The 61,147-nt window shown below is 34.9% G+C and overlaps 2 protein-coding genes across 3 annotated transcripts; both read right to left on the bottom strand.

Annotated features, from left to right (window-relative positions):
• Positions 1-23,016: 23,016 nt before the first annotated feature.
• Positions 23,017-36,673, bottom strand: Rab35 (RAS oncogene family member Rab35). 2 transcript variants are annotated; one of them, XR_015071145.1, is made up of 5 exons: positions 36,446-36,673; positions 36,039-36,338; positions 27,163-27,311; positions 25,209-25,871; positions 23,031-25,139 (listed from the first exon to the last, which is right to left on the bottom strand). XR_015071145.1 is itself a non-coding variant. In XM_085950200.1 (4 exons), the coding sequence occupies exons 1-4, from the start codon at positions 36,495-36,497 to the stop codon at positions 25,767-25,769; spliced, it is 606 nt and encodes a 201-aa protein (XP_085806326.1). In that variant the 5' UTR covers positions 36,498-36,667; the 3' UTR covers positions 23,017-25,766. The 2 variants fall into 2 exon arrangements, 1 of the variants encoding a protein (XP_085806326.1); XM_085950200.1 differs by having other exon boundaries at positions 23,017-25,871; positions 36,446-36,667.
• Positions 36,674-40,722: 4,049 nt separating this feature from the next.
• On the bottom strand, positions 40,723-60,015 carry LOC147069695 (armadillo repeat-containing protein 2). Its single transcript, XM_085950727.1, has 15 exons — positions 59,900-60,015; positions 58,747-58,890; positions 57,251-57,603; positions 55,449-55,817; positions 53,746-54,113; positions 52,704-52,806; positions 51,095-51,267; positions 48,963-49,231; positions 48,699-48,867; positions 47,818-47,926; positions 45,953-46,002; positions 44,074-44,311; positions 43,207-43,353; positions 42,043-42,282; positions 40,723-41,522 (listed from the first exon to the last, which is right to left on the bottom strand). Exons 1-15 carry the CDS (start codon positions 60,013-60,015, stop codon positions 41,287-41,289), a joined length of 3,084 nt encoding a protein of 1,027 aa, XP_085806853.1. The 3' UTR covers positions 40,723-41,286.
• Between the last annotated feature and the right edge of the window lie 1,132 nt (positions 60,016-61,147).

Here is a 61,147-nt window from a genome sequence, read left to right as displayed (position 1 = left end):
GAACGTCGCATATGAAAGCACATAGGCGCCTAGGAACTTCTCGAAATCTGAATATGTATGGGATGCGGCGAGCTTCGACGCGTACGATTTGTTATTAGCAGCACTAGATGTTTTTTTTCAAACTAAAAACTCGCATTCCACCAATATGCGGAGCTCCATTTGGCAATGTGTGTTGTGAACGATGACGTGACATCGACGTATTCGACATGTTGCAGACGAGACAAGTTTAGATTCATTTTTCTCTTAACATAATGTTTTTTTATTTTGGATTGAGAATTATTATGACTGAGGCATTATATAAAAATGAAAGAACTCTCTTCTTGTTGGAACTTAAACATATGCACAATTAAATCATTATTTTCGTGTGCATATTTAAATTCTAAAGTATTAAATAATAATATAATTTAAATGTAAATAATAGGTACCTATAATTAACGAACGTCTATTTATTTTCGAATTTCGAATTTGATTGCATGGCGCCCAGTTGTCTCGGCGCCGAATCGTCCTAGACTCGTCGCATTGATTGACTGTCATGATGTAGTATTTACTTATTTTGATTTATTGAATATTTTAGTACATACATCAGGACAAATTTCGAGTTGAACATACTGTTTTGTATGAAAATGATGTACTATTTTATCGTAAATATTTTGATTTACAATGAATTAACAATAGAAGCCTCGTATGTATGCAATTGGCACAATATTGATTAGTTCTTAAGATTTTTATTATTTAATTCAATGATTTCAAAGGCCGTTTTTAATGATGACTAATAATTCTTTTTGTATAAGTCATTGATCTGTAAACGCATAATGCTGTCCATTTTTTAATAGAGATCTGTCGGCCATTTGCTCAACCCTTTTCCTCAGTGGTGTGAAAAGGGCCAAAGGTCCAGTGTCCATTTGTCGCATGTCGTTCAGTTATATTATGATACATTGAGATCTGTTTCCGGTACAACAGCCCACGATGAACTGTGATACGACGAACTGCATACATATAATTTTCACAATATTATCACTGTTCCATCTTGTAAATGTTATAAATCTTTTTTTTGTCAGCTCGTAGTCCAGTGCGTAAGACACTGGGCTTTGACGTAGGGGGCTCCGGGTTCAATTCAATGTGATGTCACAATATATTTATGTGATTTTGAATTACTGTTTCACTACACTACTGTCATTGAGCCTCATGGCGTGTTGTGGTGCTAAAAAAATATAGTTTCATTTACTTAAAATATAATTTTGAATATTTTAAAATAAATAAAAACAATCAGCAAAATGGGTCCTGGTATTTACGAGGCTAGCTAATTTGATTTTTGTTGATTGATTTTTGAAATACAATCCAACTTGGTTATTACGAGGAAGATGGGACCGACTGAATTTGCTCTGAAAGCTTTTATTGCTTAGGGTCAAAACAATTTTAAAAGTCGTTTTTAAACGATCGCACATTAACAGTTTTGCTCGGTATACCTGAGAAGTAGCTCATTATAAAAGTGAATAAATATATGGAGAAAATCATAAATTAAAATGTCAACGAATGTTTCCTCATTACATCCTAGATCTCGCTATTTCCGTGATCGTAATAACCAAGTTCGACTGTAATTACATTTGTCATGTATAGAATCTTACTCAGAGTTATATAATCAATCGCACGAGCGTGTTCAAAAGTATTTTCAAAAATCAATTTAATTACAATCGGATTTACAAGTTTTACAAGATGGACCGAGGATAATATGTAGATGCGCAACAGATGGATTCTGGCCTTTGCATTATGATACCAATGCCATATCACTGCTTCGATATTACAAGGTTCTATATGACGAAAATGAACATTATCTTAAGACTTGGGGCTTTTGTTATTCACATAGTGTTGTTGCCTCATTCAGTCCAGTTGTCCCCGGACACCAATGCTGCCAGTCATGATTCACTTCACCAACAGTTCTGACATTGAAGTTAATCCCTCCAAACCAAACCCGCCCCGCACCACACTCGGTCTTAATCGAGCGTATCACGGGACCCTACAGTGGCGATGTGAAGTATCTATTTAATGTATAACTGGAAATGTCCTGGAAGCAGATACCCAAGATTAAGGTTGCTACGCTCTAAGAGAGCTCTTATTGAGTTTAAAGAATTTACTTTAATGCAAAGTGCCGAGGAGAGAAGAGCACATGGAAATTACAAAAATAAAAAGAATTTAGGTATATGTAACAAACGAAGCTAATCATACGGACAGCAACAGTTCTGACAGTTTGTCTTTTATCCCTGGCTCTTCAATGTTGAAACTTCTCCTCGGTTTTTCTTAAATTCTCTCCAGTTGCCGATATCCGGCGTTGCCAACTAGTTTTGCTCGCCAGATCTAACGTTTTTGAATAGGCATGTAGCTTGCTAAATACGCATCAGAAAACTCATAAAATAAGGTGGAATTTCACACCATAGCTGACTTATCTTAGCAAAAAATAAATGTAACATAAAATATTTTAAGTTTTGTCCAAATGGTTTTTAAAATTCGATTAAACCCTGATTTACCCGAACCATAATAGATAAAAAATAATCTTCTATCTAATAACTATTATCGTTTGGTTTAGGGAGGGTTTGATTGAATTTTAAAAACTAAACAATACCATCTGCAATTTGTATTCTTAGTTCAATGAAAACAAATAAGTATGACTGACAAAGTTTAGTTGTACACTATGTCAGATCTCCTGGAGCCTATCTCAACCTTTTACCACTGCTGTATTGATGGAAAAGAACTTTCAGAAACGAAATCGAGAAAAATATGAAACAAATTAGAAATTGAGTAACGGATTTTGAAACTGACAAGTTTCATATGCAACCTTGTAACATTGAAGCTGTGATGTATTGTAATGAATAGAATATCACTTTAATATTATTGATATTAAATAAGATCTATGTGTAACGGTTTTGAAAGGTATGTACTATGTAAATATATACTAGGAAGTATTTATTGGAGAGTTGCTTCACCGATAACAGTATTTTTTTCTGTACCTTCAAATTGCGGCTGTCAAAATTCAAAACGCAGTAAGGGACTTCAGGAAAGGCAAACAACATTGAATCCCATTTGCTATAATTATCGTTAAATATTATAATTAATATGTGTTATATAGAATTTTAAATTTCCTATCGATATTGCTTACTAATTTTATCAATACGGAATTAATGGATTCTCAAATTGAAAACTGAGTATGTACACAGATTTGATTCAAAACCTTGGTGTTATTAAAATTTTAGTGATTTCAAATCAATAATACATTTATTGCGTAGATGTCATTAGTAATATTATTTAATGCGAGAAGAAGTTTTCTAAAAACTGTATAATTAGGGTGGCGAAATAAAAAAAAACCCCAAGAAATATGCCAACAGTTAGGTTAACTCAATATAAATCAAGTCTACTTCAAATTACAGTGTTGCTGTAATCTAACAAGAATAACATAATCTAATATAAAAGAATACCTTGGATACTGTGTAATGAATTTGTAAACAGCGGCAAGGCATAGTTGTTAGGTTTATTTAATGTTAAATATCTCAAAAATTAAGCAGTTTTAAAATATTTTAAAGAATACAAGCATTTTTGAAAAAATGTCCCTTGCTATGTTTTAAATTTTGGCAGCCGATTGTGTCTACGTGTATAAGTGTGCCTTGGCATTGTAAACAAAATAAAATAATCGGTACTGTATCTGTGGGTTAAGTTTACCTTAACGTAACTGATTCTCCCTGTAATATTTGCTCATCGTGTTCTCTAAATATATACATGCAGTGAAACCGCATTAATTTCCGAAACTTCTAATTCGTAATTCGAATTTTTCGGAACACATTCAATTTCGAATTAATGAGGTTTTACTGTAAGTGAATTAAATATATATATATATAATAAAAAGATTGTATTTTTATTAACATGTATTCATTTTGAATAAATTCCTGCAAACAATGCTGTCTTATACTTTACGTGTTCGCATTTTAACCCTACAATCGTTACTCGTTGATTATAACATTTTAGGTTTCTTCCGCATCTAAGAAACATCTCTACTTCCCTTCATTGCCTGTGCCTGAACGACAGGCTCATTTTAAGACTTTCATAGTCCTACTACTGTAAGTGGACCTCATGGCCTTTAAGAGAGTTAAAAAGAAAAAAATAATGTGACGTCTATTTCCAAATATCGATATGCCCATCTTTTTCGTCAACATTTTTACACCAAAATAATGAATATTGTTTTGAAAATACACATGAACAGGAGGGTTATCACAACTTCACATCATCTTTTCGTCACTTTACCAAATTAACCGACAATCACTATTTATGCACTGTAGTTTTTTCTAAGGAATGTTAGGTACATTGTATACCTCGATTGTCCACATACTTCATCAATTGTTTTTGCACTAGAGGAAGAGGAATCAAAGTTATTGCTCTTCGGAGGAACAGTCCACTATCCCAATGAAATACTGGCCTATTATATATGTAGTTGATGTAGTGCAGTCTACAGTATTGTTTTCAAAGGATATCGTCATCATACTCTAAAAACTTAAGTGATTCAAATCTCAATCACCATCATCAGATATGGCAGTTTGGCCAATATATTCCTCTTCGCGATTAAAATCTTTCATTGTAAACTGTTGCACTCAGATGGAATAACAACACTGCTTCTAATGGTAATATGAACACAGTGTAATGTTTTATAATACTAACATCTAGAGCAGTGCTCCGCAACCTTTTCTCACCCATGGCACACCAAAAGTATTCCCAGAATTCCGCGGCACACCACAGGTAAAACAATTTATACATCAAAATATGGACCCCACATGCTGAAGCGGGCCCCCTACCTATCACCAAGGTTAAAGACAGTGTGATACTCTAAAGTAGGTAGTGTTTTTCAAATGGTGTTTGAGGTAAAAATAATGGTATTCATTGTATGTTTAGCTATTTTTTGTATTTCAAACACTCAATCGCATATTTAAAAATATTAGTATCAGCGTAGTAATATAGCGCCGCAGGCGACTTTTTTTTTAACCATTAGAGAAAAATTGTAATTTGTATTTATCTCACTTATCTGGTTGATCGTATGACTGCTTAAAATTTTTAATTATAGCTTGAGTTGAAAAAAGTTGCTCACATAGGTATATGTCGTATAAAATGGGAGCTGAACTGCGATAGCCTTGTCGGAAATCCGAGGATATTCTTTATGAACCGAAATCCAGAAAATAGCCAATGGAACATCGGCGAAATTCATTTTTAGCGTCACGTCGTTCCTCAATTCAACAAAATTCCTCACGAATATAATTATAGTGCTTCTACAGAATTTCCGGTATTGGTTGCAAAAGGGTTTCGAATCCAGTCGTATTGATTGTATGAAAGTAATGATGAAATTTCTTTTGCAGCAAAGTTATAAGTTTTGGGCCGGACCCAAAATTCATTGCTTGTTTTCAATGGTAGTGAATTTATTTAATATCCCTATGGTAGTGAAGCATATCAATATATTTTCATTCTGACCTTGCGTTTTTTTTATTAATTTTATTCAGGTGCTCAAATATATTACCAGCCATGCACGCAAATTTGGCCATTAGGTAAGTATTGTATAATATACAAAATTATTTGCATTTTTTTACACAATGTGCCGCGGCACACCTAGCATCGTCTCGTGGCACACCGGTTGCGGAGCACTGATCCAGAGCAGCGATTTCCAAACTGGGAGGCGTGAAAAGTTTAACACAAATGTAGCCACAGGTTTGCAGTTATATAAGATATAGATAGATATATATCTATATATATAAAACAAAGTCGGGTTAGTTACACCATTTATAACTCAAGAACGGCTGGACCGATTTTTATAATCTTTGATTTGTTGGATTTGTCTTCGCTCCGAATAGCAGAATAACTATTAAAACATTGGATAAATCACGGAAAAAATAAATTATGAAGAAAATTAATTTTCTCATACATTTTGTATGGAAAGGCTTTTGACTGACATCGATGAATTTGAACGATGAAAACCTCGCACATTCGAAAATAAAAGAAAATCGCAAAAAAATTAAATCCGTATACAACGCCATCTCTGATACATGACAGAAACAATAAAGAAGAAACAAACAAACAATAGTCGAAATGTCTTAACTGTCAATGGTGTAGTGTGCCCAACATTTCGTGCTTCATGTCAACAGCTCAATTTGCTTGAAACGATACTCATTGGGATATGATAATCGCTGAAGCAATTGTTTCTGCATCTCCAAGTCAGATACGCACATTATTTGATATCATTATTTCGACATGCTTCCCATCGAATCCACCTGAACTGTGGAACAAGTGAAAGGATGACATGTCAGAAGACATTTTACATCGAATTTGTGTCAGTTCAGGGAATCCCGATCTCGAGGTGAATGAGGAGATACATAACCAGGCTTTGCTTTTGATCGAATACATGTGTTACCTCATGTGCGGCAGTTTTTTAGTCAAGTTAGGAATGCCAACGCCACATCGTGGAATGAACGACGCTTTCAATCGAGAATTGGAACGTGATCGTGAATATGATCGAGATGCATTGAACCAATCAGTTCGAACGAATGTACCACTGTTGAACCATCAACAGAAGGAAGTGTACGATACGTTAATGAAGGCAATTGATGATGGAAATGGTGGCTTATTTTTCCTCGACGCGCCCGATGGAACTGGGAAGACATTCCTCATGTCATTGATTTTGGCTACTGTTCGTGCGAGATCCGAAAATGCTGTAGCAGTTGTTTCTTCTGGGATAGCGGCCACGTTGTTAGAAGGATGCCGAACGCCTCATTCAACATTGAAATTGCCGACTGAAAAACCGACATGCAACAATGGCCAAAGTTTTGTTAGCAAGTAAAATCATCACCTGGGATGGATGCACAATGGCGCACAAACGCGCATTGAAAGCACTCAATCGAACTATAAAAGATCTGCGCTCAAAGAAGTTTTGGAGGCGCAATGATTCTACTATCTGGCGATTTTCGCCAAACACTCCACTTCCAAGATCGACCGCTGCTGGTGAAATAAATGCTTGCCTCAAATCATCGACTCTGTGGTACTATGTGAAGACACTTCAGCTGACGACAAACATGCGAGTTGCATTGCTAAACGATCCATCTGCCGAAGATTTCTCCAAGCAATTGCTGACTATCGGTAACGGCCGTGTTCCTGTCGATGAATCGAGCGGATTGATTTCGTTTCCGCTGAATTTTTCCAATTTCTTCTCAACTAAGGACGAACTCATCAACAAAGTGTTACCGAACATCATTGCTAATCACAAACATGACAATTGGTTGAGTGAACGAGCATTAAGGCGGTAAAGAACAAAGATGTGGATCACTTAAACTTCACAATTCAAAATCAAATCGTTGGTCCACTGCATTCCTTCAAATCTATCGACTGTGCAACAAACGAAGACGAAGCAACCAACTATCCAACTGAATTTTTAAACTCATTGGATCTGCTTGGCTTGCCACCGCACAATTTACGACTGAAGGTTGGCTCGGTAGTCATCATTGAATTGAAATTGAATCACAATATGTGAACTTACCAGACCCAGGATTCGAACATGGGACCCTCGACACTATAGACCGGCGCTTAATCCACGCGGTCATCGTGTATGTACGGTGTGTACAGTTCAATATAATTAAAATACTTTTCATTTTGATTTGATTTTTGCACATTTATTGAACTTATTCATTTTGAGTATTCATTTTAACTTAATAAAAAACTGAATTTAATTCAGCTAATAAGTTAACACAAGATTATTGATTCTGAGGCGGTACGAAGTTTGCCGGGTCAGCTAGTAGTTTATAAAAAGCTTGGGGGCCCGGGCATAACACACATCACAAATTTACTTTAATAGTTAAAAAACTAGAAATTTAAAAGCGCTACTTTGTTTCAGGACTATTAAATATTTTAAATATGTGGTTGTGCATTGCAATTATTTGATGTGATACCTATATGATGATTGCTATGCTTAAATGATAACTCCCGTGTATAATTTAGGAAACACTATTTAAGAGCACCACACTGCCCATAACCTCAGCGATAGGTAGGTGGGCCCGCTTCAGGATGTGGGGGGCCCATGATAGAATCCATTTGTCAATGAATGATGATGAATTTGGATTGACTACTATTGAAAAGAAAAAAATGATAGATTTATCATGCGATATTTCATTGAAACAAAAACCCTAGTCCAATTTTGGCTGAATCGAAGTGAAGAATAATATAATACTTTGTCAAGAAAACAAATGCAAGTTGTAAGTAAAGTATTGCTACCATTGATTCGTAACATCATATTTATGCGAAACGGGATTTTCTGCATTAGCTGCAATGAAATCCAAGTATCGATCCCGTTTAGTAGAAAAAGAGCACTTTGTGCTAATAAACAAGCACATCCATCGCATGAAAAATAAATTAATTTAAAAATGAATATACCTAATATCGTCGTGACCAAGTGCAAAATAGTAAATTGTTCAGGAGAGCCATTTTAACATTTGTAATCAATCTAAAAAATCCTTATATTGCATTCACATTTCTGATTATTTTTGTAGGTGTAGATATGATATTTACTTTTAAAATGAAATTATAATATTTGAAAAAATCACTTTTGTTCTAGCTTTTAAAAAATACGAAATGAAGTTGGTCAGTTTTACCACCCATGAATTAATGGAAAAACTGCAGATAGTCACTTTTCATTCTTGGAATACAGGTAAAACAAAAATGAAGTATAGGTATTTTTCTTTAAATTGACTTTATTTTGAGTGCATTCTGAATAGAATGGCGAAAATAGATTACATTTTTTAAATTTTCTATGGAAAATATACCCAGTTGCTTTACATGAAAAAGTACAAAAGTCACAAAAATATAAGTACATTAAAATAAATTAATGTAAAAAAATACTCTGCTTCAGATTGAGAATCCATGTTTGGTCCTGGTGCCCTGTCTGGCATGTTATTTTCAGCAAGTTATCTGTACCATCCATGATAATCACGAGGAATTGCTCCAGTATTACACAGCTTTACAAAATCTCTTTTTTAGCCTGGTTATATTGAGTTCTTCTTTGAATAAGTATTTTAATGGGGGAACAAGTGGTGGCCGACCTCGCCCAAACACTGACAGGGTTTGAACGTCGTCGTTATAAGAATATTTTATGGAGAATGTGTCCTGGTCTGACACGCTCATACCGATTTTTCATTATTTTGGCAGCAAGTAATTTAAGATCTTCTTCGACCATATCAGCCCTTTAGTTAGAGCATGTGGACACCAGGCGCCTCCAAGAATCCCTGTCGCTCGCCAGTTTTCTTGCATTGTTCCAGGTCAAACCAGCATCCCGTAGCTCTGTCGTATACACTTTATAGATCCGGTTGGCTTAAAGAATGGGCAAGCCAGGTTGAAATTCAGGTCCAACGTTGCCTCTTCACTCTTAGCGTGATGAGAGGCTACTTAGTGCGATCTTTTATCTCCTCGTTGCTCATAAAGTCATACCACTGCACACACAGTATCTGTCGCAAACATCTGTTTTCTAAGTTTAGTATACGGTTGCTCTGAGTCTTCGTAAGGTGCCATGATTCGCTAAAGCAGCACCGTCAGAATGCAAGCGTCAAATAGGCGGCATTAAATTTAGTTCTTAACTCATTCACTGCATATGGTATTACTATTTTTATGTTTATTTCGTCGGGATTGAGCTGCTCTGAAAATGTTTATGTTTATACAACGGATAAACAAATAGATTCCAACTCACCTCTGAATTGGTGTTGACACATTTCCACCATTATTTTACTTCTACAGATCATTTTATGAATGAATTCTATCACTTTACAATGAGAGAAAATTGATACGTCAAACGTTTCGTAAGAAATAAATAACTAACTTCACTACTACAAGGAAAACTGTCACTTGGTCATTTTTTATTGTAAAAGATTACAAAAAGAAATGACCATGTGTCTAATAGTCAAGTTTGCTTGGCAAAAAATGTGCCTTAATGCAGATAGTCATTTTGATAAATTCGAGATAGTATGTTTCCAGGCTGAAATTCAGTTGGTCATTTTTTCCAGACAACCATTATGTTAGTAAGATGTCAAATAGTCAATAAAACCAATTTCGTAAAAAATGCACTTGGTCACTTTCTCTTGTATGACGACGATATAAGTAGTAAAACCTTGTTTATTTTTATAATTAAGTTTTTTTTTCATTTTTGTATTCCTACATTTTTGGCTATTTAGCTATTTAAAAAGGTGTCTGTATTATTTAATGAAATAAAGGGGGGGAGGCAAGAGGGGGTAGTAACATAAAGTTTGGAAACCACTGATCTAGAGCAAATAAAGAAAGTACAGTAGAATCTCGATATAACCGGTTAAATGTGAAAATTGTTAAAAACACCCTGTTAATGTTTACATGTTTAAATCCAAGTGTCACCGCTTGTAAACAATGTTCTAGGCATGACAATCACGTCATACCTCTTGCACTCGAATTTGAGTCACAATGCCATCTGCTCATATACTGAATGTAGCACTGACATTTCAAACGCTGGCCGCTAATTCACACAGCTGCACACCAGTTTAATTTGTTTACTCGAAGTGAATGAATGCATTTATTACTCCATGGTTAGAAGTAGACGAAGGAAACAAAATTCAATTCCTAAAAATATGGCTGTCCATACTTACGATGGCTGAATGGTTACTGTGTCGGCTTATAATGTTATGGATCCCGGGCCTTCAAATTCACATGTTGTTTTTCAATATTTGTTTGGACAAGTGGCTTATATCCATTACTTGTAAAAAAAAAACAAAAAAATCTGTTAATACAACCTCCACTCTGGAGGCCAATTTATGATCTTCTTAGGATCGAACATGGTAAAAAAAGGAAAAACAGATTAATAAATAGAATTCCGATAGGCTATACCCCCCAATACACTACATTTTGAAGCAGGGTTTTGAATGCGTAAGTGTCTACGAAAATGAAACACAGACGTGCAATAGTGTGTTGCAACCATCAAATACACCAATATTGAACGAGCGTCAGTGCATGAACCGAGAGCAGTAGTCGGAATGAAGGACAAGCTTAGAACGACGTACTTTTGACAAGTGTTTAAGTTTATCCCATATTCTTCCACACTCGAAATCAGTTGCCTGGAGGGCGATTCACGAATGAAGCACTGCAAAACACGTCACCGAAACGCTTTAACTGAAGTACGTAAAATTTTTAGTTTTACAGGAGATATTGTGTGTATAGAGCTTCGAACGAAATGGATACGTGCGAGTGAGAAAGCATTCAGCATGCTTATACCTCATGTCCATGCGTTAGAGTAAGATAGAAATTAAACATGCCATGACAGAACGCTTGTGAATTTCATGGAAATTAAATAACATTTTTATCCATTTTGGTAATGACTTCATCAGTACTTACCGTTAACGTTGCATGATTAAATCATTCATTGTTGAAGTACGTAGCCAATTAATCTTTAAACAAGCTAGTTACGTCTCCAATATATATTACAATACGAAATTTCCGTTGTATTTTGCAAACAAACATGTGAGTTTCTGTATTACAAAATCACAATAAATATTTAAGTGAGAATTTAATTAAATACTTTCAGCGGTAATAGTTATGTAAAAGATAAAAAAAAAATATAACAGCCTGTTCACTACGTACGAATTTTTGACATTTAATAATATGTCAAACAGAGAGTTGCTAGAGCCTCTACCGTCAAAGCGTGTATACTTCAATTGCATACTATACTCGACACTACCGGTCGACTTTTAATATACTTCGTTGTAGTAGGCTTGCGCTTACGTTGCGCAACCGGTCATACTGCTTCATTCGTGAATCGCCATCCTGTTCTCCACACCCGTTAGGTATTTCAGTTCCGATTAATTCTGTGTTCCCTGGTTACCCCCCACAGCTTACCTTTCTTATACACTGATAAAAGGAGTAAATAAAAGATTTTTTTAACAACATGACTCATGTATTTATTTATAAATCATATCATGGAAAAGATAGCAATGACGTTTATAAATAATTAGACACAATTATATTAAAGGAATCAATAACTTCATTTGGATTTTAAAATATAATGATTTCAAAGCATAATAAATACAATATTATAGTTAATTATACGTATTGTATTAAATCCAAAATGCACAAACACATTCATCGACGATTATAATAATAAATTAATCTCGCATAAAAATTGAAATAATATAATATTTCAATTTAGCTAATTAATTGGGCATGTTAAAATATAGCGTCTACAGTTTGGAACCAAAGCAAACATTTACTATAAATAACATATTTTAAAATTATTTATTGGCGCTCATAGCATGATTTCTGTAAAATCATTGGGTCGGCGAAACAATATATAATTAAAACAAGTTTAATTGCGTTTATCCTAACACGTTAAAGGTAAAATTCACTGTTCATTGGGTCTAAAATGATAATATCGAACAAAATGTCAGAGTGAAGCCATTTTTTTTAAAACGGGTCGGCGACCTTTCAGGTTTACGGGGCACATCCGACTTTTAGTTTTAATAATAGGGTTACTGATAATTAATGATAATACATTAATTAAATATCCCAATCATGTTCAAATTGACAATATCTAACTGTAGGTAAAATTCAACTCAATGTATAATACTCGTTCCATATAGTTTAATGACAATCGAAACCAGCTTCATTCACTTCAATAAGATATCCTCAATTGAACAACGAAACAGTGATGATTATTATATTTATTATACATTGTGTTTTATTTTAATTAATACAAATTAACAGTTAAACACCATTAAAGTAGGTATTGAGATGACATAATTGGATGCTATCTAAAAGCTTTCTAAATGAAACCCTGCGGCCAGGAGTGTTGGGAAAAATGTAACAAAAAAGATGTTCATCAAATTGTATTATAGAAAGACACATATAAACAATAACACATAATATCGTCACGGTTCTGGCAGAACACACTAATTCGAAAAAATGACATATTGAGTTAGTTTACTAAAATGTTCCTTATTTCAAACTTTAAATAAATAAACAGTCTTTATTTTAAAGTCATCCTTTTTATGATTACTTAATAAACTCACATGATAGACCATTTCAAACATTTTAACAACTTCAAAGTCAAATTACTCAAAACTAGTATTCTCCAGTTAGAGTGTTCTGCCAGAATAGAGACGATATTATGTTCAAAAAATGACGAGAACAATTAATGAGTTTTACCTTTATAGCCCGTTTATATGTGCATGGATTTACTGGTGGTAGCACGTATTGTAGTGAGCATAACAATAAAATGCAACAGTAAACACATATTATTGTGCAAGTTGCAAGACTGCATGCATGGATTAAAAAAGTTTAGTGGCTTCTGAATTTTCACGCAATAGTTGTGTGAAATACGCGCATGGACAGAACAATAGTGGCATACCTACCAGAAAAAACTACAGCGCGCAGAGCATTTTGACGTTTACCGATTTTCACAACCTGTACAAGTACCTGTCAAATAGCATAACACAATGACAACAAACGCGCTTGCTTACGCATGAAGAATGAAATTCAGACTAGTGAGCTCTTTTGTGTGTAAACAGTTATTATTGCGATAGCTTAATTTATTGTTGCCAGTAAATCCATGTACGTGTACAGGCGTTATCTTCGTTAAATCCTCAATACAATATATAAAGGAACATAATATTACGTAATAGACAATTCTTCTTTCAAAAAAAACCTTCCTGTGAGACATACATACAAATATAGGAATTTTTGGTTAATGTTAATATAATATGTGTTTAGATATTCTTAAATTTCAAGGGTGAAAAAAACATATATAATATTATGATGACAAAGTGCATTTCATTATTTTCTCAATCATACATAATCCATTTAATACAATGAATTCTACTAGAATTCTGGGGAATAAATATATGAAGATTGGCAAGTAAGATAGCTAAATATTGTTTTTAAGGAAAATTCAAATGACCGTTTAAATCATTCCATTGACCGCATAAATAAAAACAATTGGCCAAATCCATGACACATTTCCGTGCAACTATTCTAGTAGTTGTCAATAGTACACATTACTGCTAAAAAAGGGACCACAGATGTACTGAATAATAATTTATTGGCATTTAATAACATTTTAGACATAATCACGAGCCTAATACTACAAGGTTCTAAGTGTTCATCCATGAGAAAACAAACCAACGATGAAGTAGTATTCTAAGCCTCATTTCGCCGAGGACAAAACACTTAGAACCTTGTAGTTTTCCACTTGCGATATTATACTATATTGAAGCTTGGTGAAGGTTGTTAGTTTTTAGCATTATGGACGAGCCTGAAATGATGTTCACTAACATATCGATGATTCTGAAAACAGAAAGCTACAATTTTACTTAGGCCCCTCTTCTATCCAGCTCCAAAATTATTTAACACTGGTATGCAGCCAAAAATAATGACATAAATATAACATCCAATGACATTAATATGGACGAATCATCTGGAAAAGAAAATGACACTCACTTTATTGTCGGGTCTGCCGAATGGCATAATCTGTTCTAACGCCATTACAATAAAGGTGATATTGCTATAAATTCCTGATGCTTTTTGTTGGGTCTGCCGAATGGTTCGGTTCGAACGGGTTCGCTCAAATGAACATTGACATTAGAAACACTGCTCTAACGCCATTACAATAAAGGTCATATTGCTATAAATTCCCGATGTGTGATATCGCATAATGGAAATTGCGTGACGTCTACATATACATGCGAATTTACTTGCTAGCTACTGTATTGAGTGCGTCGTCCATTAATAATGTCATTGCATACAACCCTGTAATATTGAAATTGAGTTATGGAAAAGAATAGAATCTTTGAAATTTGAAAGAACATTCATTAATACCTTGTTACAAAGCATTGGGTTTGTAAATATAATATAATTATATAACGGTATAAATAATATGACAATCTTGTTGTTAACAGTGGGTATGATTTTTAATCTTTTTTAATGCAACTCTGCCATTATCTGCAGTTTATTAGGAATAGTAATTTTTAGATCCGTTATTATCTATTAATAATTTACAAACATAAATTTATTCCTAAAATCTAAATAATGTGAGTGAATAATAAGTAATTTGTAATTATTTTTGATACAATTTTTTTGTTAACCCTACAGTGGAATTAATAAAAACTTTGTTTCAAAACGACAATAATAATTATATTAACATGTATATTATATTGGCTATGTTACAATAAGGGAGCAAACGCAATGGGAAAAAACGGCACAGGCGAGAGATTTTTTCTTTTTTTAAAATATCTGTTTATCAAGGAGTGGCAACACAAATTGACAATAAATTATAACGGAAGAGAAAAATTTGTCTTCTAAAGAGAAGCATCACATAATTATGTAACTACGGTAAACAACCATTTACCCAACCGCATACGATCCATATGGAACAATAATAGTAAAATTAGAACAAGGAACGTTACTTTAGCTCCTCCATTCAGCCATTCGAGCACTGCTGTAAATGATTTTTTATTTATTGCACCTTTTTTTAATATCTCAAATTTAATAAAACATTTTATTACAGCCCCACCATAGAGTTACATGAGATATGTCATAATTACAATATGTTAAAACTATGAAATAATATATTGCATATTATGTATTAGCCGGCTCTTACATCTAAGCTCGCCTGCAAAGTGTCCCAATACGTCGATGTGATGTCATCGTTATTGACAAAACACACGTTGCCAAATGGAGTTCCGCAGATTGGTTGAGTGCGACTTTTTAGTTTGAAAAAAAAACATCTAGTGCTGCTATCAACAAATTGCATGCTTCTCAGGCTTCGAGTCGAAGGCGCCAGAACGCATACGAACACCTACAAATTGGTCATTCCTATACCGGCTCGCCGATTGCCGCATCCAAATATATATATATATCCGTTTCGAGAGGTTACGTGCGACTGTCGCAAGGTAGATGTGCGCTGTCTTCATATGCAACACCGGATCGACGTTCCCAGAAGGTTTGATTTATGGCTGTGTGGCAGACAAGGTGAGTTTAGATGTGAGAGCCGGCTTAAGTATGAGTTTACGGGTGTACAAGATTAGACCAGAAACTATTCCATATACAGTCGAACTTGATTATTACGAGGAAGATGGGACCGACTGAATTTGCTCTGAAAGCTTGGATTTTTTACATATAATTTCAATCATGTGTGGATACTTTTTCAATGTCGTTGGCGAAAACACCAAGGTCGGATTTTATTGCTTAGGGTCGAAACGATTTTAAAAGTCGTGTTTAAACGATCGACACATTAACAATTTTGCTCGGTATACCCGAGAAGTAGCTAGTAGTAGAACACCAATTAGATAGGTACTTACGACACTTAACTAGTGTCATAAACGTAATACGATCCCGGTGGCATCCTGTCCGGTTGGATTTTATTGCTTTGGGTCGAAATGTTTTTAAACGATCGACACATTAACAGTTTTAAGAAAATTTTTGGCGATATTTTAGCTCGGTATATCCGATAATTAGCTCGTTATAACAGTGAATAAATGTATGGAGAAAATCATAAACTAAAATGTCAACGAATGTTTCCTCATTACATCCGAGATCTCGCTATGTCCGTGATCGTAATAACCGAGTTCGACTGTATAAGACAACTTGTCAATATTCATTATATTAAAATATTCAATTGTTTTGTAACAAGATAAAATTCATTGGATGTATTAGTATCCCTTTTTCTAATTTTTGCACAGATATAACAGTGTAGCCCAGAACTTAAAAGTAATTTAATATTTCATAACTCTGTCATTTTTAAACCCATCAACATTGCGAACTAGACAATTAATTATTACTGAAAAATCACATAGTAATTAACATACTACAACAAAACTTCACGCACATCATGTAAATATTTTACATACCTCGTAATTATTACAAATAATAATTATAATAATAATATTATGTATTGTAATTTACGACATTCATATCCACAACACGTATGATAATATATTAATTTTTAATTTATAAATAGCGCTAGGCCGTTACGATTTCCTCTCTTTGATACAAATACAAATTAGTCTTTTCAATTTTGATTTGATAATTTTAAATTTAGATTTAGGCTACTCAGTTACAATTTTAAAACTAATAAAAGACAAATCCCCCGTTCTTTGAGACAAGCGAGAAAAAAGTTAGTAACTTTTGCTTGTTATTTGAGTAAATGTATATCGTGATTATTAATTCATCTTGTAAACTTCATCTGAATCCAAAACAACATTTTTTATCAGGACAGTAAAAAAAGTCTGCCTAATTTTCGAGATTCCAAAGATGTTAACCAAGCTATAGTCAATTATATTGCGATTATCGATAGTAGTGTTAGTTATTGCTTAGCTTTGAATTCGATGGCGTAACCGTTTATTTTGTGCATATTAATTAACATATTACCATTTTTTTCCAATATGAAACAATCAGTTTACCATATTGCATAATATGAAGTATTAGCAATAAATATAGTGCGACTTTTATAACAAGTCGTCTACGTCACCACGGTTGTTTCTGGCACTACAATCTCCCCCTACAGTTACTTTTTCTGTGCCCATAATTCAGTGTATGTTCGATACGGTGTGGAGCTTTATTAATATTAAAATGCTTATACCTTTGCGGAAGTAGACAATGAGCATTATTTTGAATGTAGAAGTATTGTGAGGAGGAGAAACAGAAAAGAAAGCTTTTAATTCCTCTCAATTGTTCCAGAGATATAGTATCTACTATGACAAGTCAACATGCAAAGAGCATGTGACATAGAAGACTTTATATAAAAGTCGCACTATAGCACTATGACTGTAATTCAGTTTCGTACCGCGGCCTGAATATATAGAGCGTTGGATGTTAACAAAGAACGAACTATACACAATGACAACGATTCCTGATGTTTGCAAATTTTTCCATCGTATGGACACGATTTAATTGGTATTTGTCAATGAAATTAATATAGACGAAGCATCTGGAAAAAAAATGACACTCACTTTTCTGTCGGGTCTGCCGAATGGCATAATCTGTTCTAACGCCATTACAATAAAGGTGATATTGCTATAAATTCCCGATGCTTTTTGTCGGGTCTGCCGAATGGTTCGGTTTGAACGGGTTCGCTCAAATGAACATTGACACTAGAAACACTGTTCTCACGCCATTACAATAAAGGTGATATTGCTACAAATTCCCGATGCGTGTTATCGCATAATGGAAATTGCGTGACGTCTACTATACATGTGCGAATGTCGCTATGCGCGAATCTACTTGCTAGCGACTGTATTGAGTGCGTTGTCCATTAATAATGTCATTGGTATTTGTGGATTGATTTTTGAAATGATTAGACGTATTACGGAACTTCAGAAATCGATCCACAAAAACGTAATTTATTTATTGTCTTATTTTAAAATTTCGAACTTTTATTTGAAACAAAAATTAGTGGTAATTAACATGTACAGGTATTTTTCTAGTGCGCAGCGATTAGGCAGTGATATGTGATAATTGTTACGGTCGTTATCATGGACTGCATTTACATGAACAATATCTTTTCCTCTCGCTCGGCGCCACTATGACCATATCTAGTTTTCTGGCAAAACTATCGAACCCTACGCCGATGTAGTAAGTTTATAAAGTTTTTACTGTCTCCTGTAAAAACACATTGTTTTGGATTTATGAAGTTTACAAGATAAACTGACGATATATTATGAATTTGTCAATCAAATAATTAGTATAACAATCTAAAATAGTTACATTAAAATAAATAAACAAAGAGTTTCATTTTTAAAAAGCGTGATTGTGAAAATATTGTTTCATAACGATGGAATAAAAATGTTACATATTATAAAAATGGTGAATTTAAAAATGATTAAAAGTACACATCGATTTTATAAACATTGCATGTGTGAATAAATAAATTAATTAGTATTAAAAATATGTCGCTACGACGGGCATGTCCAACTTCAAGTCGGTTGTGATCTAATCACACTCTCCTAATGTCATTCTTCAACTTAAACGAACATATTATATTTCGCAAAGAGCACTGAGGTGAAATAAATTAAACAACCCTTGTCTTTCACCGTCACAAATAAATACTCATTGGCAATTTCGTCGTGAAAATGATATGTTTTGATTTACTTATGGGCACTCATGATCAAACAATTTGTTTACTATATGCGACAGTAATGTGGACTACGCCTCAGTTTAAAGGGCGTTGATTCACATTTTCTTTTTCTCTCACTCCTGCGGCAGACCGTGAGTGTTACATTACGAGTCAAGCGATACGACAAGCTCACGTAGGCTTCCTCATGGTTAATTAGAAAATTACTTTTTTGATCTTCACAACTAAATTCCTATGTTGAGAATGACCAAAATTTATCTCACGATTGATACGTTGGACATGCCTGAACTACTAGTGACGAAGGGTGGAGATAGGCTGTTAAGATCCGATATAAATAGTGTACACTGAACTTTATCAGTCAAACGTATTTGTTTTTATTGAACAAAGACTACAGTGTATGCCATTTAACCAACCATTTAGATATTTTACAGACAGAAGAATAATTTTGTCAATTATGGTTTGGTTAGGCATGGCTTAATGAATTTTAAAAAACAAACCAACACCATCTGTAATATCGTCGCCATAGATGCCAAGGGAGCCAGTCCACAAAATCATATTGCTGAGAAACAGGCACTCAAAGATTTTGTGACAAAGAAAAGTAACATTTTTTTATTGAACTTTTTTGTTTTAAAAGATATAACGGTGAAACTTTCAACATAGAATATACTTTGTGGTGTTATCTTTTTATTATTTTGTACAAATAACTAAAAAAAATAGTATCTTAGAAGTTATGTGTGTTATATCTCTTGACCACTGAATATTGAAATGTATAAAAAACGTAGTCAAAAGAGTTTTGTGGCTTAAATCCATTGACCACTGCATCTTTGATGATTTTAAAATGCTTTTGTGTACTTTACTCATTTTCGCCAAATTTGTGGCTTGGCTCCCTTAACATCTACGGCGACGATATATACTTAATTCAACGAAAATAAATAAATATGACTGAAAAGGTGCGCACTATTTCTGTCGGATCGCCCATAGCATACCTAAACTATCATGATTAGGTTTTGGCAGGGTTTCATTGAATTTTAAAAACTAACCAGCACATCTGTAAATTGTATTCGTAGTTCAATGAAAACAAATACGTATGACTGACAATAAATTTAGTGTGCACTATTTATGTCGAATCTGTTGAGCCTACCTCCACCCCTCGCCACTGTGATATAATATAACAGTACGATAATTTGATATAGTGTGAAAATTATTGATTATAAACAATCGGATTAAAAAATAATGGCTCCGTTAAAAATTAATCTATGGATTTAAAACTTTATTCAAAATAACAGAAGTAGGTACATATAGTCACTAAATATTTTATCTATTTTGTTCAAAATAAAAACAAAATGCGGTAACATCTCTTTACAAGCAGCAGTATTGCTGGAATCCACGATTACCAAATTTAATTAATTAATTAATTATTTATCTATCTACACATCATTACGGTATTATTAATATAAACGAATGTCTGATGAATAGCTTATTAATTACAAAATTTGTTTTATACAAAGACATATAATAATATATACAGTGATAACTCTTGATAAAACACTCTATAAACATGCAAAAAGACTATAATTTAAAAATGTCTGTTTCTACATTAATCGCACATCCGGTGCAACAATGTTACAAGTGCTATTAAATAAAAAAATGTCAAAAACATGCCTAATAGGTCTTCTCACCGTAGTGTAATTCTTATAGTTTTCGTCAAAGGTCTCATATGTTCACAATCTTTAAATGCTTCTCCTGAAAAAAGTGTGTTTTGCACTAATGACGTTATTGCACCAGATAGGCGATTTAGTTTTTCATATAGTGTAGAATCTCAATAATCTGATACTATCTGAAATGGGGCAAGGCGGGTGATCATGTTTCTCGGACTCGCGATAATATTTTTACTAACATTCAAAATTTTTGAAACACCTCAGAAACATACCAATGAAGCAGACAGTACTGTCTCTATCGGATTCCGGCCAATGTGCTTTATCAATTTAGCCACCTGCGTCCTACTTAATCACGACAAAATTAACTTGTAGTATAGCTCTTATCAAATTGCATTAAAATTGGATTTTGTAGTTGGAATCAAGGCACCAATAATAGGCTCTCAATATTTTAGTATTTACGGACTTGCACATGCTAATGGTTTATTCAAAACTCTTATCGCTGGCACACGCCCGCCGTTTCGACCCCGCTGCCATTAACCGGTTTTATGCCTTCAGCGAGTTATCTCGCACTATGACGCTGTGATCGACAGTGCACACATACAAATTTCGCGAGTTATCTCGTCTGACTTTAAATTCAAATTACTAGCCACCATCGATTTGCATAATCTAAAAAATTAAATGCACAGTGATATCTGTTTGAATAATTATGAAATACTAAGCCATTAATTATTGATATTACAGCTTTCAGTAAAGCTTCGCTCTACATTGAACATGTCGTTAAAAATTTTCAGCCTGTCAGATACTGCCATAGTAATATCGTGAGACACGAATGTGCTTCTTATTTTTCAGTTTCCCATATATTCCAGTAATCCGGCACCAGATTAGTGAGATTCTACTGTATTTCTATTTAGTTTCAGTTGGTTCTAAGGCCATGCATTCACCGATTTGTTGCAACTATTCACACAACAGTTACATTCTACACACTAATGCCTAAATTACACAAAATGACACAATTCCCTCTGACCGTTTGCGTTTTAAAAATGTTACTTTGAAACTGTTTCGACAGTCTATAGAGAAATAATGACTGCAACTTCAGCATCACTGGACATCATTCGTTATTTAAACATACAAAATTATAGTAAAGACAATTAGTAACTTGTTACTTGAAAAATACATAATTTTGAAATTTCTAAAAAAGATTTAGACCAAGTTTATACATTGTGTTAGTAACTAATTGGGTACCTCAATTTGATTACAAAGCCAGCTGCTCTAACTTGATTGTAATACCCTAAGAGCGTGTATATTTATGATTTAATTTAGGTATATGAATCCTGATGACGTCAGTAACTCAGAACAGTAAAAGATCTGAGGATCGACTCCCACTTGACTTAACCTTTTTCTAGGATTTTTTCAAAACTATTTATTCTCAATAAGAAGAATTTAACATTCTTAAATCTTGTGTCTATTCAATATTGAATAAAAATAATAATAATGTAATTATTACTTGTTATTTTGTCCAAACATAATTTCCAATAGAAATAAGAAAATACGATAAACTGTTCAGTGTAGCCACTGAGATGATTAAAAAGATATTTTTTAACACTAGCAACTCAAAACAAATGTCGAGACGATTCAATTGGTATCTGAATAGTTATTTATGATTGGTGATTGCTCACAATGATCGGAGTGACGAGACTGTTTATGTAATTCAACAATAAAGCAACTGCAGTAAAATGCAAAATCAATGGGCTATTGCACAGACATTGTAAGTCCGGTTTTTACTGGAAACACCTGTCCAGGATCAAAAATTCATGTTATAAGAATAGTCCAAATAGGGTATTAGAAAAGATGTTGTCTCATTCAAATACATAATTATTTTAACCCTGATTGTACGTGTCCGGAATTCATGTTTTCCCTTATTTGCAATTGCAATTTACATGTGAAATATTCAAAATCCAATTAATTGGCAATCGTTGAAATGAATTGTAGACGTGAGTTTCTATTTTATAGACACGCCTGCAGTACTCAAGGCGAAGGTTAAACATCGCGATTGATGGGTGATCTTTTATTTTAGTCAATTTGGGTTGGTTGCGCTCCCTCTTGACATTCGGCCAAGTAAGGCGATAGTCTACACGCATCAAAGGGCGCCAACATTCGCGATGCTCGGCCCAATGTGGGACTTTGCGGTCACATGTTGCCGACATTTTTCATTCTTATTATCTACATAATATTTTCTATTACCTTTCGTTTTTTAAATCTTAAAAGAGATATTTTCTTTTTAATTTCTATGATTTACAATCGATTCAAATCTTCTTTAAAGTATGATTTTTTTTCAAAAAATATGTAACTGGACATACAACATCTGTGCATTAACGATTAACCCATCGATATGTGTAGTATATACGTGGTTTTTACATCAAATAAGCACACAAAGCCCATTTACTCCCACCAGGGGAAATTGGGAATATGGGGTCAAACATCCGGATAATCGGACTTCTAATGTATCTGGTATAAACAGGCCTTAAATATATTTTATAGATACATACATTTTTCTTTTAAAAGTAAGGGGCATTATATAAAATAATATATGGAATATTGCAATCGGACTAATTATTCGAAATCTCAATCAGATTACACAATACACGATTCAATAAACAATGTCATAATTCTGTGTGCAAAAGGAAAGGGAAGATAGAATCACCAATTTTCAGGAGAGCCATTTTAGTTGAGGACATTTTGTGTGTGAACTTATATGTCGCCATGTGAATTATCTTGTATTTTGTCTCCTTTACGCATTAGTTCATTTGTCATATTCAATTCATTTTGAATTTATCAAAAACATCTTTTCCTTTTCCACAGAGAATAAATAACTCTTCACAGCTACAAGCAAACCTGTTATCAACATGCATATATTACAATATGTATATCCAAAACACCGCACTCCATTCCGTTGCATCGTTAAATCATCACAGTCCATTCAATTTTGTCTGACGATCCCGGAACCACTGGAGTGACGTCTCCGTCTACTTGCTGTCAGTTTCGACTCACTTAACAATTATTTAATAATATATCTGTCTTCTCTGTTACTAATAATTAGATTCCGACACTAGGGGTGGGTTATACACTATCGCCGTTGCCTCACGCAGTGATCAGGCCTAGGGCCTAAAGCACCGTCATACCCGAAAGTCGCGGGAATATCACAAATCGTAAAAATAGGCCATCTTTTAACACCGAGATGATACAGTATTCTTTGAACAAAGCGTTTAGTTTCAAAGCCTGTTGTAAGTCTCAAAAATTTAATTTAATATTCGCTGATTAATAACGCAAAAACGTATCTAAAAAAACGGCGTGTTTGAGTTAACATCACTGTTCTAGCAGTCATATTTACTGTTTAACACGAAATTTAGCACCTGCTGCATGCACAATATTGCTATAGAAATGGGAATAGACTTTCGAATGCCTGCGCAGGTGATCAACTGATTTGAAGATATGTTTTTATGTTAGTAACACAGCGTTTTTACATTATATCATCGGTCCCTATTAAAAAAGTCGGATCTGCAAAATGCTATTTTTCAGTACGAGCAATCAAAGATGTTTCATGAAATATCCTTTGTGACATATTGCTTGCCATAATGAATAAAAATACGGATTATAGAAACTTTTCTAAACGTTTATAAAAACATCCGTCTGTCCGGTGAACATAGCAGCAACTGTCATATCCGACGGATCTTACTCACCCACGCCCAGCCAACAATGTCGGTTGGTAAGAACCGACATTGTTATTCGGACAATCTCGGTAGATCCGTCATTTTTAACTTGAATATCTCGAAATTTTTCAAACAAACAAAAAAAACTGTGATTGTGGTATAAATGTTTAAAGTGTTTAAATAACTTTTACGCAATAATCCAAAAATGACAAAATTTCAGATCCGACTTTTTTAATAGGGACTGACGATATGAGGGCTGTTCAAAGACTATCCAAAACTTAGTCGCAGAAGCACAGAAAGTCTCCTTCGATGGTGAGTCCGTTTGTGAGTGAGAAAGTGTACTCAGTTCCCCTCAAATTTTCATTTCACTTGAAATATCGGAATGACTGGAGAAGCAGTATTCCATCAAATTCTGCATCAAACGGAAACCATTTGGAAGATTGAGATGCCATAGACATCATACAAATTAAGGCATGATTGCGTGGAGAGTGTGACTCATGTTTTGGTGAACTCTTAACGAACTAAATGACGAAGCCATACACCATGTGCAGAATTTGCAAAGCACCAGTTCATTTTATTTAGACTTTCTTCGCTAACACTCTTTGACACGCTGCAGCACTCATTGGTTCTACAATACTCTCCCGACCATTGTGATTCTTATGGTTTTTGGTTGTTTCCCAAGCTGAAAATGCAACTGAAAGGGACCCCCCCCCCCCCGATTTAAATCACAAGACATTATGCGGAATGCGACAGCCCTGCCAAATAAGCGTTTTGTTTTCAGGAATGTTTTCAACAATGACGGGACGCTGGGAGAAGTGTATGCAATCCCAATGAGACTATTTTGTGTGTTTTGAGTGGCTTAGGGTTTTAGATCTCTAAGTGAGTAATCGTATTTTTCCCGTTCAAAGATCAGATAGTTCTTGAACAGACCTCGTATCTCGGTAAAATTGTCTTTTTACATTAATTCCAAATTGGTATCGGAAGAATTATAGTAGACAAGAAAAAGATACATGAAAAGAATCGGTAGAAATCATAACTGGCAAGGAACAAACTCTTTTTAATTCATTTCGAATTCGGTACGCTGACATCAGATCAGAGCGTCCAGTTCCAGAGTGAAAACATCACTTGAGACTTATCTGTCACATCGCTGTGATTGTCAGCTGACAGTGATGGTCACTGCGGAGGCGCGGCGAGTAAATAAATTTAGTTAGAGGGAGCAAGCGATGGTGGGCAGCGGGACGGCCACCGAGCTTGCCGATAATATTAGCAGCACTTTTTCTTCTGCTTGTGCGACCGGCGAAGGTTCACCGTGTCTGCCTGCGCATTGACATTCTGCTTGCTCTTTAACTCTTGATTCGAACGTAACACCTGAAACATGCGTAACCAGACAACGTTAGAAAAGTAAATAGTGCACAAACTTATAAGACAAAGCACGCTGTGTGAACATTTCAAAGATAAGAAAGGTATAGATCAGTGGCGTGCGGTCCATAGATGATGTTGACGCAGAGCACTCCCACAAAGAATCTATAGTCATTACATATTGTGAATTGTAGTTTTCCACCATGAGTTGTTGTAACGGAAAGAGACGGCCGTATAGCAATGAGATTGAGAAATGACACGTTGTTCGTGGAGCATTGCAGACAGTAATGTTCCAATTTTATGGAATTCCACATACTATTACTTAATTACTGCATTGTCCGTCTGTTAAAGACTAAATTTTAGTTACAAGATCTTAATATGTAACTAAAGATTCATATAGTAGGTAGGCAATGGAGATCCGACACAAATAGTGCACACTAAGCTTTGTCAGTCAAACTTATTTGTTTTCATCGAACTAAGAATTCAAATTGCAGATGGTGCTGGTTAGTTTTAAACCAAACCATCATAGTGGAGGTAGGCTGTGGAGATACGACAAAAATAGTGTACACTTTGTCATTCATACTTATTTGTTTTCATTGAATTGAAAGTACAAATTGCAAATGGTGTTGCATAGTTAGTTTTATAAAATTTATGTTACCTTTGCGTAAACCAAACTATAATAGATGAAAAATATTCTGCTATCTACAAAATATCTAAAATTATGTATGATTTTATGGAATAATTTTAGATATTTTTTGACTATTATCTATCATGGCTCGATTTACGCAGGGTTTAATTGAATTTAAAAAATTAAACAACACCATCTGCAATTTGTAGTCTTAATTCAATAAAAACAAATACGTATGACTGACCAAGTTTGGTGTGCACTATTTATGTTAGATCTCAACAGCCTACCTCCACCCTTTGCCACTGCTATATAAGTATCTTTTCAACAGCATCCCCACAAAAGTCACCGCACACAACTGGTATACACACATGAGTCAATCGCTGAACCAATCAAGTCATTCAGTGTTACCGAAGAGATAAAACACATTTGAAAGGTATACCTATAGGCTGCTGGTATGACAAAATAGTTAAAATTTGCAGAATTATGTAATGTAACACACAAGACCAAGAGGAATGGAATCAGTGTGAAGAGGCTTTTACCGAATAGTAGATAAATCCATGCTGATGATTCAAACAAAGTAAATAACCGTCGTCAAGTAAATTTTGGCTAGTCTCTTTTTTTTTTACTACAAAAGCAACGGCTTGGAAAGGTTTAGAGAGTATATTAAATTACCATTTTTGTGACTCTCATGAACATTTCTTCGACGTTGAGGTTATCTTTGGCGCTAGTTTCGAAGAGTGGGATGCCCATCTGGTCGGCGAACCTCCGGGCGTCCTCAGTCAGCACCACCTTTCTCTCGGGGTTATCATTCTTATTGCCAACTGGAAAAAGAAAGCATTTTCAGTATAAATAATTGTAAGTAGCCATAATGTTTTAATGGATGTAAATGCATTAAAATCTGAACTCTACTTTCAGGGAAATTAATGCATTTGTCATTAATAAAAATGTTATTTATTATCTCTCCTTTTAAAATAATAACAATTGAAATTTGAAAATATGACGAATCAACAAAAAATCACGGCTGCCTGGGTACCTAAATTAGATCCAGATTAAATGACAAAACACTTGATGCTTTGGGATTACTTTGGGCATATTATTCATTACTTAAATCTTTAATTTTTTTATATTGTATTTACTGTCAACACAACAGGTTATTTTTAATTTTAATTGAACTTGTATTTGTTATCTTTTCATAAATAAACAAAACTGTTTTACTTTCAATTCTTATTATTTATATGAGGCGCCGAGCGCCAAAGGAGCTCAAGCGCCATTTAACAAAAGTGCTGCAAAATGGCCGACAAGTTTTCAGTGAATTTATTTTTTTAATTTTAAACTTGAATGTTGAAATGGACAATTATTTTCTAAGTAAAGCAAATTTAAAAAAATCAAAGTATTATTTGCAATAATATTTAATGAAAAATATCTATTCCATTCCAAAAAAAATGGTGTTTGAGCCCCTTTGGCATAAAGAAAAATGAAAAAAGGTGGCGCTTGATTCTTTTTTTTTGTTGCATAAGCTTCTGTGGCATTAACATTTTCCAACTCAAATAATGGCATTAATTTAAAAAAATAAATCATTTTAAAAAAATGTTTTAATGTAAGGGTTTGGATAGCAATAAAAAAACATTTTGATATAAACAAATTTTATTATGCCAAATAAACACTGAAAAAATGGTCAAATTTGTTATGATTGTTACATGAGTTTGTTTGGCATAAAATTTGCCTTATAATATTAAATACGTTTTTGACATTGCAGCGATGATTTCAAAGCATTTGAATTGTTTTTTTATTAATAACCGTCTATATACCCAATATTATTGATAATACCAAATCAAATCGTTACTACAAACTGGCCAAAATAACAAAATCATTATTCAAATTTAAGATCATCATTTTTTCTCAAGGATTCGGGTGATTTTTAAATACTTTTTTTAGTGTATATTAATCGTAATTGGATATAAAATAAGATGAAATTAGAAATAAGAGTTATTTTCCTTCGTGAAAGTAAAAGTTTAGTGGACATAATTACTAAAATGACGTTAATAACCATATTTCAAAAGTAATCTAAAATATTTTAAACAACAGCGTATGTGAAAGAAAAACGGATAAAACATGTTAAACTTACCGTGATTTTCCCCGTTTACAGGTTTAACACACATCGAAACTATTTTTCTAATCCTTCTTGAGCTCATTTTTAGTTTTTTTCACTATTGAGAACGTATATCCAATAAGACAAATCTGACAGCTGTTTTGGTCTCGCGCTCTCCATAGAATAATGGCGGATAAGCTTCTGTGGCATGCCGACATAACGACCAAAACAATTATGCCACAGAAAATAAATCTCTATTGTAAAATATCTATAATTATTTGAGCGATAAGACTTTGTGGCATGATACATATCGATTTATAGAAAAAACCTACATTCAAATGTCAAAAATCGTAAAGTTGGCGCTTGAGCCCCTTTGGCACTCGGCGCCTCATATTACAATATTATTTACTCCATTAAACCTATGTATTCCCAAGATTGAACGTACACAATATTAACAATAAATGTCTATGGTATAAATTATACTAGATTTATTTTTGACTGATTTTATCAACGTTATTTATATATGTATATATGTTACACCGAATGTGTGAAATTGCGTATTACACGAAATCGGCAATATTTTGCCTAATTCATGAATAAGGCAACGGGCTTGCATTATTCATGAATTACGCAATTTATCTGCCGAGTGCATGAATTTGGCAGGGTATGGAATTCTTAAACTGTCAACATGACAGTAGAAAAAGTAAATTTAATACGGATGGTTTTATTAGTTATAATTGGACATAATATAATATTATTATTAGGTTAGGTTAGGTTTTGTAATTCTGAATTCAACTGAATGTTCATTTTGAGGTTAGCTAACAAGTGTCAACAAAATATCAAATCATACTATCACAAACAAACAATCGACCATTGCACGATTGATACCCAAGCACGAATCAAATCGCGAAAATACCTTTTAATAAAATTCTTCCTTACCATATTATAGTCCTAGATTTATTTTTGGGCATAGTAAATGGGTATGAACGTCATTATAGTTATTGATTGGTATATTTTTATATTTGACACATTTGGTTAGTTTGATTAGTTGCAAAAAACACCACCGGAACGCGACCATCTATTTTGACCAATGCATGAGCATTTGACACATTTGGTTTAGTTGCAAAAAATACCACCGTAGCGCTACTATTTAATTTTCCCAATGCATGAACTAGGCAGAAAAATTACTGCCGAATTCACGTACTCGGCAGATATTTTGCCTAATTCATGAATAAGACAACAGGCTTGCATTTTTCATGAAATAGGCAAAATTTTGCCGATTTTATGTAATACGCAATTTCACACATTCGGCGTAACATATATACAAATATTATATTAATTATTGGAAAAAATGTCAATCCCGGGACCAGTACCGGGATTGTCAAATTGTAATCCAAAAATCCCGGGATCAAGATTTTGGCTCAGGATTGGATTCCCTAGTATGGAATAGTTTTCAGTCAATGAGATTTTATATATTTATGATGTGGGTTTACTCAAAGTGTAGGTGGGCAATATACGATTTTCATCGCCTCGACTGGGCAAGGTCATAAATCAACACCGCTGACAAATGCTGCATCTCTCTTCCGGGTTGCACAAGTGTGACCACACCAGGAAAGCAGTGGTAAAGGGTGGATGTAGGCTGTTAACATCAGACATAAATAGTGCACACTAAACTTTGTCAGTCAAACATATTTGTTTTCATTGAACTAAGACTAGTGTGTAGATATGTTTGTTAGTTTTCAAAATTAAATTAAACCCTGCCTAATCCAAGCCATAGCAGAAAATAGTTAAAAAATATTCATTAATCTATATAATATCAATAATAATTATGTCATTAAACCATACATAATCCTAGATATTTTATAGATAGAAGAATAATTTTTATCGATTATGGTTTGGAACAATGTAATATGTATGTATTCTTAATCCAACGAAAACAAATAAGTATGACTAAAAAGATGTGCACTATATTTGTTGGATCGCCCAAAACTAAACTATGTATTATGGTTTGGTTTAGGCAGGGTTTAATTAAATTTTAAAAACTGACCAGCACCATCTGCGATTTGTATTTTTAGTTCAATGAAAACAAATAAGTATGACTGACAAATTTTAATGTGCACTATTTATGTTAATATTAACAGCCTACCTCCACCCTTCGCCACTGTCATGTTATACATGCACTGTAACAAAACGTCAATTAATATAGCCCATGTTTCGATGTGCTATGTATAGTTTAATTTAATGGTATAATTTTAGATATTGTATAGATCAGGGGGGGGAAAACTGCGGCCCGCGGGCCGCATGTGGCCCACCGGGTATTTTTTTGCGGCCCGATATCATTAATTGTACTTTTGATAACGAATAACTTTTTATATATTTTTTTAAAAAATATTGACAATAGATTAAAATTTGTTTAGCAATAGTACGCGATCCATTTTCAATAGATATTGATAGTGTACCGACAGAGCTACAACTTGAGATTATTGATCTCCAGTGTGACACTGATTTAAGAGAATTGTCGTGAAGAAATCTCCAAAATTTTACAATGCCCTTAATTCAGATAAATTCGACCAACGTAAAGATTATGCAAGAAAAATGTTCGTTATTTTTGGATCAACCTATATATGTGAACAAACATTTTCGATCATGAACATCAATAAAAATTCTTTAGGATCAAATATCTCCGATGCCTATTTACAAGCAGTTTTGAGAATATCAACTACAAAATTAACACCTGAATTTAAAAAAATGTTAAAAAATGTACAACAGTTTCATTCTTCTCAATAATTTTTTTGTAATGTTTATTTTTCGTGGTAATAAATAGTGTATATCTAAAAATGGTATTTTACTTGCGGCCCGCCGTTTATTTTGAATTCTTGAATTTGGCCCTCCAGCCAAAAAGTTTGCCCTCCCCTGGTATAGATAAACAAATACTTTCCGACTATTATCTACTATGTCTTGGATTAGGCAAATTGAATTTAAAAAACTAACAAACTTATATACACATTGTAGTTTTTGTTCAATGAAAACAAATACGTTTGACTGACAAAGTTTAGTGTGCACTATTTATGTCGAATCTTAACTGCCTACCTCTGCCCCTTGACACTGCGGTACAGTGACATTCATTACGTGGCTAATCGAAACTAATGAAATATAGCATCTGCATATGCGCCAATGCAATTTTTTGCTATTCTCCCTGCGGCCCATGTTGAGTGAATGATGCTGCAGGGCGGTACATTAAGTTACATGTGTTTTGTGAATAACAGCAAAATCACATCGACAAATTACCGCTGCCGGGCTTAGGGTATCTCTACATAAACTCAGTGAAAAAATTAAACGTCATTGATGATTCTGTCTCAATTTTTAGCAGTGATAGACAGGGAAAAGATAGCCGAAATCATCGCCGATGTCCGATAACGGATACAGTACAGAAAACAGAGTATTAATTGATTGAAAAAACCACAATGTGAACTTTGTTCAGCGAGTAGGAATCGAATCCTTGACCCACTGACCACAAATGAAAATGTGCTAACCCCCGTTCTAAATTCGATTTAATAAAAGAAAAAGAAAAGAAATGCTCTCATCCATTAAAACCAGTGCCTAATAGTGTAAAAATTATATCACTGCGTGACATCCTGTGGCAGTGCTGATAAGCGAGGAACGTATACGCATACAGAATGAGCAGTGGTCACTCATTGTTAATTTATTTATTGTGATAATCCAACACATTGCCGTTGTATTCAAATGTGCACGCCTACCGCAATTTAAGATAAACAGACAGTCACATTTTGGACATGAATCAACACACACACACACATGCATTAAAAAGATTGATCTAAAATCATAGAGAGAAGAATATGTTTTAGTATTAAAACACTCAATGGCAGTAGCGAAGGGTGGAAGTAGGCCGTTAAGATCCGCCATAAATAGTGCACATTACACTTTGTTAGTCATACATATTTGTTTTTATTGAACTAAGACTATAATTTACAGATGGTATTAGTTAGTTTTTAAATTCAATTAAACCCTGCCTAAACCAAACCATAATAGTTTTGGTATATTTTGGGCGATATGACAAAGTTGTGCACACTTTTTCATTCATTGATTGGCTGATTGTCATCAGCAGGGGTCGATCCACTGCTGGATGGAGACCTCCTTTAGCTCCTTCCACTCTTCTCAGTATATACTTCTTCGCTGCCACATACATCCACCGAACATAAGTTTTGGGTTTATGGGTTTTAGGACACCTCCTTAATGCTCCTCGGTGGCATTTGTCCACTCGCCTAGCGACATGTCCAGTCAATTGCCATTTCATCTGCTTGGCGATCTTGTACTATTGTCTGCCTCCTTATCCATTGGTTTCTTTTGTGGCCATTCCGCTCAAAATGTACCTTACCACGAAACTTTACGCTACTCTTAAATTTTTGGATTTCTCTTACAGTACTGGTAGCACACATTGGTTGAACACTTTACGCTAACGACACAAAGGGAGGTCACTTTTGAAAATATTATTTAGAACCCATGCCGTGTTTATCTCGTCATACATACATCAGTTGTCCGTAATACACATAGTAATAGACCCGGTCAATTTCAGGATCAGTTTCGTCCATTTCAATGGGACATTGTCAACTGATACTATATATATATATATATATATATAATATTACAAATATTTATTGTAACAAATTTTAAAAGCACAATTATTTATCGAAGATAATATGGACAGTAATTATATAAAATTTTACAAAATTTTTCTATTCAAAACTAATTCAATTAAATTTAACTTTTAGAAAAATATTAGTATAATCATAATATTATATATATACGTACCTAATGTAAGATGTATAAAATGAATATTAATATTTCAATAATGCAAGTAACGAGAAATTCAAGCGTGACGAATTAGATGGCAATTATTAACAGTCATTAGCAAAAGAAATCACATTTAATTTAAACCAAGCCTTGAACAAAAACTAACCATAAGACGTGTGAATGAGAAGAGATTTGAAGAATTTGATTTTGAGAAGACTTCTCAGGTACGTATTTGTCATGGCGGCAACGTGAGCTAGAGATGTATTTAAATAATGTATCGGCTCTCCTGTAAGATGCGGCTCTTTTTCTTCTTCGAAATAAACCAAAAGTTTACTTATAATAATTCTAATATCATTCCTGATTGTTTAAGACATATTTTTATTATAAAAAGCTTCAAATAAAGTAAATTGATAGATCCGTACACCATGGGAGCGTAAAATGAAATGACAAATTTGGAAGCGTTACTCATTTGAAAACGGAAGTGCGATTAGGTGCACTGGAGGGGATTGTTAGTTCACAGTTTTAACACGTGGACAAGACGTTCTTGTTCGACAATTATTTTAATTGCAATTTAGTAGAAAAGATGGTTTACTGTGTTATATTTAAATGTAGTAGCCATGCCGTAGTGAGAAGCAAGATGATGGTACAACGTTTCATTATTATTTAATTTTAGATATTTTATAGACAATTATTTTTTACTATTATGGCTTGGTTTTCAGTGTTTAATTGAATTTTTTTATAGTTACACCATCTGCAAATTGTATTCCTAGTTCAATTAAAACAAATAAGTATGAATGAAAAAGTGAGCACTATTTTGTTGAATCGCCCATAAAATACCAAAACTATTATGGTTGCGATTAGGCAAGGTTTAACTGATTTTTAAAAACTATCCAACACCGTCTGTAAATTGTAGTCTTAGTTCAATAAAAACAAATAGGAATGACTGATAAAGTTTAATGTACACTATTATGTTATATTATGTTAACAGCCTACCTCCACCCTTCGCCACTGGTATGCTTAACATCCATGAATTGAGAATGGGACGATGCAGCATTGCGAACTGGGTGCTAGCACAACAGACATCTGTGTACCGTACAGATGAATAAAATGCGTAAAGAATTACGCATACATACGTCATGATTTAAACCAGTAAGTGGACAAATAAGTCTTATATAACGTGTCGATTAATAAAGCGAGGTTTATCGTTGTTTTAAAGGCTTATGTCAATGATGAGGTTTCGCATACAAATCTTGCACTTAGCTGCTGTCATAAAAAGCAAAAATATTTACATATTGTCCAATATTCCACAATGTACTTTCATTTGGCAGAATATATTGCACAAACATTCAATATATCGATCAAATGATCAATAATGATAAAATTTATCCACAATATTACGGTTCTTACTTAAGGCTATACTTCAGCTGAGGCATGGTCTAAAAAGATCGTGACTAGGCGATGCACGGATTGCGGGTGCAAATGACGCAAGCCGAACGAAATATAATTTGTCATAAAAGTTCAACATGCGTCCTTTTTATGTTATGTTTATTTTTATATTCGTAATAATAATAGTATATTCATTGACATGTTTTCTTTTTTAAGTACATACGTTAAGTTTTTTAGTCATCTTTACACGATTTAAGAATATTTTCATCCGACGCCATGACAAAATGAATCGATGTGCAGACACCTCGACTATCGCTCTCTGAATGGCAATGCGGCCATAATTTCGTTCGACATACAGTTGAAAATTATTTGCCGTTTCACTTATGTACGCTCTTAATATATGGTGGTTTAAATCCTAACCTACCTATGTATATTTCATTCTCCCTTATCATTCACCTGTATGGCGCTGTATGTCCAATGTCCAGTTTTCTAGGAATGCTGAAGCAACAAGTGAAAGCTTACTGGGGACAACCATTACTCTGCCCTGAGCGAAGTGGAAGATTGAGAGGGATGGAAAGTCTTGGTCGCTCAGAAAATGACTACATTTCAGAGTGGTCACGATCCTCAAAAATGAGGGAACGACCAAGAAGAGAGTGAATCTAAAATTGTGTTGAAATGCGTGCGATTTTTGACAAATAAAGGCGAAAATAGAATGAATGAATCCTCATTGCGAAATTAATTAGAACTAATTTTAACAGTAAGTCTTTTTTTTTCAAGTACACTTTTATATCGTCACTTCTGGCAGAAGAATCTAATTCGAAAAAATTACATATTGAGTTAGTTATACCAAAAGGTTCCTTATTTCAAACTTTACCGTCTGGAAACCTTCTTAATAAATAAACAGTCTTTATTTTAAAGTCATCCTTTTTACGATTACTTAATAAACTCACATGATAGACCATTTCAAACATTTTAACAACTTCAAAGTCAAATTACTCAAAACTAGTATTCTCCAGTTAGTGTGTTCTGCCAGAACAGAGACGATATATTTAGACTCCGTCTAGTGTAGAAGGCTTCTTTTAAAGTTTTTGTATTCAAATGTAAAAAAATATGTAACCACCTGTCAGAAATCCATATGACAGCCCATCTGACAGTTGGCCACTTGACGCATCACAGATGACAGTGGTCATGCCAAAATTAGTTTTTATTGATATTGCATGCAACTTGAAATGTTTCACAATGGAATAGAATGCGGACTTACCTAAAACTTTATTAACTATATCGCAATTTTGATCGATTTCGTGCAGCCATCTCTTCACGTTGGCAAAAGAATCTCCGCTGGTGACATCGTAGACGACTATCACGCCGTGGGTTCCTCTGTAATACGTGCTGGTGATCGTCCTGAACCTCTCCTGGCCCGCCGTGTCCCATATCTGGAGTTTGACCCGCTCCCCGTTTATTTCTACAGTCCTTATCTTAAAGTCTACACCGATGGTCGTAATATAACTTCCGGAGAACGTATTGTCGGCAAATCTCAACAGCAGCGAACTTTTGCCGACACCTGAAAGAAAAGGATCCTTTAGAAGACTTTCGCGATGGTTCTGACAACCCGAAAACGTCGAGGTAATTGTCAAAGATAAAGAGATTTCGGAGACCTCGCCCACTCACCGCTGTCACCGATGATCAGTAACTTAAAAATGTGGTCGTACTCCCGGGCCATGATGGGTTACGATCTGTGCAATCACTGCCTTAAAGTATATCGAAGTAAATTGGACGATAAGATACAAACAATATCGAAAAACTGACTTCTACAGTGATTACTCATTAAATTATTCATCCCCCCCTTGACACTTTCCTGCGTCACTCGGCGCCATTGAGAAGGTGCTCAGTGCTGCCAGAAGTCATTTATTTCTAGTATTTCTCTCACTGAGACCAAAAATTTCCCTATCTTACCAAAATTTTCATACAAAAAAATAATGTGCAAAAAATATACATAGGAAAATTATAACAATTATTATAATAAATTATACAAGAATAAGAGTTTAATTAGGGCCACAAATAAAACAGAACGTCAAGATGTGGCACAATTTAAAATTTTGTTATTTTGGCTATAGGTATTATGCCAATACTACAACAGTCAGCGCTCGAAATGGAAAATTTTACGAACCAGAGCGCTCGATAATATTATGAAAATATTAACGTTGTTATCTAATTGTAAACTATGTATTTTATAAAAATAAGTCTGTTAGATTTTTTATTATATGACATATCTAGCTCAGGCGGTCAAATTAATATTTTCACGAGACGGAGCGATAGTTTTGGAGATTTTATGAACCGGAACGGCTCTCCGGTGCGTTCCGGTCCATTTCGAGCCCTGACAACAGTAGGTAATGGTAAGCTAAATGTAGGCTCACAGGCTGATTTGGCAAGATATGCTGGAACAAGGGGAGTGGCGCAACTTTATACTTATTATGCTTGAATGGACCGAAACAAAGTGAAATAAATTACCTATTAATTTTAAAATCAATTGTTACATCTCACCATTTTATGAGGAACAGTGTTGCCAACCGTACTATAATTATAGTATTTATACTATAATTTTGGTCCGCGTCATAGACTATAGATACATCTAGACGCCACCCGTTGCATTGCTAAATGAATCCGCGTGTCTTGCGTTTGGTTTGTGGGCGAGCGAACGCATTCGTCTACAAATGTTCGAGACCATAGACCATTTCGCTAGTGTTCGCCCAAAGTGCTCGCACTAGACGCTCAGAATTAAAATATAATTTTCTATTTTTTTACGTTATATAGTATTTTTAAGCGGTCAAAATGCAACCATTAGATAAAGATATCCATAATTTAAGTTATTTTAAAGAAACACTAGGTCACTGATATTAAAATATATAATAATATACAAATAAATTATCACGAACATGTATCAACTTACCTATGAAACGTAATACCATCTTCTTGCTTATCAGTACGGCTACCATATTTTAATACAACACACAGAACCATATTTTCTACTTAATTAACTAAAAATATTTATCACTGACTTTATGTTTAACACAAAAATAGCAATTTTAGCAACACGAGCTCGCAGGTTATCGACGCTATGTAAAGTGTTTCACCACGATTTGCTAGCAACATTTTTGGAAACTAGCTCACACATATGTAGACCTTTTATCTTACTCTAGCGCGTGTCGCAGAGATTGTAAGGGTGCCGAACACTTTCTCACTCGCACTCATGCATCGTTTTTGTTCAGGCCTTGGTCCGCGTACTATGTACGATATAAAACAGGTATAGTACGCCCAAAATACTATAATTTTGAATATCGGAAAAAACATGTAAAAGTCCTAAAATTTCGATATTTTCGTTCGATAGATTGGTGCAAAGTACTATAATTTCGCAATGTAAGATTTGGAGAACTTGGGGAAAAGAATTGCTCGAAAAACGTAAAAAAAACCTTGACTTTGGTTTAAAATGAATTTTTTTGAATTCTTCGGTAAGCATTTTTGGTCGGAAGAGGTACCTACCTAAATAAAAAGGGGTCTCGGAATTTCTCAAATTCTCCGTTATTTTTTTTCTGAGACACAAAAAACCTATACATTTTCAACACATAACAACGCGTACTATATTTTTTCCCCAAATACTATAATTTTGTAGGCTCTGTACTATAAGTCCACTTTGAAAAGATGGCAACACTGATGTGGAACGAAATTACGGCTGCATTGCCATTCAGAGAGCGATAGTCGAGGTGTCTGCACGTCGATTCGTGTTGTCATTGCGTCGGATGAAAATATTCTTAAATCGTTTAAAGATGACTAAATAACTTTACGTATGTACTTAAAAAAGAAAACATTTCAATGAATATATTATTATTATTACGAATATAATAATAAATATAACATAAAAAGGACGCATGTTGAACTTTTATGACTAATTATATTTCGTTCGGCTTGCGTTTTTTGCACCCGCGACCCGCGCATCGCCTAGTCACGATCTTTTTAGACCATGCCTCAGCTGAGGTATAGCCTTAAATAAAATTAAGGTACCTACATTATTGGAACCAATAATAATAATATGTCCTATAGCTGCATCAAAAACCAATGGTCCTCAATCTTATCATGATGCCTGCCAACTCTTTTTTAATTTCTCGGTTTTGCAAATGACAAATAGATTTCTGGCAGCATTGGTTGTTTATTTTCTTCTTCTTCTTCGGCCATATCCGCCCCTTAGTTGGAGCATATTGATACCACGAGGCGCCTCCAAGAATCCCTGTCACTCGCCAGTCTTCTTGCATTGTTCCAGGTCAAACCAGCATCCCGTTGCTCCGCCGTATACACTCGTATTTTTGTTTACTGGCAAAAAAAGGAATATCTTGGAACCAAATGTGATTGATTTTAGTATAATATAAAAATGCCATGTTCTTGCCATTTTTATAATATTTTGATATAAATGGATTACATTAATATTATCGACCAAAGGTACTTGATGGAATTTGAATTTAAATTCTAATGGATTCCTTTCGCTTTGTAAAATATAAATGAAAATTATGAATTTATTATTTACCTGTAAATTACTTTGGTAGGTATCTAATAAATGCTAATGTGAAATTTATTTTATTGTAATTTAAAAAATTTACTTTATTTTTGATAATAAATATAAAATTGTATCGTAATTTTAAATCTTCTTCACAGTGATACATCCTAGGTCAAGACTTGGCTTCCTTTATCGACTCTTATTCATTTTCTTCCTCAGATAATTGCAATCACTTACTATCAGATATCTACTAACTTGTAACAACTACTCCTTTCACCAGGAAGGTACAAACATTTGAAAATGATTGCAATATGACTTTTGATGATCATCAGAAATGTCACAACCCGGGGTGAGATCTTCATTTATACCTATCCAAACGGGCCACTCTTCAACTCCATCTAGCCAGCATATTTTTCGTCTGCCTCTTTTAGATTACTGGATATTGCTCTCTTAGCCTGTTCATTATCGTTCATACAGTGCACATGACCTAGCCGGCACAGTCTCCCAATCTCATTTTATTAAATTGCACAGCAATCTTCAGGACAGACCACAGAGCTCGGCGTTTATCTTTCCTCAAATCGTTGCCATATATTTTTATTATAGTTTTAAAATACATTTTTTTCAATTAATATTATTGAAATATTAATTAACTCTATCAGTGACAAAATCTAAAATATATTCTAATTATTGATTTGAGTATTCTACTATTCAATTCGAATCATTTTTAGGGACCCAGGTTTTATCTTTCTGCATCTTTAAGCACTCTGTACTCTTGCGTTTGGCAAATATACAACTGACATACTGTACATAATAATATACCTACTTACGAATATACTAAAAGGCGAAACTCGGGCCTTTAAAGTGATTCAAATGAAATAGTACAATACTCAAACCAAATCAAATTTTATCTAGTCGTAGTCAGAAGCTAGCATTATTTTTCCAAATAAACGGCAAATCTTTGTTTGCATACAAAATTAATATACACTAAAAGACATCTATGTTTGGTTGAAATATTTTTATTCACCAAATATTTTATCAAAGAGCTGTAATAATTATTCACATCATTAGGTACATTACCATTTTGTTAATTAATTTATTATTATCTATGGTTACCGTTTATCAAAAATAGTTAACAAAAACAAGTCTCACTTGCATGGTCTTTACCTCTTTTACCAGATTGTTATCACACACCTACAATATAATAATATTATTTTATCTCGTTTCATTGATGATAATCATTAATATTCATAATTAGATTTAATCTATTGGTCATAGTAAGTAAGTATAATATTGCACAAAACATATTATAATATAAACGATATTGTCATACATGGTTTTATCATAAAGAAATATATACATAATAAATTATATAAATTAATAAAAAAAGATTTATGGGGTCTTTCCGATGACATGTTTTATTTACTCATGAGACACATTAACCGATATGAGCATAGCAAAAAATTTTTTTTTACACGGAGTAATAAAGAATTAAAGGTAAACTTATCGCGACCCCCAGTTTGGAAATCATTGGGTTAAGTTAAGATTACCTCACTTTAGGTTAGGTTAGGTTAGATTAGTAACCCATGTAAACAATAATAAAGTCAGAAAAGTTATTGATCATGCGTTCGAATAATCCTCTTCAATGTGAAAACTATCCAAATCTAAGCACTTGACAATATTATGTTGGAACAATCCATTCTAATGAATTTAATTACCATATTTTTATGTTATTTATGCATGTTTATGGGTACACACGATTAAATTTGAAACGCGTTTAACATTTCTATTACATTAGTGAAGACATCCTGAGTGTTAACTCACGAGAAGAATTAGAACCTCCGCTATTGCACGGTGCAGGATTTTCATTGCAGCATCATGATGCCGATTTCGAACCGACTGTTAAGATATCCCTTGAATGCAAATAAACTAACACATCCCCGATCAATAATTTATAGTATAACATCATTCAAGCGTCGCTTTGTGTTCTGTTCCTGAAGATGAAGTCGTCGTTGTCTTCATCGCAGGGCGAGTCAATGGTGGGGTCTATCTTCTCCAGCAGGTTGACTGCCACCACGGCAAACTCTTCCCACGCCAGGTGAGACGATAGGAGGTCTTCTTCCGAGAAAACCGAGTCAGATGGAGACATATTCGTAGGCACTGTCTTGCTGTACACGTCAGTGCTGCCAAATATTTGCTGTTCATCTAAAAATAAATGTTTTGTAGAATGTTCATTACGAAATGACAACTAATATAAGCAGGTTGGGGGCCTAAAGTCTATGTGACCTACGTGGGGTATGGCTTATGACAGATAATGTATGGCTTCATTATCCGATATGGTTCTGCAAATAATATGCCATAACAAAAAGAGGGGATACAAGGCGAGATTTTTGTATGATTATGGCAATTATAAAGAAGTGTTTATAACTATCATCTTTTGTATAAGTAATACAAACCCAAAGATGTTGAAAAAACCTTTTTCTATAACAGAGATGGAGCCTAAAATAATAATAGTAGCTATGCTATCGGAGGTTCAACTAGGAGGTTCACCAAAAAATGGCGACGAGCTGGCAGAAATGGCATGTCTGACAAACTGAGCAATTTTAATATTCGTGGAGTTATTAACTTAACCATCCTTCAAGCGTCTACAAAATAATTTCAAATGTCATAACAGAAATAACATATAAAGCTCCTTTTGTTAATAGTCCAAATTCTTTTTACAAACCTAATATATTTAAGAGCAATGGTGCCAGTAGGGACGCGCCAGACGCTGGCAGTGGTGTGGCGTTCCAAAGCGCCTGGCAAAGCAACTGAGCGCGCAACCATGAGTGTCGTGTGGCAGCTGCGTGCAGTGATCGCGTGGCCGCCTGAATGCCACCCGACGTCAGCCATACGCTGCGAGCAGATTCGTCACCCGCCATGTTTACCAGTACGCCAGCCGCAGCAAGAGATATCTCCTCGTCATCTGTTTGTGGTGATTGAAGGTGACATAATTATTTTTCTTTACCGTTTAGAATATCGGATAAGTTAGGGGTAGAGAGTTATTTGTGTCATTTTGATGCCCTATCTTTCTCCATCATAAAAATAAACAATTAGCAATGATAAATAAGCACCTGTCCTAATTCAGATTTCCCTCTAATTAGCGACGGTGCTGCTTTACGGTAGTGAATCATGGCAGCTTACGAAGGCTCAGAGCAACCGTATACTGAGCTTCGAAAACAAATGTTTGCGACAAATACTGGGTGTGTGGGATGGTATGATTTTAGGAGTAATGAGGAGATAAGAGAACGAACCAAGCAGCCTCTCATCACACTGAGAGTGAAGAGGCGATGTTGGACCTGGTTTGGTCACTGCCAGAAGAGAATCCCAACCTGGCTTATCTGTTCTTAAAGCCAACCGGATTCTGGCGTCCTGGAAGGCCGTTAAATTCTATCTACAGGGTGTATACAACTAATGCATTTAATTTAATGTACACTTAACATTATATTATAGTAAAATATATTCTGTAAAATTTTGACTTTGGTAGAATTTGTATTTGACATTTTGGAATCAATATCTGCTATGGAATTATACATTATATATTTTATTATCTAAAGGCATATAGGTACTTTACCATTCAACGAATGCGAAAATAATTAAAAAATGATTTTCCATCGCAAATATGTTAGTGATTGGAAACACTAATTTCAACTCTGGAAATGTAAGATTGCATTCAATCATAACAATCATAAAACCCTGTTATATAATGTAAAATTGATTATAATTTTAACAGGCCAATGTCTTTGGTAACCCCACGGATGGTAAACTATCAAGCAATCTCACATTTTTTCTTCAACATCTATAGAGATTACCCTTTTGAAGAACTTATCATGGTCGGGGTGAGACTCACCATTCTCGAGAAGTCTCGTGATGTCCATCAAAGAGCCAGTATCCACAATGTAATCTCTGGTGATCTTAGCTCTCGACATGTTGCCGAGCACCCTGGCCGCTTCTGTTACGCATGGGCCCGCATTCAGTGGCAACAGCCTACAAAGAGCTGCAAACAAGTACATCACTGTTTATTCAATTCAAGCAAAGATTCTGTTACAAACTGTAGAGTACAATACTATTAATTTAAAGGTTTACTAATTGCATTGCATCTGGGAATGGATGGAGCATCATTCGACTCAATGCGGAATGTCTGGAGCTTCCAGTTGTACTCGATCAGAACTAAATGTTACCTTATCGTTTGTGTATTATGGCACCTTATTAATTTTTATATCAACTGTATACTGAGCTTCGACAATAGATGCATATAGCGAATAGTGTATGTGACTTTGTCAGGAACGCAAAGGTAATTAGATCAGACCATGCGGCCTTTGGTCACGCTTACGAGAAGACGCGACGGATAACCTGGTCTATGTATTCATCAAGGCAACCAGATTCCGGTGTCCTGAATGAATGTTAAATAACATCTACAGTGTTATTCAGTGGAACTACTGGTTGCCAGCTATCACCTGAGAGACACAAGAAGACTGATGATCGACAAGGATTCTTGGAGGTGCTGTTCAAACTATGATAGCAAACTATCAGAGTCAATTGAGTTTAAGGGTAGTTGTTCGAGATTTTTTTTAATGCAATTTGTAGAGTAATAGTTTCCAGGCGTAGATGTAAAACTCTCAGTTTTGTTTTATCCACAATTTCACATTTGAAACGATGATCTATATAAACAACGAACATGGATGAAGAAGAAAGAAGTAGTGTTTGAACTCCTCACCTTCGCACAAATCAATCTGCAGACCCCCGAAAGCGGTGGGCGTCTCCCCCGAATGATAGTAGGTGAGGTTATTCAGTGCAGCCAACGCACTGGCCGCCAACTCGGCCCCGTCCGGTGGCGAATGGCGGCGGAGGCAGCAGGCCAGCCACGAGAGGGAGCGCGTGCCGTGCCCGCCCACCTCTGACATCTGTGCACCCACCACGCTGTTCATGCACATGTTTGCAATCACGCGGACGGCCTGAAAGTATGAATCAATCAATCCTAGATAATTTCTCTTATTATTTTTAGACTACAGCAGCTAGACTTATCCCTTTCCGAATTATATGTTTGAACTTTCTTCCAAACTTTTAAAAATTATTGAAAGTGCTGAGGATTGAACGAATGTAAGTGCATCGGTGACCAAGTTACATAAATCGACTTAATGCAGCAAATATACGATTGTATATTATACGTCCTAATGGTTCAAAATTTAACATTCTGTAAATGAAGTCTTATTCTCAAAATGATGCATTATTTATATTTCATGAAAATAATTGATACGGTGGAACACCGATTTTACATGACTCAAATTCATATTTTTCCACTATTTGCGTGTGTTTCCTGCAGTCCTGCTTCATTTTAGTGCATTTAATTCCCAGTTTTACGTTTTAAATTCCTGAAATTTATGTCTGAAATATTCAAATTTTAATTAAAAATAAAAATTCAATCTATTCAAACACATTCAATTCAATGCATGACAATCGTCGAAATGAACTGTTCCAGACGCATGTGTACATTCTATTTATAGACATCATGTCTGCCGTACCCAAAATCAAGGTTACACGACACGATTGTCTAAATTTGTTACCTATTGTGACCTACACAAAGTTGAGGTTTGTATTAACATATTTTTATTTTTATGAGAAATGGATGTTAGCCATTTGCTCCACCTTTTAGCGAATATCTGACTCTAAACACACATTGAAAAACAGTATGTGTACTTACCATTTACCAGACCCAGGATTCGAACCTGGGACTCACGACATTATAAGCCGACGCGTAAGCCGCTCGGCGAAAGAAAAACATTGTCAGTTCAAGAGAAAACTATCATTTTCGAAAGGGTGAAAGAACATGTTGACATAATAATATGCTCCAAACGAATTTGTATGATTATAAATAAAAAATAATTACAAGATAAAAAGAACTTTTTATATACCACGTTTTTAAATTTTCTGTTGAATCATATAAACTTGACAATTCTATGTATTAATAATTTACGACAAATAAGGCAATTGTCAACAAATCATTTTTTTGCTATTTTGCAACAAACAAATATAGAATACTGAAATGTCATTTTGATTTCCATAGTAACGCACGTATATATTAATAATTTAGTTGCTAGGACCACCCCCTTAGCAACCAATAATAGTGGATTAGATTACGGATTTCTTCCGAAATAAATTTTCATACAAAACAGAATTAACTGAAAATGAATTCAATTCTACTTAAAGATGGCTAGAACTGCTAGAAGTATTGAAAGAATGCATTGGCATCGTGTTCTGATATATTCTAAAAGTTTCAAATGTCTAGCTAGTCGGGAAGTTAGTTAAAAATCGATTGCAAGATTTGTACTGGATAAACTACCACCGGACAAACAAGAATACGAGCTAAGAAAAATGTGGTAATAATTAAAACTTTTCCACTTTATTTACATTTTTTGTCAGGCCCTTCAAAAATATAAAATAGGGATTTTGGATTCCTGGGGAATTTTAATATAACTGTTATATTAACTGCTATATAATATTGTTTCTAATTTTACTACTGATTACGTTAAATCGGTTTTTAAATTTAAAAGAATAACGCGTTTAAGAATTGTTTTATCGTGGAAAATTCAACATACCTTGACCATAACATCCTCGTCGGAGCCACTTGACCCATCCAAGTCGCTTCCTAAAAAAGGTCAGCACAAATTTAGTGACAGTTGCAATACATAACATGCCAAACTACTTTCGATAAGCAGTCTAAATTTGCTGGGTACCCCGTATTGTGATCCATACATTAATTCTGGAAGAGAGTTTTATAAAGATTTGTTTCGGTTTTCCTTGAGAGGGCTCTGTTCTTTTGAAGCTTTGAGTTCTCAGGTATTATTAATATTCAATCCGGAGAATCTGTTGGAAAGACCGTTCATCAAAGATTGATAATACTGAACCACCTAACAAACTCTGCAATAGACCATGAGAAAAAAGAAATTCGGGAGACCCAAACTGAGGTAGTTGGTGTAGAACAGTGTTGCCATCCTTTCAAAGTGGACTTAAAGTACAGAGCCTCCAAAATTATAGTATTTTGGGAAAAAATGTAGTACGCGTTGTCATCTATTGAAAATGTATATGTTTTGTTGTTTCTCATAAACAAATTAACGGAGAAGTTGAGAAACTACGAGACCCCTTTTTATGTAGGTACCTCTTTCGATCAAAAATGCTTACCATAGAGAATTAGAATTCAATAAATTTTAGTCGAGGGATTTTTTTACTTTTTTCGAGCTTTTTTTTCCAAATCTTCTTATATTGCGAAATTATAGTACTTTGCACCAATTTATTTATATTATAGTATTTCTGATAAAAATATAGTACAGGAACATTTTTCGTCTTGAATCCCTTAAAATTATAGTATTTTGGCATATTTGGCGTATAATTATAGTATTTTACATTTTTCGACGAATCAAAATTTTAGTATTGTACTATAATTATAGTACGGTTGGCAACACTGGAACCAACATTGATGAGACTAATAGCGGATTCACTACAGGTATGACTGATACTAAGTTTACATTATTGAAGTAAATGGCCCCACCAACCCACACACACCACACCCGGTCTTAATCGAGCGTATCGCGGAACCCTACATTTGATGTGAAGTATGAGTTTTTTTTATGACAGGGAAAGTCTCAGGAGCAGTTACCCAAAACTGAGGTCACCATGCACCCGGACGTGTTTTGACTGAATTAACATGACGTTACCCATGGGAGAAAGGAGATGTAGAGGCAAAATCAAAATTGTAGTTAGTAACAAAACCACCGAATGATCTTAGTGAAGAGTTCTTTATGATGGCCAGACGGTTTGATGGGTCCAACAGCTAGTTGAACCAACATAAGCAGCTCTTCTGTACAGATTTTGGAATATTCCTAGAGGATGTAGATTGTATCCTGTATGTCTCTGTCACAAGAATTGACTGGTGTAATGATCCGGAGTCAAAGCGGTTATCTCCATTTGCCATTTGATATTTGGAAATAACATATATGTGTGCCTGCCTTTATTAACATTAAAAAAAAAATGAAACTTTTCACATGGAGATACTCGTCGCAGATGATTCAGCTTTGTCACACAAAATATGAATCACCTACGAACCTTCGTAGCCCGGCAGTACATGATATCCACACGACCGACCAAACACCGCAGGGAATAGCGTCACTCACACTGAAGATGCTTGTATGAGACGCTATTTATATTTCGTTCATGTCGATACCACATCACACTCAAATAAAATTATGTTTGCGCCATGCATACGCGTATCCCTGTGTGAAGACACATTATTCAGTATCCGCCGCACATGTATCCAATACGTGAATCCTCCATGTGAAACCGCTCTATGGCAATGAATGGAGGTTGCGGTTGATAAAGGGGACCAAGGACAACAGCAGATTTTAGTCTCGATGACATCGATAAACACAAAAAGTATTTTCATTAGTGAGATAAATACACGTCTTACCTATGATAATATTCTCTGCAGTATCAATCTCTCCACCGGGCCAACACCGTTTGAGATAGACATCCAGAATATTTAAGATGGCATCCACAGCGCCAGGTTCTTCGTATAACTAAAATGAAATCAAATCCCACTTTTTTATTTCTATATTTTTTTAAACACCTCGATGGCATTCTTATTAGAATTAAATTTGCATGCGTCATAGGCGGATCGATGGCTCATAGGACTCACTCTAATAGGTCTCTTTTGGAGATTTTCAAAATTATGCTTTAATTATTATTATTTACTATTGAATTAATATGAAACAATTATATTAATTTAATATTATAGATCCACCAGTATAAATTGTCCGCTGAGTGAGGGCGCCGCATGCTTACATTTGACATAATATCATTCAATACTTTTTATACTGTGGCTTAGTTCTAAATTCAAACACTACATTTATACTAGATTTATGTGGTATATCTATAGTAAGTGCAATCCTGACTCCACCTATATAAATCATTTTAATTACGAACTTGGTAACCCTCAGATGGCTTAGTAAACATTGCAAATTGACAGATTGATAAATTAATGGGTTTATCTAAGACTGTTTCTAATGGGTGCGATTTTAAAAATAATTATATATTTTCCAGATTTTTTTCTTACAATTATTGCAAAGGTTTGTATGTGTCACAATCGGTTTCCCCAAATTGGTAATATTTATGTAATAGTTTAATTGACATTTTGTTTCAACTTTTGTTCTTGAAAAATTCATTCTTAAAAGAGACTGCTAGAAAACTTGATAGTACATCCGATTAATCGTTTATTTTGAATCAGATGACTCCAAGAAATTTCACAATTAGTAAGTCAAACAGCAACATAGAGAGTTTAAAATAACTTACTTCAAAGCGGGTGTCATCGTTGCAAGCAACCATATTGCCTAGGATATAAGTGAGTCGCACGATGAGTGGCGCCCTCTCCATATAGTGCTCCAACAATCTTATTATCGCTGGCAGGAGACCTTTCTGATTGCACAGAGCGACGCAACATTCGTAATCTGCCGACAGCACGCTGAAATCAATCACAATTGATATTCGCAAAACGAATTTGGGATGGAATTTTTACTACTTGTAATGTACTACTACTTGGTGAATTATAATGGTTACCTGAGAGTCCGTGACACATTAGTCTCGACGTCCAGATCGTCGGCAAACAGTTCAATTGTCCGACACAGCTCCCGCATGGCGCCACTGGCCACAAAGTCCGACATGGACGTATCGGGTGCGGCGGGATAATCACCGCCGTTCATGTAGTCGCCCCCGCCCTGCACTTGCTGAGAGGCGCCGTTGCCTCCCGCCATATTCCGAAGCGCCCCTGTCAGCTGGTACAAGGCGTGGCAACCCTGCTCGCCTACCGAATTCGCATCCTCCAAGCGCTGGCAATAAACAAAGAAAATATTTGACTTGAAGATAATGGGACTTAAAGATTGGCATAGCCTCAACAAGTTAAGCCATATCTTTCTTAAATTCTCATCTTGAACCCCGAAAACATGAATATCCGCACCCAATATCAGGCAACTGGTGGGAAGGGTCAACAAAGAAGGGTGAAATGGCCCTCTGTAAAGGGAGTTAGACGCGAGGCTAACAACCTCACCTAACCTAACAACAAGAGTCTCGTAATCTGGACACTCAGAGTCAAGACAACCTGGCAAACGCTTTAAGGAAATGCATCATACAAATTTGCGTACACAAATTTTTAAAATAACATTCCATAAGACCAGGTGACATTATCTCTAATTTTGGTGAAAATGTAAAAAATTTCCCAGAATATGGCCGCGTTTTCATGTTTGTCAGTCTAAAAGGCAAGATGGCAAGAGGCCCGGGTACTCACGGCATATCAGTTGAATCAATCTATAGATTTACTATATAGGATAGGCCTTTAGCTCAACAGTTTTTATACAATGTTTATTTGTTTATGGACTGCGATGTATGCGAGTCTGGATTTCGGATTTCGGAGGAATTAAATCATCGGCTTTCGCAATATCTTTTTAGCTAAAACGTTTAATCACCTCCTCATAATCTCTACCACACTTTTGATCCCCTTAATATCCCAGCCGTATGACAGTTCACCGTGAGCTGTCGTACCGGAAAGAGATGACCGTATAGTATTAATATAAAAAATGACACGTTGTTCGTGGATCATTGCAGATGATAATGTTCCAATTTTATTAGATCCGATAGGAAGGAACATTCATTTGAAATTGATATTGATTGCAACAAATATCTGAAAATGCTGTCATTATTATCATATTATATTTGATACTTACTTAACACATTGATCGCCAACTAGTTTTACATAAAATAGTTAAAAAATGATTATTTGTTTCTAAGGTATTATTTGATAGGTTATGAAAGAATATAATGTTTTTTTTTTCATTTTGATGATTTTTTTACGTAAATATTGGTTTTTATGATGTGCCGGCCACATGTGTCCGTCGCGGCGCCAACAAGTTAATTTATTCTATTGCGCCGGGCCGGCCATTTCGCCGGTCACCTGTCCATATGTGTAGACGAGAGCATGGTGCCATTTCGCGGTCGAATTATATTTAGATTTAGATAGTATAATAAACAGAAAAGGCACAAATACGGAATAAAAGTTTTCAAATTGGGTAGTATAATACCTGGATACACATAAACTGGAAATATACGTATACATACCTTATAATCATTTTTGTAATTCTATTTTTTTATTATTTACATAATTTTTATAACTTACATTTTTATAATCTATTTAATTTTTATTTTTATATCAATAAAAACACATTTACAATTTAAAAGGAAAACTTTTTTTTTCATTATGTACATTCTTTACATTAGTGAGCCTATATTTTGTGACTGGGAAGACATATTTTCTGGCCAAGTGGCAGTAATATACAAAAAGGCCATGCCGGTCACCGCGTATCGAAAAATGCACTGCGCGCGTGCCCGCCGGCGCTGTAGAACAACTCTAAGGCAGGTCTTCTTTGCCGGTCACCGGTGACCCCCATGGCGATCAACGTGTTAAGTGTTCTATCTAAACATGAATTTGATCTCAATGCTATACGGCCATCAGTTTCCGATACAACATCTCACAGTGAACACGTCCTTTAATAAACAAATTCATTTGCTTTTCAGTGGATTATGCCACCACACAATATTTAAATTTATTTTTTACGCAAACCCCCTCACAACTCTCATATTTTCAGTATTGATAACAGAAAAGCCGGCGATTCTGCAAATTTAATGATTTCAGGTTTTACCGCTTCATTAAACATCTGCAGATGAAGGGTCATTAGGGGCAGAGCCCCCATCGGCCTCATCCTCTCCATCAGTGTTGGACTCATCCCGAGGAATTTCAGAGCTCCGTAGCCATAGATCAGGCACTCCGCATCGTGTAGAGGCTCAGCCCTTCCCAGCCCCACCATAAAAAGTTCTAAAAGAGGTACATTTTAAATGTAAGATTAATTATATTAGCCGGTATATTTTGCATAATCGATAAAATACTGACATAATTCTAAAATCAACAATTAAATACTGGGGGTACGATATTTTTGAAAAACAAAAAGTTACATTGATTATAAATATTATGTATAAAACTAGATTAGGACGATAACATCGACCTACATAACAGTCCATAACTTTATTATTTATTAAATATTTTAAAGATAAAAAAAAAACAACAATTCAATCAATACAATAAATATCAATCAACTAAAAAATTACAATTTCAGCATTAAATAATTACTAGATAAAAAGAACTTTTTATATACCACGTTTTTAAATTTCCTGTTGCATCATATAAACTTGACAATTCTATGTATTAATAAAAACTTTTTATTGTACTTGATAGAAATACTGAATAAATATAGAATACTGAAATGTCATTTTGACATTTCATATTGATTTACATAGTAACGCACGTATATATTAATAATTTAGTTGCTAGGACCCACTTAGCAACCAATAATAGTGAGTAGCAAATATTAATTTTAACGAATTTTTTCCGAAACATACAAAACAGAATTAACTGAAAATGAATTCAGAGATGGCCAAAAGTATTAAAAAAATGCATTCCCGTCGTGTTCTGATATATTCTAAAAGTTTCAAATGTCTAGCTAGTCGGGAAATTAGTTAAAAATCTTGGACAAACAAGAAAAAATCTGTACGGGACAAACAAGAATACGAGCTAATAAAAACAAGGTAAAATAAACGTATTGTCATTAAAATTTATAAAAATCGTACTACTGAAAAGTACCATTTTGCAGTTACGGCTTTATATGATGTCGATTTTGCAACCAGCAAAGTTTCCATAATATAAATTATAGTATAGTAAGCCTAACAAGATAGAAACTAAGAAGAACATAAAACAGAATGATTTTAAGTACATAAGAAAAATAAAAAGAGAATATGATGACAATTCATCATAGTTTCCGAAACTATTTTGGCTCACTGTCACTATTGATAGTCATTTTCACCGCAGACTCTCCCCCTCGTACACATCTTACCCAAACAGCGTTAAAATCATTAAAGTTAAGTCACTTTTTAGGGCATCTGAAACTATCGACTAAACGTATCGACTCACTCCGACTCGGAGAAGGACATAGTCATATGTAGAAAAGTTAAGTGGTACACTTGTTGGGACTACAAAAACTTGTATACCAAGAATGCTAATATCAGTGTCAAACCTGTTAAGTCGGGTCATCACTCAGAACTAGTGAGAGTGGGAATGAGTGTAGTGGGTATCGAACAACTAGACTACACTGTCCGGAAAACTGATTGTAGGTGTATAAAATAAACTACTGTTAAAAGTATGCATTGAACTACAAAAATTCAGCGTATTGTTGCTTCTTCCGAATATTATCAATTTACCCAGTGTGTTGTCATCCGTGAAGAGATGATCATTTTTGTCATTGCGGGCCACTTTGAAAATCAATTTGCACACGCCTGATAGATTACTGCCGGTCACACGCAGCTGGAATAAAAAAAATATGATTATCCGAAGGTGTTTTTAATGCAGATTGATATAAATAATATGAAAGTGAATCAGTTATAGGTAAATCATTCTACAGTGGCACCATAGGCGATTCGCGCGTGTATTGAATTGCTTTCGACAATGCCTGTTTCAATGCTAGCAAACAATACCACTACAACTGCAAGCCGCATTTGCCGTACCCATGGTGCCACTGTAAAACGATTTACCTATACCAAGGCTAATTGTTAAATTAGCTTCAGATCATTTCATATTGTAGATTCATGGCTTCCATTTTTGAATATTCATCATCATCATTCATCATTGGTTGCTTATTAGACCGAAGTTATAAAACTGTACGCGAAAGAAAGAGGGCAATACGTCTTAAATCAGTTAAATATGGCTAATGAACCATAAGACATAATATATACACAAATGAGAAAAAGGATGAATTGAATCAACGCCTCTGAATTACTAAATTCCACAGAGAAACATTGGATTTCCTATACAAAATGGTCCAAACATCAATCTTCTTTCGGCTCTCCTCTAAAGTAGCCATTTTAGACATAGCACCTTCTTCCTTCGCACACAGAAACAGTTTTACACAAATTTTCTATGTTTTTTCAACTAAATAATAATGCCGAAATTTAGCATTATTAACTGCTTATTTACTTTACTATTTGTGACGGATTGTCTTTTTTCACTCCTTGAAAATTGGTAATGTCATAGCAGTAGTGTGAAGTTCTCTGCAAATGAACTTGCAATGCGAAGTCACAAGTAGCTAACTTAATCAATGGACCAGTGGTGCTTTTTTTTGCTTCAATTTCATACATTTAGGCTCCGTTTCAATAGAATAAGGTTTATTTCAACATCTTTGGAACAAACGGACAGTAAAGACAGAAAGTCTTTTATTAAGTAGTATAGATACAGAGAGACACTTACGGAGAGAATAATTCTAGCGATCGATATAAGAACAATTTCATTTGAACTCTCCACGAAGCTATATAGTGTTTTCAGAATAACAGCCTTCTCGTCTCCCGTGATATCCTGCCACCGACATTCCTTCTCCAGCGATTCGTACAGAAGCTTCAGCTGCTTTATAATCTCTTGGTCCGGCATCGGTTTCATGTTCTCATCGCAGAGGTTCTTCAAGATGCCTTTGAAGCCTTTAGGTGGCTCCGGTTCAGTAAAGTATTTCAGCGGCTCTGCTGGCGGAACGAATTCGGTATCCTCGGTTGCCTTCAGGTCAAAGTTGAGCTCGGGGGACGGTATTTGAACATCGATCTTTTTTGAATTCAATTTTACGGAATCTGAAACATTATCAAATTAATCAGATGGAAATTTAAACTACGCTCGCGATGACTGAACGGTTAATATGTCTAGAGGGTCTAGAAAATTCACATGTTGTTTATCAATGTGTGTTTGGGCCCAGAGTTGGACATAATAGGTTCATTAGAATCGAACATGGTATAAAAAAATTAACTTAAATTTCTGTCTTGAAGGTCATACTGTAAATACCTAGATATTTCATGCACACTAGCGATAGTGACATTATTTGTATGATTCGATTTGAATTTTCTGATATTAATGATATAGATAATCACGTCACCTCACCACTCCACCGTTACTATCTGAGCACTTTACCTACTTGTGATGAATCATTGTAAGTATGTCATTCGATAACTTTTGGATGTAGGGACACACACCTCTATCTACAACTCACCTTACCACTCCACCGATTCTATCTGACCACTTTACCTTGTGCATTATTTTAGAGGAATTTTATCTTGCAACAGAAAACAAGATAAGACAACAATACGGTACCTACCTACTTAAATTTTTTTTGGGAAATTAAAATTAAACTGTAAAGCATAGGAAATTTGGCTTTTTATTTTATTTATCTGACATATCCAAAATATTTGCATATAATTTGACACACTTGTAGAAAAAGGTTCACTATCCCTCAGTGGTGAGGGGTAGAGGTTGACCGTTCAACATACATAGTGCACACTAAACTTTGTCAGTCAAACTTATTTGTTTTCATTGAATTAAGAATACATAATATTACAGATGGTGTTGGTCAGAATTTTTTAATTCATTAAGCCCTGCCTAAACCAAACCATAATCGATAACAAATATTCTTCTATCTATAGAACATCTAAAATTATGTATGGTTTGTATTAGTCAGGGTTTAATTGAATTTTAGAAAACTAACAAACACTATCTACACATTGTAGTCTTAGTTCAATGAAAACAAATGCATTTGACTGACAAAGCTTAGTGTGCATTATTTATGTCAGATTTTAACAGCCTCCCTCCACCCTTTGCCACAGCTATCCCTGCTATAGTAGAACAGTTAAACCATGAACGTGCGTTGATGCGATTTCTTCTAGTGCGCAGCAATTATGCAGAGCAAATATTATTATTGCTACAGTTGCTATTCGCAACTCTATTGTACCGCTTTCTTTCATTCAGTGCCGATGCTGCGACCATGCTTTTTTTCTGTCAAAACTATCAAACCTCACGCTAATGTTGTGTATGTTTATAGCAATCATTTCTCATAAGGAAATCTGTGAATTTCTCGGGAGGAGATTGTAGAGCGAATGAAAAATAAAAATAAGTATACAACAACGTGACATACGCACCTATATCTTCAATGATCATTTTGTTATCTGTTCTCCCCTTATCCAATTCCATATTACTATTTTCCACAGACATCTCAATGACGAAATCATTGACACCGGTCTTGTCGTCACACTCCGTCATCTGCGACATGGTAACGTCATGGGTGACGTCCTCGCTCCTGGACTTGTAGTCTCCGAATAGCCTCCTCTTGTTGAACACCTCCAGCGAAATGGTCTGGGGGATGAAGGGCAGACGGTCCGCCGATAGCGCAGATTTCTCCTTTGCCGCCGCACTATTGTTGGTCAGATTTTTAACCGAGTCCGATGATTTGGACAGGGTCATCGAAGAGTACATATCCACATTGTTGCTGTCTTCTTTTTCTTCGGACACTGAAATAATCATTAAAATAGATCTTAGGGAATTAGTTGCAGTCAGTTAGTATACCCCAATGGCCGAGCAGCTAGCGCGTTGGCTTATAATTCATGGGTCCCAGGTTCGAATCCTGGGTCTGGCAAATACACATATTGTTTATCATATGATCTTCTTAGGATCGGACATGGTAAAAACAAAAACAAAACAGTTTTTTTTTTATCTAAATACGTTTCTGTCATGATCGGTAACTATAAAGTTCAGTAGCGGCGAAGGGTGGAGGTAGGCTGTGGAGATCTGATATAAACAGTGCACACTTTGTCAGTCAAAACTTTGTTGTAAAAATACAAATTGCAGATAGTGTTGGTTAATTTTTAAAATTCAACCAAACCCTAACTAAGCCAAACCATAATAGATAAAATATCTCAAATTATGTAAGCATATTTTTTTTATACAGAGAAAAATATATTTTATCTATTATGGTTTGGTTTAGGCAGGGTTTAATTGAATTTTAAAAACTAACCAACACAGTCAATGAAAATAAATAAGTATGATTGATAAAGTGTGCACTTCACCACTGAAATCCAGCGTCTTTTGCTAGTTAAATTGGGGTTAAGTTGGTGGTCTAGTGAATCTTAAAATTAATTAAGTCTACAATTATATCAACAAATCCATAAATTTTGAGCAACCGCTTAAGTCGCGCATGACAATTTGTTAATTTCGTTGCAATCAGGAGGGTGCAGGTGGTAAATTGGTAAAGCATATTGACCGGAATTCGACGGATGTGGATTCAACTCTTGCCCGGCACCATATTTTTTTTGTTTCTGAATTATGAATGTTCAATAAAGAATGTTATATTCTTGACGCTTGTGAATTATTCGATGAATAAAAACAGTAAGCATATAATTTTATTAAGTGACAGGCAGTCTAGAACTACTTCACTGTGAAAATTAGCCGACCAGCACAAGGTTATATTGAGGAAAGTAAATTACCATGTTCACCCCTAACTGGAGCATATGGGCCTCCACAGTTTGGAAGTTGTATTAACCTTTTCAATGCCTCACAATATTACAATGGTAGTATTTGACAGGCCGAAGATGTTCAATGGCACGTTGAATGTAGAGCGAAGAATTTACTACAATCGCTGTAATACCGATAATTTGTGGCTTAATATTTCACACATATGTCACTGTGTGCTTAATTTTTTAGATTATGCAAATCAATCGACAGTGGTTCGTAATTTGAGTTTAAAGTTAACGCAAGATAACTCACGAAATTTGTATGTGTGGCCTGTCAATCACGGCCTCATAGAGCGAGATAACTTGCTGAAGGTATAGAACTGGTTAACACATTATGCCTCTCTACCAACCAGGCCACAGTGCGTGCACAAATATATTAACCAGGTTATATTGACTTAATTAAAAAGATATTAAGATATTATGCGAAGCCTTACGACTGTTGAGCATGAAAGACGATCTAACGCCGCTCTGAACCTTCCTCTGGTGCAACGGCTTCGCTAATCCATTCAATGAAGGCAGCCGCAACTTGGAACCTGTACCAGGCCCCTCTCCGTCTCCATCGCTATCCATTTGAAGGCTTTTGGTCCTCCTCGCCGCATCGTTCCTTTTCTTCCTGGCGCCCGACAGCTCGGGGTTCTCGTCTATGTTGTCCAGCAGCATATGTTTGAAGACCCGTTCGTCCAGGCTTGAGCTGAACGTCGCCGTCATCGGAGAAAGCTGCACACGCTTCGTACCGGGTAGAGACGTCATCAAACTGTCTTTGCTCTGCAGCTGGAGGTAGCGTAGGCTGAAATTAAAGTGGTGAGTTTAATCCAATGACATTGTAGAACACTCTCTTCTCTATAGGCCAGCGTTTCTTAGCCTTTTTATCTGCGACCCAATTTAGGGTAATAATTTTAGTTCGTAACTCAAAATAAAATAAGTAAAATACACTTACTGACAAAAAATTATTTTATTTTAATAATCCTAAATACAGTTTTGGTATCACGAATCGTGCGAAAGTAGAACGTTCTAAAGTCGAGAGCCGCCTGTATATTAAAACCAAATGTACATGCTTTTTACATTTTCATGACTCAATTCCTATAGGCCTACGTTGCGATTGATTAAAATCCTTCCGATCAACGTATTAGTTGTGTTTGGTCTATAGAAATGAATGCAGATGTTATGATGTAGGTGAAGTTTTTTTTTCAACCTCTTTCACCTGTATTTATCTGTTTTTATTGTCGATTATAAAAAACTATTGCATTATATTTGCGTGTTGCTTAACGCTTTCGCTGCTGAATAGATAATGAGATTTTAATTGCCCCCTTTAAAATGCACGTTAATTACATCGATCGGCCGCCTGGTCATTACGCACCGTGTGCGTCTTCCGCGTCCAAAGTATTAATTGCATTTGTCCTGTCATTGTCAATAACTGATTATTTTTCAGATTGACATTGATAAAGGGAAACACATTGATAATGTTATAACATAAGTGATTTTAATATCACATAGATTACAGATGCACATCCATTCCACGTGACAGAAGATCCTGTTCTTATTTTACATATGAAAATGTGTTGCAATTCTGCTATTATAATTGGTGCCCACGATGGATATGTGGTAACGTGTCCGATTACAAAGTCCTAAGTAAAGTAAAATCCTAGGTCTGGAAAATTGTTATTTTCAAATATATTATATCCTAAAAGATTTAGCAAATGATATCTATACCAACCCGTAGTTTAGGTATGCTTTGGGCGATCCGATAAAACTAGTGCACACAGATTCGAGTCACGTCGGGTATCGTATTTTTTTCTACAAAAGGTTTATTCTAGTGTGTATATGGATGAGATGTTTTCAAATTATGTAGGTTCAATATATAGAATTTTACATTCTCAAATCTTGTGTCTTATTCGTTGAATAAAAAAAATAGTTTATTACAGTATGTTACCTAACTGCGCTGGGCGGGCGACTCGCTTTGCCCGCCTTACCAAAGAGAGTGCGCTGCCTTTCGCGAGGGGTGAAGGGGCGTTGGGTGCCCAGCGCCCGAGGTGCACCTGACATTCCGCCTGCCAAACTCATGCCGCTGAGGCTGCTGTCCGCACCTTGACCTGAAATAACAATAGTCTTTAAAGACTTGAAGAGTCCTGCGTGTACAACAATTGGACCGCGATATATATTCATAGATCAAGCAACTTTTTTCTGTAACTGTGGAAACTTTTAAAGTTTTATATTTTCTTCAATATAACGGGAACTTACAAGAAGTTATAAAAAGATTAATTGTCGAACCGAGCAATGATACTACGCTCACTTTTTGAGATTTATGATCAGTATAGTCTGGCAAAGCATCATAAATAGAACCACACTTAAACAACGCGTCAGCATATGCATCCTATTTTCGCCGTTAGAAAGAGACACCTCTGGATTATTTCCTGTGGAGCTTCATGAAATCACTGGTTTATGCTGATAAACCAGCAACAGGAAGCCAACATTTTTTGTGTTATTCGTGATACATGGCCAGCAGTACTCGAAAAAGTGGCCCAAAATTGGACATCCAGAATGTGCTTCATCAAGAACAGTCGCAGTGAGTAAATGCCCAGAACCATTTTAAAATGTTAATGCCATTATTGGTATTGATCTTTTAAATAAAAAAATGATTGAAAGTTATTTTTTTTTTGTGTTTTTATTTTATAATTTAATAGTAAGTAAATGGTAATAAAACTTTCTCAGAAACTATTGCAAAGTATGACTGATGATTAAATTAGCTACATGCCATTTTCAATTGCTGGTTCATTTGTAGAAACTTCACATTTGTGCCTTTAAATTTATTTGGCAAGGTCAAACGCATTGCATTAGTATCACAGGCCTAAAAGAATAATAATCATTATACAATGAAACATCATTATTTAACAGTTGCATAAAATTGAAAATAATCAATAGTAGGTCGTCGACTGCTACCAACATAGAGAATACAAAATTTGATATACCCACCAAATAAAGCATAATTGAATTCTCTGTTTTTGTGGTAAAAAGTTCCCTCCTTATTCCAAACTCTCTGGATCAACTTATTTTGGTCCACTAATCTAATCTTTAATTATAATCACTTACCCCTATGTATGTGAGCTCGGGCCTCGCTAATTATTTCGGCACTGGTCTTATGCCTCGGAGGAGCTGCGTAGAATGGCATGGAACCTCCCACGTCTTTCTGGTTCTTCCTCATGATTCTGTCTCTTTCCTATTTAACTACGGCAAACAAAATTTATTATGACAAGATTATCTTGTTTGAGTCCTACATCTGGGTCATATTTACATAATAATCTGTACCTCAGAGGCAGACGGATGCAAATCCAAATACCCAATTGTTCAGGAGAGCCAAAAAACAATTTTTATTTTAAACGAATACTCATAACTTCTAAGAAAATATACATAGAATGAACATTATTTTTTTATTTTAATTCAATTAAAATAGTTCTGGAATATGTAAGAAAGGAATAAATATAATACAATTTTATATCTAAAAAAAATAAAATAAAAAACGTAGTGTGGATTTGCATCCTTCTGCCTCTAAAGATATTTTGTTAATGTGGATTTGTATCTTATTTACCTAGCCAAAATAAAACAATTTATAAGTTAAAAAAATGTATAGGTATAAATATAAGAAAGCAAAACACATTTTTTTTTAAATTTTATTATGTCATCATCATCATCACCAGCCTGAATCTATTCACTGCTGGATGAAAGCCTCGCTAATCTCCAAGCTGATTCCACTTCTCTCGTTCCTGTGCGTTGCGTTGCCAAGTTTTTCCACAGAACTTTATCATTTCATCGATCCAGCGGCCACTAGGTCTAACTTGCGGATGTTTTTTACCTCTTGGATACCACTGGATAACTAAATTTGTCCAACGATTGTCCTTTCTTCGAGCCATGTTCCAGCCCATTTCCATTTGAGGTTTTTATCAAACTCTATTACATCATTAATCCTTGTCTGTTCCCTTATCCACTCATTCCTTTTTTTGTCCTTTTGCGTTATGCCCAGCATGCACCTTTCCATACCACGTTGTGCTACTCTAAGTTTCTGGATCTCTCTTTTATTTAGACTCAATGTTTCACACGCATGTGGTTACGGGAAGTACACACTGGTTGAACACTTTAGGCATTTTCGAAGAAATTATTCAGGCGGCCAAATGCACTCCAGCCTAGCTTTACTCTGCGAACAATTTCATCAAATATACATCCATCTATAGACACTTATTGTGCCAGATAGGTGTAGTTTTTCACCTGTTCGAGCTGAATGCCATTGATGAGGATCTCTTTTTGACCCGCAAAGCAGTTGAACATGACTTTATTCTTTG

Source organism: Rhyacophila brunnea, unplaced genomic scaffold (genome assembly GCF_057557595.1).
Source record: "Rhyacophila brunnea isolate RB1 unplaced genomic scaffold, BYU_Rbru_1.0 scaffold_23, whole genome shotgun sequence".
In the NCBI taxonomy this organism is placed as follows: Eukaryota; Metazoa; Arthropoda; class Insecta; order Trichoptera; family Rhyacophilidae; genus Rhyacophila; species Rhyacophila brunnea.
This window is presented reverse-complemented; position numbering and strand designations above follow the sequence as displayed.

What these genes read in the sequence shown, in the direction of transcription:
- Rab35 (XM_085950200.1), bottom strand. Translation starts at nt 36,497, where the DNA reads ATGGCCCGGGAGTACGACCACATTTTTAAGTTACTGATCATCGGTGAC. An exon ending in ACTGATCATCGGTGACAGCG is followed by an intron (nt 36,339 to 36,445) that starts GTGAGTGGGCGA and finishes CTTTTCTTTCAG; the next exon opens with GTGTCGGCAAAAGTTCGCTG. An exon ending in TCATGAGAGTCACAAAAATG is followed by an intron (nt 25,872 to 27,162) that starts GTAATTTAATAT and finishes CGCATGTTTCAG; the next exon opens with GTGTTACGTTCGAATCAAGA.
- LOC147069695 (XM_085950727.1), bottom strand. Translation starts at nt 60,015, where the DNA reads ATGAGGAAGAACCAGAAAGACGTGGGAGGTTCCATGCCATTCTACGCA. An exon ending in AATGATCATTGAAGATATAG is followed by an intron (nt 54,114 to 55,448) that starts GTGCGTATGTCA and finishes ATAATGTTTCAG; the next exon opens with ATTCCGTAAAATTGAATTCA. An exon ending in TGCAGATGTTTAATGAAGCG is followed by an intron (nt 49,232 to 51,094) that starts GTAAAACCTGAA and finishes GTTTATTGCCAG; the next exon opens with CGCTTGGAGGATGCGAATTC.